Raw genomic sequence first — 60,948 nt, forward strand, 5'->3', positions numbered from 1 at the left:
TCCGTTGTCGTTTTCGGAACTCAAGTTGTCGTTGTCAGCAATGTAGTGCTTGTAATGAAACGTAACGTAATACAGACCCGTGGAAGCAGGTGCCCATGCGGGCATCGAGTAGAATGACGGCAAGTTCTCTATCAGGATTTTCATAAAAGGATGATTTTTTTGGCAACCCATTAGCGTGTCGCTCACCAGCCTTGGAATGTGGAACGTTAAGATTGACTCTTCGTGCCACAATTGACCAAAAAAGCACGCAAATGTTTGTAAAATTTTGTCCAAGGGACGCAGCAGTTTCCATCCAAAATCGGCGTATACCCCACCAAACTCGAACAACACCATGTACCGAATAGCTTCGTCTCGAAATTCTTGTTTTCTGTAGCCATCATAGAATGGGGCGATGTCTTTAAACTTTTCATGAACAAATATGTGCCTTTTCTCGAGTGTCCAGACTAAATATTGCCAAGAAGAATCGACGTTGATCATCGTCTTCGATACATGCGTATTTGCCACTTTTTTATTCACAAATTGATGCATTATCTTCGGAATTCGAATTTGTCCATCAGACTGAGGTCCATCGATATAGTCAAGGTCTTTTGGGATTTCATCCAAGGAGTTGGCTTTCAAGCGCTTGCTGAACTGAGATTTCGTCGGACACAGAGACATTATATCTCGCGATCGGAAACAATCATCTACCTTTGTATACACTATCCATGTACACAGAGACAGGGCTCCTAAAAGGATATCGAGAATCTCGAGACGCCGCATGTCACACTATCATCTGTTGCCCATATCAATCTGAAATTACACAATGCAGTTATGAAGAACCATTCCAAAAGTAATTTCATTATTACCGATAACTCTCGACTTCCCAAATGTTTTGGACGTTGTCCATTTCCCACGTTTGCACACAAGGAATGGCATAAATAGTCTGCATGTATCATGCAAAGCAATACACGGCACATTTTAATTTGCTTAATTATAGACAATGGTAATATTCGTAACATTTTGTTTTGATTTTGATCGCCTACCTAATATTACGTTTATATATATATATATATATATATATATATATATATATATATATATATATATATATATATATATATATATATATATATATACATCTGTATGTATGTATGTGTGTGTGTGTATGTATGCATGTATGTGTGTGTGCTCTAATAATTTACATCCTTTAAATACAGTCACAACTTACCTATATTACAACCTTAATTTTAATGACTGAGACCAAGAGTACGATACCTACATTCGCATGTTTACCAAGAACCTTCATTTTCCTCACAAATATTTGTACTTAATGTATATATACCTCCTATTCAGATTCATTTTAAAATAACATACATAACCTATATGCTCATAAAAAACCGTTAAAACCAATAAAACCAACCCGTTTCTTCGGCATACCATAACCCATCATGTGTCAAAAGTAACGTTAAATAAAAAAAAATCTACAAGATTATCAAGATTATACTAATAACAGATATAGGCCCAGATATTGAATCTACATTTTACATTTCAACATTTCATGCATGTACATGCATAAACCAGACTCTATATATATATATATATATATATATATATATATATATATATATATATATATATATATATATATATATATATATATATATATATATATATATATATATATATATATATATATATATATATGTATGTATGTATGTATGTGTGTGTGTGTGTGTGTGTGTGTGTGTGTGTGTGTGTGTGTGTGATATGTTGTTTACTTTGAGGGACATAAATCTAGTGTTTGCAAACTGTTTTGTGCTCTCAATTAGTTAAACTCAGCTCCCTTTCTGAGTCTCGTGAGTTTCCATTGTGGAATATTTGTTTAGTAATTTTGAAAATTAGAAACTTCTGCAGTCACAGATATACCAGTCAAATATAATGTGGTACATGTATATATGTACTCCCCATAATCATATAAGTTAATATAATAGCCAACGGCTTGACCTGGTTTATCTTGAGTTATTTCCCTTTAGGGAGGCACAGTGTTAAGATATAACGGTACCAAGTCCCGGTGGGCGTAACTTAAGGTGTAGGAATATTGCATTCAGAAATAAACAACAACACTAGCTGTGATTGGTGCATTATGTAAGAGTTGTACTTTCTGTTAGGCTTAACAAAAAGTTGCGCCTCTTGGCAACATGTGAGATTATGTTAATTCATATCTAGATCATATTTTGTATTTTTTTAAATTTTTTTTAAAATGGGGTACTCATGGCTGAAACTGTCTGTTGTGACTAGATAACTCTTACCATTCTCTAGTTCCAGTAGAGTTATCTCTCTTAAATGCAATGGAGTACCTGATTTTATCCTTGTCAAATTGACAATCTACCATTGTTCGCTATGCCAGTGTGTGACATGCATGCTGAGGTAGGATACAAAAAGTATATTTATTTCACAAAACATTAGCATTGATGTATATGGAAAAGCAGTTGTTACCGTGAAACCTTAAACATCACTCGGCAACGTCGTCGCTGAGTGAGCGCCTTTTCTATCTGGCGATTTACCGTCCAACTTTGGATATTTTACTTACGCCAACCAACTCGGAGGAACGCATGCATATTACAGTAGCAAAATATTTTCTAAACGCTTGTCCCCATTACTCTCATTTGTGATTTGTTACGCTTCATCATGAATGTAATTTAAAATAAGTAAACTATTTCATAAACGATGTGTTAGCATATGTTTATGAAAAAATAATACGTCGTGGTTTTTCAGTTGTCAAATCTTAAGTTTCGACGGTGTGAAGTTTTGTACGTTTTCAAGCTCTTCAGTTTAGGAGGTAAGTAAATCTTGCACGTAGTTCGTAACCCCAAGCTGCCAAAACATCAGTGATCGGTTTTGAAAAACACCGTAACACGTGACGTTTGGTTGAACATAACATGAACGTAAATGGTAGGTATCCTTTGTGGGTTGCTTATTCTCTGTAGAAAGAACTTCTTTCATGATTGAAACTACAATGAAACAAACAATTATTACACCTATTGCATTAAATTCTCCTAGGCACTTTTGTTTGGGATAAGGACCCGTTTCATTTAATAGTTATATACTGTTCAATGATCACCATACATTCGAGTTCGATACACTACAACAAGAAATAGACCGATTCAGTGCACACGTGCATATAATTTTGATAAGACAAGATTAGCATCGGCATTGTTTAAAACGTCATTTCATAACATGGTCTAATGTTATTGTTGTTGTTGTTGTTGTTTTTGTAGACATAAGGCAATACAGACATTAAATCAGCACAATTTGCAAGACATACAAATACAAAATAAATATCATAAATACAATGGGACATATCACAGAACATACCTTAAAATGTAAGCAAGCAAATTATTCTGAAAAAGGCAGTAATTAAAAATGAATATAGTTTTGGGTAACAAAGAAAATCACAGGTTGAATTCATTACAAACTCCAGGTAACTTATACATTAAACTTTAAATGTCATTAAACTGAAGTAAAAGTTAGTACCAGTTTATGAAAGCATGCTGGGATGCAAAATGAGCCTTACTAAAAAAGGATGTAACGGCAGGGTACTTGATGGCATATTTTACAAAGACTGAGAAACTAAACGGTAACAAACGGTCATCACAACAAGAGCGTTGTGTGTGTGTGTGTGTGTGTGTGTGTGTGTGTGTGTGTGTTATTTGGAGATATTAGACTCCAGTTTTTACCATTTGAGTATAACATGAATGAACTAAATTAATTATAAGTTGATACCCCTCAAAGGGAATTGGTAAATCATTCCATTAAATATTTGCTCCTTCTTTCCACAACTTTTTACCCCAGATACTAAAGTTTTAACCCTTGGGACATCCACAATATTTGAATATCTAAAATTGTATTGATTGTGATGAAAACTTATCAAATCATCTAAAATGAGAAGCACATTTATTGGACATTTTAAAAGTCTCGACAGCCATTGACATAAGTCTACAAACCTCAAGGGACTGGACATTTTCCCTTAAGAGTGAACGGTAACTGTTGATGTAATCATTATATACAAATTTCAAAGCAAGTGTTTTGCTAATTACATATGTAATATGGCTAACAAGGATTTGTGCTCCAGCCATTAACACTTTAACAAAAATCCCCCACCCCGTAGCGTTTTTTAATTTCAAACTTCTTATCGTCTTATGCGTTTCTTCACGGTTAACCCGCTCAACTTAAAAAGCTGTTTCCGCGTTAGTATTATTCTAAAAATCGTTTGTAATAGTATTACTAAAGAGCATCAATGTGCGGAACGATTTGATTAACTTTCGAATTTCCGAAAGTCGCAATTCCATTGGTTAATTTCAAAGGTCACCAGAAGATGACCTCTAAGCGGCTGCTGTCAGATTTTCACGCATGGCAGTGGAGATCTGATCTTTATCAGACTGATTTTATTATGTGATATGCACATTCTTTTTATTGGATGTGCAAACTACTTCATGATAGGGCCAAACTGAGAATTTACTGATGGAGCGGCTCCGAATGAAATTTGCTTTGTAATCCGACTAAAATATTTTGTCCTAGTGATAGAACTACATATAAAATGAATTTTTGTTCTCGCTGAGGTTGCCTAGGCGCAGAGGCGGCAAGTAGGGTTCGAGGCGTCAGGGGACAATGTTCTTTAGTGGCATCCCACCTATAGAGAACAATTTAACTGTTAGTTACACCACCTACCCACCCCCACCCGGCGACCGCATAATTATTTGGGGGGGGGGGGGGCAAACACGAAGTGGTCAGCTATTACATTTTAAAGATGTAGGGCCAAAAATTTTCAGAAGTGAAATCAGAGTGTGGCGGGGACAAGTGTCCCTCCTTGCCCCTATGTGTAGGCGCACATGCCATCACCCCCATTACACCCGTCTTCTTCTGGCACCCAGTGACAGTTGCCTCCTCCCATCCCCTTTTTCGCGCCGCCATTGCTTAGGCAAATCTCTTTGCTATATTACAAAGTTAACAGCTAAAGAAGTCATCACAACCATACGAAATAAACGTGTGTGTACATATGTATGTACGTACCTGAAGTTACCTACCTACATATACACTGAATGAAATAATCCTTTTTAAGGGCAAAATATCATTCCGACCAAGTGGTATGGATCCCAGTCTGTGCCTGATATGCACGATTTGAGACTATATAAAGGCCATGACTGGTTTAAAATCATGCATTTATTACACACATATTAGAATTAAATTTTGTATTCCAGTAAAATTTGCTTCGCTAGAGCGGTAATTGGTGTCGTTCATACATTTCATAGATGACGGTGATGAAAAGAACATTTTTTCCACCGCTGTGTTACTAGACTATGAGTCACGTAATTGGCGGCTTAGGTTGGTTGTTGTCTGTCTTAAAAGGACGTTTTTAAACCAATTCGTAGGGAACTACATCAAATACTGCATTAATGTTCATGAACTACTTACAGTATTACAAACGTGAAATTTGGCATTTAAGGATTCTGTCCATGATAACATTGGAGATTAGTAACACGAAGTCTAATCATACGCTAAAATACGACGAAAGCCAGGCAATCTCTTACAGGTGTAACATTAGTTTCACCCGAAAGAACTTTGACATAAATCATACATCTGACGCTGTGTAGACGATAGTACTCAAAAGAAAAATTCCTTTTGCTCAGTTTCATGCATGACCGGTTGCCAAATAGCTGCCTGTATTGTGTTGTAAGACAGATACAAACGTTCTCATCTTTCATGCCTTGTCTGTGGCTAGACGTTAAGAATGTTATGAACATCAATAGGTAGATGTACATGGCTAGCTATCCAGATATCTAAATAGGTAGGAAGGGAAGGTAAGGCCACTTCTGTGTTTATTTGTTTTACGTTCTCATGCGTATAATTGCCGTATGCCATGTTCTCAGAAAGAATCTATATCTTCGTAAAATGGCTATCACTGTAACAAATCGGGTAAACAGCTTGTTGTCTCGTAATGTTCAGTGATGTTATGTAAGAGTCAGATTAGATGATTACCGGATTGGTCAAGAACCAAGATATCGAATCTCTGGTATTAAATAAGGTTCAAAATGTGAAGTATGGACGGTTGTTGCTTTCTGGTGGCTTTAACAATTAACAGGTGTTGACTTTAAAACTTTGTTGCACACGATTTATTACTTTTCTTTGGAACACGAAGAGTTGTTTAAACAGTCTGAGGTCGACATGTATTTTCATGCTCATGTTGGTGGTCCACTCTCATCGACAATCTCGTCGTTATTCTCTCCGTCACAACTGGTTACAGATGCATGTCTTTAATTCTTTCTGATGAGTTTCTGTTGGACGGCACGTGTGGCAGAATGATTGCCATGGAAATAGCATCCATTTATCAAGCCGATTTACAGTTTATGCAATATATACATCAAGATCCTAACATTAGGACAAGTATATGCCATTTTTATTTTTGTATTACCACGATATCAGAGTAACTCCCTTTGCATAACCTTGAATGCACATAACATCTTCATATCGAGCTTTCCAGTAGTCATCTGATTTAAACTGGAAATTGATTGCATTTTAATATAGAGCAAAGAATGTAATATTTCTGTCTGCATGCAGGTATCATCTAAGGTCAGTAATGAAAACCGCGTTGAGTTGGGTCTCGATTTACCGGTGGCAAGAACGTCAAGAAAATTCGGGTCGTTCATAAAATTTCACATAAAAAAATATTAAACACACCATAGAATCAGCAAACGCATTTGATATCTTAATGACCTCGAGGTATTTGGAACTTATGCTGTCGTGACAAAATAAGATCAGACCCAAATAAGTGAAGGGGGACTGGTCACTTAGAAATGACCTAACTGACTTACTAATCAGTTACAAAAAGAGATTTGCAGCCGGCCATGAAAATACGATTGGGAAAGACATAGTTAATGCAGTAAGTTCAGCAATCTTGTGCATACTTCCCAACCTCTTTACTATGAGTACAAAGTTTAAACTCCAAGGTTTAGTCAGAGAAAATATTTTTGATAATCCCAATGACAAGTCAGACTTTACACCAAAGTACAGTGTTCAAGTGTTCATCCAGTGTGCTGTAGGTGCCGATTGAAAGGCTCTTCATCATGAAAGGAACAAGAGTAAAGTCAGGGGCAAGAAGCAGAATCCCAATGATAATCCCAATGACAAGTACAGTGTGCAAGTGTTCATCCAGTGTGCTGTATGTGCAGATTGAAGGGCCATTCATCACGAAAAAATAACAAGAGTAAAGTTTGGGGGGGGGGCGGAGAAGTAGAATTCCAATGATAATCCCAATGACAAGTACAGTGTTCAAGTGTTCATCCAGTGTGCTGTATGTACAGATTGAAGGGCTATTCATTATGAAATAGGAACAAGAGCAAAGTCAGGGGCAAGAAGTAGAATTCCAATGATAATCCCGATGACAAGTACAGTGTTCAAGTGTTCATCCAGTGTGCTGTATGTACAGATGGAAGGGCTATTCATCATGAAAAAGGAACAGAGTAAAGTCAGGGGGAAGAAGTGGAATCCCAGTGATAATCCCAATGACAAGTACAGTGTGCAAGTGTTCATCCAGTGTGCTGTATGTGCAGATTGAAGGGATATTCATCATGAAAGGAACAAGAGTTAAGTCAGGGGGAAGAAGTCGAATCCCAGTGATAATCCCAATGACAAGTACAGTGTTCAAGTGTTCATCCAGTGTGCTGTATGTGCAGATTGAAGGGTTATTCATCATAAAAAAGGAACAAGAGTAAAGTTGGGGGGGGGGGGACTGGAGAGGTGAACTTAAATGCTACCACAATGTGCCATTAACTGTTAAATATTAAATACTCTTTTATATGGTGAGAGACACTGGTGAATGCAAAAATATTATTAAAAGGTTGTTTACATTTTACTTTGTATCAGGGACACTGATTTATGTTTGTATTTTGTTTATATGTGCCATTAACTGCCACATATTTAAGACTGTTTTATTTTTATGAAAAAATCCTCTGTTAAATGTCAAAGTAATTCTTAAAAGGTTGTTTGCATTTTGTATTTGCATCAAAAACACTTATTTATATAATAATGAATGTTTGTTGGCTTTGAAATACTTGTGTTAAATTTCGGGGGTGGGGGTATCTTGCTTGCCGGTACCGTTTGAAATTTTGGCTGGACGTTAAAAAAAACCCTTAAAACAGATACGGTCTAAGTTAATAAACCCTTGAGGATTTGTTCGCTTCTGGAGATCTTTTGAAAGGTCCTCTCACTGGTCATGTTGGATTGGATCACTCTCGTGCGAAAGATAATTGAATTTTAAAACATCCATATGTTTAACATTGTGAGCTGTTGTAGGGTCTAATGTTAATTTATTAATGTAAATCCCAGTAAGAATCTAACACACTTGATGGCAATCCAACATACACATTACTAACCTGATGAGGTATGGTGAGGGTAAGCAACGTGAAAAGACCTAATGTGGGAGAACCACCTGACTTTTCAATACAAGATGATCGATGTAATGTTAAATGTCTGGAGTTGCTTGTACAGTTTAACGTCTTGGCCTCAATAGAGAGTTCCCAGAATGTTCCGGTCGTATGATGAATAGTATGAAAAGGCTGGTTTGATGAAATGTCGAGGTCAACAACAGGGTGGTCTTACAGACAGAGGGTGGAGCGGCGCCGCCTGTGGTACATCCTATGGTGAACCCGATGGAAGCCACGCCCTGGAAAAAATGCCGTTTTTCGTCTGAGTTGACATAACGCCATCTCAAGTAACCCTTCTTTTCATAAAATACAGGTTTTTAGTTCAGCCATTTTGGAATCCACGCTGGAAGCCTTGGTTTTGACAAATGACAGTTTTCGTAGGTGTCAAATGACAACCGACAAAACGGAGTCTATTTTTTTAAACCGAGACTCCTGTGCGTCTTAGGACGCATGGGACGCGCTGGTTCGAGCTTCTCACAAGATGATACCATGGCTCGAGTGGGCAATGCATCAGCACATCGAACGCAGAATAGTACTGATAATGTAAATTGAGCTACCACTAGCAAGGCAACGGTAATTCCACAGCCTATCGCCTGGCCAGCCCCAGCCGACCTTCTTATAGGCCTTATCACCACAATAATTTAATTAGGGACATGAGACTGTATGATATAGCCACATAGTTATGCTGCATCAAGGTCGTTCACATGCCAATAGAAGATACTGGGAACGTTTCAGCACCATCACCACACCTACAGACGTGCCTTTTGTGAATTGCATCAATATAGATAGAAACAGGACGCTCAGGTGGACCTCTGGGGTCAGGTTGGCCAAGTTGTCTAAAGCGCTCGCCTTGGTTTTCTATATTCAACCCTGTTGGGCGCGGCTGACGGCCAAAAAAGGTGGGTGGGTCGGTTAAACATTTTAATACCATCTCCATCCCAGCTCCATGTTGCTGTGACACATGCACGTGAGCACAAATACAAATGCCCAGAAGTAACATCACGCTTGCGGTATTAAAGCTATCTCCCCCCCACCCCCCAATCATCATTCCGGATCATTATTGATTATGACGAGTCGGCCTTATACAAACTGGCTGGGGATTACATCTCTAAGTCTGGCTAATACAGTTGAATCTTTCAGTGTCAGTTTCGTGTTTCTGTAATCTCAAGGAGGAATTGATGCTGAAAGATTGGAATGGCCTCGGCCCAACTTTGGCGAGATTTCTTGCTGTCCCATTATGAAAACAAAATCATTTTAAACGAAGACGGACGAGCCAATGAATATTTTTTTTCTTTCCTTTTGGAATGTGCAGTTGGATGAATGACTCATTGTTTTACAGCGCTGTTAACTTTATATATTAGTTCTTTTTATCTATTTGTAACTGTTTCAATGGTGCAGATAGTTAAATGGTTAACTGTGCAATGCGGGTTCGAGTAGAGTTCTGGAATTTTTTTACATTTTTAGTTCGGGAGACAGTCGAGCTTGTATAGTTTCACATATTAACTGAAAGTCAACATTGACGAATGCATAGATTGGCTACCTTACCAGACATATTTTCCTTGAGAAATAGTTAATTAACATTGATCAGTATTCGTCTGCAGACCATAAAACAATATATGCAACAGCACGTGTGTCTGTAATCGCGAGTATACCATTAATTAAGAATCTGAGCTTTGGTATCTTCTTTGTAAAGTCATTTTTAAAAAAAAAATTCATATAAGCTTGAACGTTTAGAGAATATATTTGATACTTGATGAAACATCAAACTCTAGGAATGATACGATTCTTCATTCAAATATAACCACCGGTTATACAGAAGAAGAGTTTGATAAGATACGGCAGCTTTAAAACAACGGTTGTTGTACACTACCTCGTGAATAAAAACTTATTAGAGAAACTGAGTCATCTATGTGTAGGACCGACATAGACTTGGAATAATAAGTTACATTTGCTTGTATTGTTCACGAAATTCGAGCTGAAGTGCAACAACGATACCAGACAGGAGTTCTTTAATCGACCAAGTCGCTTCATTGAGAGAAAATTTGGGACTATTGTGTGACCGTTTTACAACAAAAACAACTTGATGATAACAGTAATTATAATGTATGTTTTTGTGACTTTAATCTGTGCAGCTCGGCCAACACAGCGCCGTATTTATCTGCTGTGAGCATGGATACGTCAATAGCTTTTGAATACAATTTTGTAATCTTGCACAAACTACCTTCTGCCGCTGTCATGATCGCGCGATAACGACTCAGTTTTGTATGTTGTCTCGATGACATTATTATTCTACCATCGCTAACTACTCCAGCGATAGATAGAGCACCAGCAGCTATTCCAACAGGGAATCCAGCCGACCGTCAGTGTGGTGGTTATTCCAGTTACACCAAACCCCAGCGTGCAGGCTGAAGCCATGTCACGTGCCACGTCAATGATTCCGCTAACGCGTTTATATCGCTGTAGTATTCATTTTCGTTTATAAAATTCCTTTTGCAATTGCGTCTCTGTGTCGTTGATTTTATTACGTCGACGCTGCTGATAAACCATTATATATTAATGCTGACGCTCTACTTATTGACCTCAAGTCGTAGTGCCACGGCAATACCGCGATTATGAATGAGTATTTAATAGGATGCACATAGGTAGATTATTTTCATCTGGGACTAATTTAAAACAGTATTTAACCAAACTACTTTTCCTGCTCCGATGATATCCAGAGGTCTTTTCCAGTTTTATTAACCCTCAGCTTCACTCAACGCTGGCGTATATGGTCCCGAGTGATGGGGGCTGTTGGATAGTAACGATGATTTTGTCTCACACTGTAATGATACTCGGTAAATGCCATTTTGTTCCGGTAAAATGGTAAAATATTCTGTTATCTGGGTTCTTTCTTTTCTTTTCCAAATATGTTTTTATAATAACGAGGGCGGAGTTCACCAACTCCATCCCAAACGTTTCTGATTTCATATTTGGCTAGCTGAAGATCAGTTTGTAACGATCTAAATTTATTTTATGGTGTTTCCACTGTTTCCAGCGTGGTTAGTTTCGTGGCAATATCAGCAAGTTTCAATGGAATTTCGTTGGGTTTCCCAAAAATTAACGATGGTTTTACTGTCGTCGCGGAAATCAATGATTGTGAGCATGTTTCTACCAGTTTTGTCAATTTCCAGTTCAGATTGTATCGTTTTAAAATTATCCCCTGTTGTTTCCAGCGTGGTTAGTTTCGTGGCAGTATTGTCAAGTTTTATCGCAACATAATTGGGCTTTAAAAATAATTCTTCAAAGGTTTTAGAGTCTTCCTGGACATTTTTTACGTAAACGGTTAAGTGCCTTTATATGTTCATTGAGATCGTATATTTGCACAGCAGCTTGGACGTCCAGGTATTTCTTCTCGCCGCGTCCTGGAATTGTTCTGGGTCGCGCACATCATACACTTTGTTGCTGTTCATTTGAGTTATCCCAGTATTGTATCTCCGACGTCAGAAACACGACATCGTATATCATCTGTGAAAACCGCACGGAATATTCCAAAATCTTTAATTTTACCTACCTCGTAGATTTTAGTGAAATTTTCGTCGACCGATCCTGGCATTTTATTATAATATCATTCACTTTAACATTGCTAGTTTTTATCCTGCCAAGTTTATTTTCTTCTCTACCCATATGTGAGGGGGCAAATTTCTGGCGATCTAAGAAGAATACATTAGTTGAGACCAGAGAACCATTAATTTGATTTATGGAGACAGGCGAATATCAAATCGCCATACTACCGTGTTCGGTAATGTCCTTTAGAGGGAGAATTGTATTCTTAATTAAGCAATTGTTTATACAGCAGCCAGACGGACTATTAGGGACACGGTAAACTTTATTTTCATGATAAAACTGTCACCATTGAAAGTTCGCAGAAGCTCTGTAACTATCAAACTACCCGGTCAAGCTGACCCGACTTTGGCGCCTCTGAAAAGGGCGGCAGAGATATTTGATTCTGATGGGTTACGTTAAGAAAGGGGGGTGTTTTCCGCACTAAATTTCCTAGGTTTTAATATCGCCACATCGAAAATTTTATTCAGTCTAAGCTTTTCCTGCAAGAGGAAACCCAAGAGTAGGCTCCAAGGATTTGCTAGAAATTTCCTCGTAAAAGAATTGTTGTCCAAATGGGACTGTCGTCGAAAGAAACCGACGAACTAATTTGGCGATTAGAGGGAGGAACGTTGAAAGCAAAGGTAGTGTGACAATTCCATGTAATTTGTTGATGCCATATATAATGCTTTGCTGAATTTATTCACTTGTAGTTGCATGAATCTTTTTTCTACATTCGGGTAATAATTTGCTTTATGAAGTATAACTGTGTTGAGGTTATGCATAGGAAGTCGTACATTAATCTTCTTTAGATAAGATTGACGAATTGTTTGAATTTGTCCTCTTGTTTGCAAAAGTATTAGGTTCTAAGAATTTAATGCATTACATTAGTTAATATGATTATGAGAATCCGTGTGAATTCACCGAATTTAGAAGATTTCACGTATGATTAAGAGTAAGTGTGTATTGACTGAAATGATGTTGTAATTGATGTAATGTATCCCATTTATTCGCTGTGTAAATTGAGGCTGGCTCAGAACCCCAGGCCTCGTGTGGTGTGTTAATGTGTGATGTTAATGCGTAACGAATTAGCCATTTGACTAACTAGGGACATTATAGTTCTATAGGACATGTGGAGTCGATTAATAGCCTTAGCATCTGTCTAGCACTCATAGTAAAATCTGATAACGAGAGAGAATAATGCAAAATCTGTATCATAAATAACAGGAAATTTAGGTTGTCTCTATTTATATTTATTTAAAAGGGAGAAAATAGCTCCTGAGACGTATACTGTGACGTTATCCTGAGACGTATACTGAGAAGTATAGAGAGAAGTGCAGTGGGACGTACAATCCTGTGACGTTATCCTGCGACGTATTAATTTCTGAAACGTAATCTGAGAGTATCCTGAGACGGATGGTGGAAAGTGTCATCCTGAGATCCAAGGGTCTGAACAGGTACAGTGAAAGCAGAGCAAACCGGGGACCAGCAGATTATGCAATCGTACAAGACGTTGACTTCGATTGTTCACTCGATCCTATGATAAACTAAATCTATCAGTAAACAGATCAGCTATTTTATTTAAATCTATTTTTGTTTTTCTTTGTAATTCGGTGAAAGTTTTATTTCTAAAAGCAGAGTATATTCCTGATTAATGAATTCTCACAGTTGTTTTATGTAATTGATTAAATTGTTTGTTTACATGTACGTGGGCTCGTGTTGGTTTGTTCTACATACCTGCTCAGATCTCTATCTATTTCACCTATGTTTCACCACTTATATTTATATTTATTCGAACCGGGCAATAACATGGTGTGCGATCAACCCCTAGATAACGAAAACCAAATTAAGCGGGACACCTACCAGGAAACAACCCTTTACACCATAGAATCCACTAACTCAGGTAAATCGAGTTTATTTGGCAAGTTTTGATGTGTCTACGAACGTAGCTTGTTTGCCGTCTATCCACGAGTTTGATTGTCCATAAATATATGTTGTTATATTGTTATTTCAATTGCAGAAATTTTTAAATACGTGTGTCAGTGGTAGTGTTCTAAAAATCGTTGCGCCGTATATTTGTGCAATGTGGTCACAGGATTGGTCGAATTTATCAAGGCAACAAGTGACGCTAAAGTTTCTGCCCTATTAATAGGAGGATCTATTTGTTGGCAGCATTGATACCCAGAGCGGTTTATTGATTCCATTCGTGGTTTCTAATCAATCAACGTCCACATTAGTATTATCGAGACACCATTGTGTCGCTACTGTGTCACTCCAATGGGGTTTATATCCGTTTCAATCGGGTTTTTAGTCGTAGTTTTAGATGATTTTTCAAGCCATCAGTGAGTATATTGTGGTGATTCTCCGTAGTTTTAAGAGACTGTTTAACACGGGTCTTGGAAATGTATGTACCGGCGTGTTGTATCGTTGATGATTAAATCTCGTTTACCCTGGTCAATGCCGAGTCTGTTACTTTCACGTTTACAGTCTACGAATGCCCCTGTGTTACATGTGCATATTAGTCTCCGTACACTATCCTTGTTGATGGAAATATAGATACACCAGAAGATGACTCAGGTAGCCAAACTTATTTCTGTGGTCTATATGTAATGGTTGTTACTATCACCGTTAACTTGATCTGAGACGTTGATGTAAAAAAAAAGACGCACAGTGACATCGTTCCACCAATACTGAATTCATTTTGTCTCGGATAACCCACTCATCGTTCTCTCCTTTGGCGATGCAATGTATTCTCAGAAATAGATGCAGAATGTGTGTCATTCATTCTGACACTGTAAATTCGTCGTTGTTTGTGCGTTTCATTAAGTCCATGTGGAATTGACGTATGCGGCATTGCCAAAGACGAATTCGTCTCTTGCATCAAAAAAACACTGATTTCGGTTCTAAAAATGATACGTTACTGTGATGTGCATGACAATCAATATAGAATAATGATTTTGCACTCACTGGTTCAACCGCTAATAACTTTTGAAATTCCTGTTCAGTATATGATTTAGCAATTTCCTGATCACTGAGAATCTTACAAAGCGCTGCATAAAAGCCTCTGAGTTGTGCATTTGAATGTGGCCATGGAAGTTTTATTCTTGTAAGCCGAACATATCTGTTTTGTGTCAAACGAGCCCTAGAATGATGACGTGATATTATCATGCTGTATATGCATTGACGTTGATATTTCTTAAAGAAAGTTCTTATCGTGTGACAAAAAAATTACTGGATACTTATTTCAGCAGTAAATGTTATACCTAATACAATTTTACTGGCGAAAGACCTTTCAGCATATTCATTCTTCCTTTTTGGTCATTGTGCCATCACCTACTATAAAGGATAAAATAACTTTTTGCCCTAGGACCGAATTAGGAGTTTCCCTTGTTGCAAATGTCGTCGAGATCATACGAATTTCATAACAATTAATATTTTTGGTTATCGCGGGGTGATAAAAGCCAAACGATATTGTCCCTCATTCACATCTGTACATATATTTACAAGTAACCTGCAGTCTAGTAAACTAAAACCTTGACGAATAAAGAGCTAAAACAATCAATCAGATAAAAAGATATCGTCTGCTGAAAATAAACATTTTTCCATTCGCCCAAAATTCAATTATTTCACTTTTTCCATGAGTGATCATTTCCAAGTTCTTTTTTCTTCGTACTGATATTAAATGTTGTACAGACGCTTTTGCTTCGTTGTTCATTGATCATTGATAGTGGCATTATATACGTAAAATCTGATATCTCTAAAATGTCTTCTCCTCTAATTTTATTTTCGCATTCAGCTTGCAACGTTCATACCAATGAGCTCATTGTTGCTCTCTGCCACCATGTCGAATACACAGAGTTGTTTTCCCACGATCACCAATGTAGCATACTTCACACGGAATTGGATCTCCACCCTTTTTTAATTCTGACAGTTTCCATCAGTATTCGGCGACACATTATTGACCACAGTGTGTTGTCTTCCCCTTAAGGAGCCATTTACACTTGTTTTTTCAGTCATACTTATCAGAATTATAACTTTCTAAGTAATTTTACGTGAGAGGGATAAGATTTAAGCTTTATACGCGCTGACGCAAAAGTGTGACATCAACAGGGGCACAGGGGTGGATCTGGTATGAAACGTTTACACGGCCCGCCCACTTTTCTCCGGCCGTCCGCCCAAAAGGGTTAAAAAATAAAGACCAAGGTGCCACCTCTCCTGCCCTTGCTTGTGGATCTTACCTGGATATTCCCGGGATTTTTCTCTACCAGTTTTACTGGCCGCCATATGTAAGATATCATGTGCTGAAAAATCACTTTAAAATCACGGCACAAACAACAGGTGGACCTCTACTGCAAAACATAGAACAGAAAGGTGGGAAATCTATATGGAATAAACACAGCTGATCTCCAGGTTTAACACAACGTACCATGATATTAGAAACTCTAAAAGCATCAATGAGAGAAAATGTGTGGCTATCGCAGACCTGCAGATCTACAACATACTGAAGAACGCAACCACACCTAGCGAAATCTCTCGTGGCGACAAAAGCCGTGCGCTAGGTTATACAGTACGCATGTTAACTTACGCAAGTGAGGTATCGTACGCCTCCATAGTAAACTGCTGCCATACAAAGAGTGAACCGTACATCTCTCCATAACCAACCTGCTGATCTTCAGCAAGTGAACCGCACAAGTCTCAATAGCCAACTTGCACTGCACTGTAGTGCGTCATAACACCCAGAGATATCTTTCATTTAGACAAGAGCTGTGTGTTAGGTTATACAGTGTACCAACCCACATACGCCCGTGACGTATCGTACGTTTTAATAGAAAACTTGCTGAACTGCAAAGAATGACCGTACAACACGGCATATACAGACGTGAAGTTACGCACGTATCCATAGCCAACATGCTACCGAGCAACGCACTGTAGTACTTGACCACACTCAAACAAAATGTTTCACTTAGACAAGAGATTTGTGCTTGGCTACAACGTGCTGTACCTCAAATACACACCTGAGTAGTTTCACATATCCATGGCAACTTGCTGACTTGGAACGCACTGTACTACCCAGCAAAACCGTTCATTTAGACACAATCTGCGCTCAAGTTTATGCAGTGTTCCGCCACACATACTCGCTTGAGGAAAGGTAGTGAAATTCACAACGATAAACTCCGAACGGGATGAATCACGTTAAAGCATTATCTCATGAAATATTTGAGTTCGTACAGGCTCACATAGAGAGGTAAGTCAGCTATGACAGTAAGGCCGGGCCGCCAGCGACAGCCCTGAGGCGTCATATGCTTCTATTAATGCACGAGCCCATTTATCTTCCAATGTCAGCCCTTCGACAGCAAAAGCTCTAGCGCCAAACCTGGTGCCAGGTCAGCAGTCAACGCCAGCTGCCACAACTCCTCAGGAACTAGCCACCCTATCGATGAGCACCAGGTGTCAGGCCACTAAAGCTGCGGAAGTGACAGCCTCCGACACCCAAGCGGTTGAACACGACAAGCTGTCGAAGTCTGCCAAGAGAGAGGATGAGAGCTGCCAAAGAAGCTAGCTCGGAAGGACATGCCAGCTTCCGTCAAGTGTTGAGCCCCAGTTGACTTATCGCTGGCCCTTACGTTGAGTCTCGGCCTGTACCATGGTAGTTGACAACGTCACCAAGATCCCATCCCGTTGATTCTCACCCATCGCAGATCGTCAAATGAGAGATTCACAAGAAGATTGTCAAATGTAGCATGACCATTAAGATGCTGCTTGCAAATTCCATGACCGACTTGGACACCAAGATTACCCATACGGTGTACCAGTTGCAACCAAGCCGTGTTTGCGCCAGAGGTCGTAGACTTCGAGAGCTTGATCGCGACTGGCATCTCCGATATCGGGGCAAAGCTCGAAAAATTTAAGGGCAAGGAGTCTGGCTGGCATTTCTTTAGGTCTGAGTCCATTATCTCGCAGTATCGACCATTTCGAGCATTAGTCATATCCCATAACATCCAAAATTCCCAAGCGGTCTATTGTAAACGTACCCAACAAAGATAACCGATGATTTGAATGGACATTGCTTTCAGCCATTTACCCAGCCGACATCATCTCCGCGAACGTGGTTTAGTTTAGACTTCTGGAAAACCAGCCAGTATACCGAATATAAAGTCCTTCTACTGAACCACATAAGCATATATACCTGTGAGTACAAGGATACCTTCCATCGAGGCGTTTTTCAGCAGCCGCAGTAGGTTCCACAATAACATACGTGATTGCAATGACCGAAGCCAGTAAATGGACGAACTCCTTAGTCTTCCATTTTTAGAAACTTTTCCGAGGTCGCTAAAGCATTACGGTAGCGACCCGCCCCACTAATGTTACAGACAATGTTTAAACCAAAGATGCTTCGATGGGCCTACTCACATATACGGACATGTTCACATATATCGGCGATGTTGAGAGCCGACAGGCACGTGCCGCAAGACCGGATGGCCTTGGTTGCGACAAAGACATGATAGATTACGATGACGTGATGCAGGAGGACATTTTAACGGAGGAGTGTGTGAAGTTTATTATATACGGTAGCGTATAGTTAGAGGTCATCTGTCTCCAAAATCACCCCGTCTCACCCGGTATCCAACAACCGGCAAAATCACGTCGCGTAATTTTGCGAGGCTTGTCTTGGAAGGAAGGCCTGTCGTTGACTTGCGACGAGGCCATTTGCCCCGACAGTCGCTTGCAAAACTCTCTTTGGATAATAATTCACTGGAGCTAATCAACAATGCCGTCGCCATATACCAGTGGTGGTTCCAGGCCGACACCATGGACGGGCCAATGTACCATTTGCTAATTACATAGATCTTTGCGGTTATTTACAACTCGCCCAACAACAGTGACATAAAGACAAACTCGTGCCATCCATGCCCTTGGTGAAAACGTATTAGCCACCTACTTGTCATCCAGAAGCAAATCACCCTGCGTACTACCCATATGGTATCGGCAAGTTTGACGTGGCTTTCTGGACACTGTTCAAGTCTCCTCAGGGTCGGGATCTGGAGATTGCACTTGTTTCTCGGCTGGTGTGCTAAGGTTCGTTCCTAAACCTTTTGCTGTGGCCAATAACTGCTCGTGTTCTCCTCCAACGTTGGCGCGACCTGGACGGCCGTTCGATTGCAAATTATCGCGGATTAGATCGACGTCATCAACAGTGTGGTTCAGTGACAGATCACCGTCCTAGGGGGCGAACGTTATCACGGTGAGCATACACACCATCGAGCATTCGAGGCCACTCATTACGGCCATAGAGATGGCCTCTGTGGCCAACCGTGTGGACGTTTCGGACGCTTATAGGGTGGCGTGAGTTAGTTGACACTACAGATATGGCTCTAGGTCTGGGTTACCAAGTCTCACCAGGCATAGTGCAGATCAAGTCAACTATCACAGTGTACCTTACACGCGATGCGGTCAGCGGCTCCTAAATAAATGCAAAAGCTGCAACTGGGTCAGCCCCGGCTATATACTTTACATTGTCACCCCTCACGCGACCTCAGGCATGCAACTGACCATTTTGCCGACATTGCTCGTGTACTTCTCAGCTGAAGAATCTGCAACAACAGTCTGCACTTCACGCTGACCGTCCGGGACAACCACTTACTAAGACCCTCATCATTGTCCTCTACATCCACAACGTCTCGTGCATTAGTAGTTGTGCCGCACAGATACTACTCCTGAACGCACCATTTCACGTGATCCGGGAAAGGGTAGTTGGCTCCTGACGACTGACATACCGAATGCACGGCCTTCACAAGCAGAACATACATCTATTTTCTCTCATATCATGTTGACATGGATCTAGAGCGACGGGCATGGCAAAGTGAAATCTTTTAAAGACACTTTCACAAATTTGCACCCTTGCGGATTTCCAGGTGTTGCATCATGTCATACTTTTGGATTAATTGTCACTGCTCCATCTACTGATGTTCTAGTTGATATTGTAGTTGGAACACTTATGAGATACCACGCCTTTTCTTCCCGTTTATTTACTTCGCTTATGACATCTATTATTAGTTGTTTGCTATGATAAAATGGGAAGCCCTTCATAAGTCTTCTTTTTTTTTGTTAGTAGTGCTATGTATATTTCAGTTGTATTGTATGATTGATCTTCATCCATAATTGAGAATATGATATTGGGCCTACCTTAAAAATGTCATTTTTAAAACATGTTTATTTAAATTTGAGTTCGGGACATTGGTGTTCCCCTTGGAACAATTATGGTCTGGGTGATATTGACAGGCAGTTTTCTAAAATGTAAGTAAGTAGATCTGACCATATTTACGAATTTGAATGAACATTCCATTGTAAATAATCCAGATGGAGATCATTTTGTTGTGTCATAAGTCAGGCGACAGTCTGTAAACAAGTTTGAAGCAAACATAATTATTTACTCCAATGTTAACATTTGTATAGAGGAATCATTCTTTCTATTGTGTCTTGTTATCGTGAGGATATATTTATTTAAATTATTCATTGGAATTACAAAGTGCTCATTGACTTTAGAACTGTAACTAGTTTTGAATGATTGTGAATTTATTGAAGGACATTTTGGATTATGTCATTGTGAGACACCAAGACTATTGGTACCTAAGTAATTCAAGATTACTGACACATCAACCCATTCAAGACTGCAATTCATTCGTAACACAACATGACTTCATTCGGAAGACTGTAATTTAGGACTTTCGATAGAACTTAGGATTATTTGGGATTTGATTCACAAGACTGTAAGTTCCTCTTAAAGTAGTATTCTAGGGAAGTAAATTGTTTGTTTAATTTTACTAAACCTATTGGTTTTCGTTCTTTTGTTGTTGCTTATTTTAATACCATAGAGTCGAAACATGAGTTCCAGCTCCTTTACATGGTATAGGAGCTGTATGACTCACGGTACTAATTCAGTTCTCATAGTAAACCTATGCAAACCCCATGATATTAAAAATTCAATAACTTAAAAATTTTCAGTGCTCATGATTAAACCTATATTTATCAGTATAGATGAAACCTGGATGTCAGCTTCTGTGTAGAGGAAAGGATATGAGCCGCGGCATTTTCTGGACCTGCATGCGTTTGAAAACATGTGCTTTCAATTCCGCACCAAAGAGTCAGGTGCTAATTTTAGTAATGAGTGTTCCAAACTCAAGACTGTTAAAAGACTGAAATTCCATCAATAAAACAATGTCTCTATTTTGTTTTCACTTTCAACTAGGATAAACGCTCAAAAAGTTCTTTTTCCTACAACATAACTTACATTATTAACCAATACTGGTCAGCCAAACCCATATATACTCTATTTTAGGTTCACCCATTTCCAGGCTGGTTCCCATTTTTCCATACCATTAGTACCGTATGTCCTGTATGAGATGTTCAAACTAAATCAATTCAACAAGGGCAAGCCTTTTACGAGGATGCGATAGAGTAGACGCATCATAATCAGATGAATCGGAGTAATGTGTTCTTATGTCCTTACCTCAAGGTTAAGTAATTCTAATCCAAACCTCCATTTTCCTTTCATGGGGCCAAATTAAGTAAGAAAATCCCACAGAAACCACAATTTAATCACATTTAAAAGAACATCATATCTGAGATAACTGCATGAATTTTTTAATTTAATTTAGTTTTTCGTTACATCTAAACATGTTGAACCTACCTGGAAGACTGGTCTATTGCCGACTTTATAAACCAGCTAACTCTAATACATTGAAATCTGTCCATGCAATATAATGGCAACACGGCCTCAGTACCGTGTCAAACGTGCGCAGCCGTTGACGTCATAGGACGAACATCAACATCATTGCTTTTTCTGAAGACTCTCCGGAGGAATATATAAAACATAGTGGTACTTTTGTTTCATCGGGTACATTTTATTCGCGACTACTAGTTTGCAAATATCCGTGATAGTCTCAATTAAAACCATGAAATATGCGATACACGATTCTGCGTCTCCTTAAACCCAAACTCTTTAATCTTCTGTAAACATTATTTTCCTGGACATGAACACTGACAAGCTTGTTAAAAGCTACGGCCATGTCTTGTAAATAAATTCTACTATTAAAACAATTGCGATCAACTTGACAAGAAATCATATGAATACTCATTTTGTTCATTATTTGGTTTCTCTTATAAATCATAATTCTTTCTTATGAACCCCCATTTGCTAGACGTTGTCAAAAGGTAGCGATTTTTACAACGGTATGGTCGTGTTATTTCAGTTACTTTTTCCACTTCTAAAATCCCTCGCGACTAACAGAAATATCATGTAGTTCTAACCTTTTATCAGTTCCTTACTAGGATTTTTTTTTTTTTTTTTTCTTTACATCAGCCGAGAGCCTTACACTCTCTACAAATGTACAATTTTGGATTAACTCAAGATGTCCATTAGCGCACAATAACCATTATTCCATATCAGTGTTATCCTCATGCATGTCAACTATATCTATCACTCTGTTCTCTTTTGACGTATTTATCAGCAAAACAAGCGACTATGCAAACAATTTAATCTGCAGCAAGTAATTTGAATATCATTATTATAGTGACACTCCTGAAATTTTCCGCAATCTCAATCAACGAAATTGACTTTAGAAAATTAACTGTACTTATCGATAAACAATTTCTTTCCACGCTATGACACCACTAAACCTGACCGCTTCATTTTTTAAGCTGATCACTATGCATGACAGGATAGCATGAGCAGACCAAGCAAATTAGAAAGAAAGATTTCTATAACAAAAATTGCTGAAAGAGTTTGCCAGGAATTGGAAGATTTTGTATAAAACATTTATCATGAGAACGCGCAAAGATGACTTGCAACCTCTGGATGTAGTTCGCCTTCGGAAGCAGGCATATAACAAGTGTCGTGACTTTACCAAGGCAACATGTGTGATTTGTGTCTCAACACAAATCTGGTTTGATAAGCGTCACATGTCAGAACGACCACATTTCAGCGCAGTAGTATAATGCTTTTTACCTTGCACTGGCACCAAATGCAAGTGTAAAAGATATTGATCAAAATTAATTAATGACTCCAATTAATGAGCCGTCTATAGTTAATGTGCAGGAATGCTAAATATGCGATGTCAGAATAAAATATTTTAAAAAGTAGAGCTTAACACAAAGGCATAAAGAACTGTATTTTATTTGTGTTTAGTAAATAGCATTAATTTTCCCCCACTTCTTATTTATAAAATAAACAATTGCAGCAATATAATGATTTAGACGAAAGCACTATAGGAACCTAAAGTTCCTGAAAAAAAGCACATCTGATCTGAACTAGCAGGTTTTAGATCTAAATTCACGTAAGAATTGCGACGGAAGAATTGGTAGCCTGTCTATTGAATCCAGGGCTGTATATGGATGAGCATGCCCATTTCTGCACTGATGAAAGTCCTTGGCTTTCACACTTCATCTTCATTTCACTGAGGGTGTTGTTAGGAATACTTCGAAATAAATATTCCGGTGGCAAGAGATGTACACCATTGTCATCTTCTGAACTCAAGTTGTCGTTGTCAGCCATGTAGTGTTTGTAATGAAATGTGACATAATACACACCCGTGGAAGCAGGAGCCCATGCGGGCATGTAGTAGAAAGACGGTAGGTTTTCTATTAGGACTCTCATAAAAGGATGACCTTTTCGACATCCCATTAAAGAGTCGCTCGTCAGCCTTGGAATGTGGAAATATAAAATAGACTCTTCGTGCCAAATTTGGCTCAGAAAGCACGCAAACGATCTCAAAATCTTGTCTAAGGGTACCAAGATTTTCCACCCTGCATCAGCGTATACCCCTCCAAATTCGAACAATATCATGTACCGAATAGCTTCTTCTCGAAATTGCTGTGTTATATAACCATCATAGAAGGGGGCGATGTCTTTAAACTTTTCATGAACAAGTTTGTTTATTTTCTTGCTTGTCCAGACTACATATTTCCAAGAAGACTCCATGTTGATCATAGTTTTCATTTTTTTATTTTTTTTATTCCAAAACTGATGAATAATCATGGGAATTCGAACTTCCCCATCAGACTTCGATTTCTCCTTGTATTCAAGGTCTCTTGGAATTTCATCCAAGGAATTTGCTTTCAAGCGCTTGCCAAACTGAGATTTCGTCGGACATATGGATACTAACTCTCGCGAAAAGAAGCAATCGTCTATCTTTGTATATGCTATCAGTGTACATATAGAGAGGGCTCCTAAGAGAATATTCGTAGTGTCAAAACGCCGCATGTCACACTGTCACCTTGTGTCTGTCTCAACCTGAAATTACACAAGGAAATCATGAAGAATCATTACTATCATCAAAACACATAATTTCATTGCAGCCGACAGCTGTCGATATCCCGCTTAATATATACAAAGTGGTTAGCTCAAGCATTTATCCGTCTGTCTGTCTGCCAAGCCAAGCAAAGACAAAGAAATAAAAAACAATAAAATCTGAGCATACAAATACATTTAAACATACAAGCAGGAAGAGGTATCAATGAGAACGAATGTGCCAGAATAATCAGAGGGGAAGGTGTGGATAAATATTTGAGTGCACCTGGAAGTAAATTGGTGGTAGAAATTGAATTACGTATATTTTAAATCTACATTTTACCAACATTATCTAAATGAAAACTTTGAATTGAATGAACTTTCAAAATTGTTAAAATTTAACGTAATTGCAAAATATCCAAAGTCTTAAAATATGTCAACATGTTAATGAAAGCAGTCTTTGAGCGGATACAAGGTGTCATGTCGGGGTAGGCTATATGTTTCTTTAGCTCATTAAAAATATACTGTTTAACTTATATGCGTTACGAAAATGAATGAGATGATATCCTGTGGGAGGCGTCTAATTTTTATGTAAACATAAACTATGATATTGTAAGAACACCTGCAACAAGTGTTTTCAGCTCCCGCCCAACCATTCTAGACCTCCCGTGAACAGAGTTGGTGCAATAAATATAAATAAGGAGATAACAATACATATCCATCTACAACATTAAATGACTACAAGCACATGATATGTACGGAATGCTGAGTAGTCAGATGCTCAAATTAAATAGCGTGACACAGAATACAATTGATGTCTCAGATTTGCTAGCAATTAAATAATGGACTTCCGATTTATAAAAAAGAAGAAAATAAAAGGAAAAGAATAAAAACAAACAACTATTACAATGAAGTGATACAAAAGATTTTGTAATAGAGAGACTAATGTACCAAAATAAATTATGTCATATGCATAACATTGTACATTGTTGAGAAGAACACATCAGGGCTAACTCAATCAATAAATACAAAATACAATATGGCTTGAGATTTTGACTTAACCATCTTATTTAGGTAGTGGCGACCACTACAACTGGATCAAGAATATTTTCCTGGCCTTTACATATCACAGTCTTCGAAAGTTAGTTAATATGAGGGTACATTTTTCGTATTATAAAAATATTATCGCTATGTGCAATACGTTTACATTTTGAACATGTTTTCAGTGCAGTAATATTATAGATGTACAGTATTGTAATATAATCTGTAATAGTTTTAAATTCAGTTTAAAAATTGGAGATTTTTCATTGCTAACAAGATAACAGAATTCAATGACGAGTGGACTTTTTCAGTTTCGATAATGCCAAAGTATGATAATGATGAGAGACATTACACTGGGGGCAAGAGAGACTGAGTGGAGTTACTTGGGAATTCGAGATGAAAATGTCGAATGAATTTTAAAATTATATGGTTACTTCAGACAACTTGGTAGGCTGGACATACTCTTTATGCAAGATACCGGCTAACTTATAGTGGACCGAAGATTAACTTAGAGGTGTGACGAATTATGCACTATGTGTTTTGGGGTAACAACAGTGACATACGTTGACAGGGCATGATGGGTTTCGATAACGCCAGAATTATCAAAACATTTTGCACCAAAATGGTGGCGAGAGACTGAATGAAGTTACTTGGTGAATTTGATTTAAAAAGTCGAATGATGTTCACAAAAATTGATTACCGAGGACGATAAAATTTGTTGAACATTCTTCTCTTTGCAAGATTGCAACGGTATTGTACAGGCGTCAGTAGCTACATTTAAGTCAAGTACTAAGTATTTTGGGATCACAAGTTTGACTCAGAGTATATATATATATATATATATATATATATATATATATATATATATATATATATATATATATATATATATATATATATATATATATATATATATAAAGTCGTGGCAGCCTGTTCAACTTGTTTAAAAATATGATGCATATTACAAGATTCAGTATTATAGGGGATGATGTCGTTTCTGATTTTTCTGGTTAGGTGGAGTACCTTCTCTTGCCCTTTTTTAAATTTATACCACGAATGACTCTGTGCTACTTTTTCCACTACCAAAAATATCTTCAATCACCTACTACTAAATATTTTACAAAGCGATAGTTTATATGATTATGCCTGTAATGATGCATATTTATGTCGATCTATGAAGAGCACATTAATTTAGACAAGAGAACAGTTCATTAGATTTATGGGGACAGGTGCGTGTTAAATCGCTATACTGCAATGATTTTTAATGTCTGTGTCGTTAGAGGAAGTGATTCTTAACTAAGCTTTTTTTAACCGTCAGACAAACTGGATGGAAACGATTGACTTAGATATTTGTATCGAACATGTCTGATCTGAATTTGTTCCGACTCAGTTATTTGGAAATGTAGAAGTCAGGCTGACCTCAATTGTGGCGCCTAGTTATAAAAGGCAGTAGATATATTTAATCCTGATTGGTTACGCTAAATAAGAGGCGTGTTTCCCACACGAAATTTCTTGGGTTTTATATGTCCCATCGCAGAAGTTTAGTTAGTATACGTTTTTCTGCAAGAGGAAAGAAAAATATAGGCGACTCCGAGATTGAATTTAGAAGAAATTCTCTCGTAAAACATTTATCCGAGGGAACTGATGTCTGGAAAGTCGACGGACACAATTCTGGCGGCAGAAGCGAGCAAAGCTGGGAAGCACAGGATATTTACGTCAATCTCATGTAATTCGTTGATAGCAATATAATGATTTGCTTGAAGTGATTTGCTTATATTTGCATGAATTTATTTGTTTAAATCCGTAGATCAATTTTCTTGATATGAATATAATTGTGTTTGAGTTCATCGATCTGAATTCGTACAATGATTTTCTTAATATAATTTTGACGAATTGTTTGAATTTGTCGTCTTGATTGTTATAGGAATCTAAGAATTTCATGCATTACCTCAGTGGATATGAGTTACGAGAATTCGTGTGAATTCTCCGATCTCAGATGATTTCATGCATGATAAAGACTTGAGTGCTTATTGACTGAAATTAACGTTGTTAAGCCATGAAGTGAGATTTCACGTATGCTAAAGATCTGAATGTGTGTATTCGCTGAAAATTACTTAATTAAGTCATGTAATAAATTTCATTCATTAATTTGTGAAATTGAGACGAGAACGGAACTGTTATGTCTCGTGTGATGTTAATGCGAGTCAGTGATGAAAACAGCCGTTAGGAAGTACATTAATCTTATGAAACTAGGTTTGTTTATGGTCTGCCGTGTTTGGCTTGTCCACATAGTCTTTGGTATCTGTTTGAAATTCCAATAGGATGATATCTGACTTAACGAGGGGGAGTAATGATCTATTCTCACTAGGATATCTGACAGATTTAGGTTGCTTCTCTGTTTATTTTAAAAGGGGAAATAACTCTACTGAAGTATCCAAGTACCTACTTATTCAAGTATCTACGTATCTACGTACTTACGTATCCACCTACCCACACAAAGTTCGAGGGCCGAAAGAGGCGAGACAATAGAGAGTTTGAAGAAGCAAAAGCGAAAGGACCAAGAAGACCAGCCACAGTGAAGTTGGAGTGAAACCGGAAATAAGCAGGTTATGAAGCTGTAAAAGGCAATGACTTCGATTGCTCACTCGATTCGATGATGAACCAATTATATCTTTTAAACATATCGGCTATTGATATAAGTATATCTGTGTTTGAAATTCGGTGAATGATTTATTTCAAAAGAGAATTATATCTTCCTAATGTAACGTATTATCACAGTTGTATATGTAATTGATTAAATTGTTGTATTTCATGTACGGGGCTCGTGTCATTCTGTTCTATATATATGCTCAGATTTCTATTTATTCCATCTATAAGTTTCACAATTTATATTAATATTTACTCGATTCGGGCAACAACACTGAGGGCGATCACCCTGTAGATAACGATGACCGAATAAAGCGGACACCTGCAAGAAGGTACAATCCGCTAACACCCCTTCCCGTCACAATGCCTTTGGCAATATGTTAACGCGATGGTTAAAAAAGAAAGGTTTGCAAAATATAACGATTATTACAATTATAGACATTTTGTTTACAAATAAAATTCGTTCGAAACCGATAGGCTCCAGAGCAATTGACTTGCCATGCTAATGTTTGAGGACTGCTGAACCAGTGTACAAAAATATTTAAAGATTAACCCTGCTACGGTGATATTCACAACGGAAGACAGGAAACATCTTAACCTGACAAACATGTGTCATGTCGTGGTTTTATTTATTTTCATGGGTATCAATTTTCTTGGCATTGTAACAAAAGGGCGTTTTTATTTGTGCATTCGTGGGTTTGCTTCTGTCAAACTTTGCGTATATATAATATTCAAGATATATCCCCCGGCAGGAAAAGATATGAGAGATAGGACTTAATTATGTGTGAATTTATGAAGCATGGCCTGTATAATTTTGCAGTTTTTGAATTACTTACCTGATAAAAGTCTGAGTTTACCAAAGACATGATTAACAATACACACACACACACACACACACATATATATATATATGTGTGTGTGTATATATATATATATATATATATATATATATATATATATATATATATATATACTGGACCAATAAATTTAGTATTTTTGCAGACTTGTTGTCTCTTGTGCATAAAAATTCGTAGTTAAAATACAGTGTGCGTTCAGAAGGATTTGAATTTTAACATAAAATGTTGCCTGAAACATGAAGTATAAATGAATACTTTAATACTTTATGAAGTGTCTTTATCCTTATTGTTTTTACATATTGATTTAGGGCGGTGAGTAGAACTACCAACGACTGGATACTGAATACATACGTGGATACTGAGATAAGGTAAAATGTTTAATAACTATTATAGTTTTCAAACAAAGCGTTAAAAAAAACACGTTAAAGACAATTAAAATAATATAGTTAGGAGATAAGCATCTAAGGTTTGATGATCGCTAGGAAATGTATGCTTACAAAAAACGGTGACTGGTGATGGATGAGTTTTGATGATCGCTAGGAAATGTACGGGTACAAAAAAGGGTATTGGTGAGAGGTGAGCTTTAATGATCGCTAGGAAATGTATGCGTACAAAAAACGGGGATTGGTGAGAGGTGAGCTTTAATGATCGCTAGGAAATGGATGCGTACAAAAAACGGGGATTGGTGAGGAGTGAGCTTTGACAATCGCTAGGAAATGTATGCGTACAAAACACGGGGATGGATGAGAGGTGAGCTTTGACGATCACTAGGAAATGTATGCGTACAAAAAACGGGGATTGGTGATGGGTGAGTTTTGATGATCGCTAGGAAATTTATGTAAACAAAAAACGGGGATTGGTGATGGGCAAGTTTTGATGATCGCTAGGAAATGTATGCGTACAAAAAACTGGGATTGGTGAGAGGTGAACTTTAATGATCGCTAGGAAATGTATGTGTGCAAAAAACGGGGATGGATGAGAGGTGAGCATTGACGATCGTTAGGAACTGTATACGTTTAAAAAAAGGGGGATTGGTGAGTGGTCTTTCTGCGTCATATGTGACTCATTCTTCGTTGGGTCTTTAAATTCCTGTCTCGGAGCAAGCATGAAAGTTTACGAAAATTAGTACCCCGCCAAAAAAACGTTACACCACAGTATGTGAGACAGAACTTCATGATGAGAAAATACGATATTATTATCATTTAACTGGCAGGTATATAGGTCCTGCTCCTGGTGGTTGTAACTTAAATTACAGATATACAACGTACTACCAAATCTCCTTCAATTTTTCAGGCTGAAAAATATTATGATTCAAAAGGTAATGATAATACAAAACAGTCATTCAATATACATTTAGTTTCGGCAGACTTGGTAGTTGATATATTTGTAAAGGATATCGGCGACGAATTTAAATTAATGATGACGTAATATAAGATAGGTCAAGGTGAAGACTATTAGTGCATCAAAATGGCTATAGGTTGCACTGAAGCAGCTGGCAAAGATACATGGATTTGAAGAATATTTGGTTAACAATCAAGAACGTTAGGTAGGCAATCAACATCATTAGGTGGGCAAACAAGAACATCAGGAAGGCCGTCAAGAGCATTAGGTGGGCATACAATAAATCAGGAAGGCCGTCAAGAGCATTAGGTGGGCATACAAGAACATCAGGAAGGCAATCAACATCATTAGGTGGGCAAACAAGAACATCAGGAAGGCCGTCAAGAGCATTAGGTGGGCATACACGAACATCAGGAAGCCGTCAAGAGCATTAGGTTGGCATACAAGAATATCAGGAAGGCCGTCAAGAGCATTAGGTGGGCATACAAGAACATCAGGAAGGCAATCAACATCATTAGGTGGGCAAACAAGAACATCAGGAAGCCGTCAAGAGCATTAGGTGGGCATACAAGAATATCAGGAAGGCCGTCAAGAGCATTAGGTGGGCAAACAAGAACATCAGGAAGGCCGTCAAGAGCATTAGGTGGGCATACAATAAATCAGGAAGGCCGTCAAGAGCATTAGGTGGACATACAAGAACATCAGGAAGGCAATCAACATCATTAGGTGGGCAAACAAGAACATCAGGAAGGCCGTCAAGAGTATTAGGTGGGCATACAAGAATATCAGGAAGGCCGTCAAGAGCATTAGGTGGGCAAACAAGAACATCAGGAAGGCCGTCAAGAGCATTAGGTGGGCATACAAGAACATCAGGAAGGCATTCAACAGTATTAGGTGGGCAAACAAGAACAGCAGGTAGGCAAACACGATAAACGTCAAAGTCATCAAAGATAATATAATACAGCGGTAATACTAGGAAAGGATTAGTGGCATGCTGAGGGTTAAGTCAGATGTACCAACACGTCTACAAGACAGTTTTTCATACTGCCCACTAACACCTGAAAAGTCAATTCCACAAGAAAGTGAATTATCTCAGCAATAAGAAAAGTTAAACATCGATCATAAATATAATCAAGACGTACATGAAGACACATCTTTTATGAACAATTGAAACAGAGTATTAAGTTCCTTGACATTAACGACTATTCGAAAGAAAATTTATTTAAGACAATAAATGATAACAAAACCTTTCAGGTACTGTGTAAGACGAATTATGTGGATCCCCATACGCGAGTTCTAATGCTCTGGGATATCTTTGGATTACGAACAAAGTGTATTTCTTCAAACCAGACTGAAGAAAAGAAAATATCTCAAGGTGTTAATATATTTGGGATAAAAAAGAATTTAGGATTTCAAATGTACAAAATCTGTCTCTGTAATCAAATTTAAAACTATTAATATATCAACTTACCGAGGTTATACCTTTATGAGATCAACAGCATCAAGATCAATAAAGTAGAATCTAACTTAATATCGAACTGATCCAATAAAAGTAGGAATTCAATAAGCACCGGAGATCCATGTTGTTTTTATTTGGGTTTTGTGTGCGTGGGAGGGGTTGTCTTTTCTTTCAACTCCATTGTGCATTTATCAACTTCTTATTTCTATTCATTTACCTTAAAAAGCAATATTCCCTATGCCCTTTACGTTGTTTAATTCAGCTTTGAATATCTCCTTTTCCCTCTCTATGTCGGTGTTTTATTTGCATAAATGATAACACATACTTTTTTCGTTCTCAATTTGAATGCAGCTGGTTTTGTTGTAATATGTGTTCTAAATTATTCATATCTTTTCGCATTCGTATTTCTATGTGTTTCGTTTAATCAATATAACAAAACAAAGATATTATTAACCAGTTATCGATAAACATAATCTTTTGTATCTGCTTTCGTGTGTCATATGACAGTAGTAACCTCCGTTCTGAGCGTTGATAAAGTCTGACCGGTTAGCAGTTTAATTTTGCTGTTTAAATCAGAAACATCCAGTTGTTCTAATGCTGTTTATCATTCTCACGTTCACAATAGTTCGTTGGTGTTGTCATCTATGTTTCGGTTAACTTGGTTACAGCATTTTCTGCAGCTTTCAGAAAACGCTTGAGTCAGCAATTATCTTGTCATTCAAGCTGGTAATAGTGTATTGATTTAACCATTTCTTGAATTATAAACTAGTTTTGTCGAATCTATGTTTAAACAAGTCATGTGCATCCAAAATATTTTTCCTGTTGTTATCAATCTGTATTTGGGACTCTTAAATCGGATCAGCTCTGTTACTATAACTTTATTGATCAGCTGTGTGTTTTGTACTTGCTTGTTAGCTTCTTATTTTAATATCTCCAGATTATTATGTCTTTGAAATATCCATCCTGTCCAGCAGCACAAAGATTTAAATCTATAATCATAAAAGATTTCCAATATGTAAAAGCAAACAAGTGATCTTCATTGGTCAATTTCCTTTATTTGCACTCTGCTTACATCTGTGATGCTACTTTATGTTGTTGTTGTTGTTGTTTTGGGGTTTAACGCCATTTTTCAGCACACGATAGGCTATACATGGCGGCCAGTATTAATGGTGGAGGAAGAACCCGGGAAAACCCCGGAAAGAACCACCGACCCTCGAGAAGCTACTGGCAAGCTTTCTCACATACCCACATTGGCTGAATCTTAGACTCGAACCGCAGCAGACAGAGGTGAGATGGCAGTGATCCGTAACGAAGAGCGCTTTAGACCACTCGGCCACTCGGGGCCCCCTACTTTATATATATATATATATATATATATATATATATATATATATATATATATATATATATATATATATATATATATATATATATATATATATATATATATATATGGCGGATAATGTTAAGTTTTACTGACAAATAATTTAGTCGAATTGAAGAGTCTCTTGGTCAAACACTGGTGTCAGGAAATGGTTTATATAAAACACGACGATGAACAACGACAGAGTCTGTGAAAGACGAGGTTAAAGACACGTGGACGTGCATGCGTGTTAGTAATATGTGCACTTTAGGAAATCTTTTTGACTTTTCAATTAATCTATGAACGGGATCGAACACGTGAATGCTTACTTCAAATGGACGCGTTGTATCACCATGCAAGAAGGCATTTAGAATTAAATTACCAAAGTTTTGAGGGACTGAAACAGTCTTACGCGTTGTTCTTTGTAATAAACGCACGAAAAAAGAAGTATTTTATACTATCTACAGAAATACATCAACAAAAAGTGATCCGATCATATTCTTTTGTAAATAAATGTGGATTAGGCGAACTGCAATTCGTTTTAGATTGGAAATGAAGAATTTGAAATTTCCTTTCTCCCCGTAAAAGTTTCTGGGAACGTGAGTGTCGCGATTATTTAATGTGCTTTTAAAGTAGCTAATATAATCAATTTGACACAATGCTCTCTAATACCATGATTTAAGAAAGGACCCCGTCCCTATAGAGAATTAAATTTTCATTATTCGTTACAAAGAATATATCAACGTAGGCGAGTTTTCAGTGAAATAAGTGGGATGATTCATTCATTGATGAAAGGAAAGCTCATCATAGTGATTTCATTTTTTCACCTGAAAGTGGATATAACATACCGAAATTAAAGTCGCCTGTTAAAGTTATATATATATATATATATATATATATATATATATATATATATATATATATATATATATATATATATATATATATATATATATATATATAAAATCTCTATTAACAGCAACGTGTATGGAGCATGGAAGTTTCTAGCATTGAAACCTACCAAAATATACATCCGTCTAAAGAAAGGTCAATGCCAAACCATTCTGCATTTAGTTCAAGATTATATCGTCTGTGGACATGCAGTTATTCTTTCACAAATATTATGGTGCAACCGTCAATATGTACTGGATCTTTCCTAACTGGGTTCTGGTAAAATTGGCGGGAATGTTCCTCAGAGGAACTGGAGGGATTAAGTCAAGTTCCGGTGAAGGCTAAAAATATATAATTCCTGTGATTCTGCATAAAATATATATAGTTTGGACGAAACACTTTGAACATTATAGTGCGTAATGGAGAGGTGGTATGAAAAGTCAAGCAGATTGCGAGGCGAAACTAACGAGATATATATGCCCTATGATGAACTACTGTTATGTATATTTGATTTAATTTATATCTGATTTACTTGTTTGTAAGTTTTAAAAAAATTTATTTTTAATTTCATTATATGTCAAAATAATGTAGTTTTGTTTACTAGGAAAATAGTTTGACCTTGACTTGTTCATTTTTAAACACTTAAAGCTGACCTAGTTCCCGACCTTAATTCAAAATTAGTAACAGCTACGTGAACAAGTTTTTTTTTTTTTTTTAAAGTTTTTTTTATTATTGTGGGAATAATAAGGTTGAGATCGAAGCTGTATTGGATACGTGACCCTAGGCTTGTAAATAGTGTTAGTGAAGTAACCAACCTTTTTTATTGTATTCTTAGAGTAAAATAATTGGTTTTCGTCAGAGCCATGTTTTGAGTACGTGATGTAAACATGATCATGTGGCCCTCATACGGGCACCCATTATACGCCTCACAATTACTGTATAACCATTGTTTTAGAGAAATAATCTCAATCTGAGCTTAAAACACTTGATGTCAAGTCCTTTCATTCTGTTGTAGCCGGTTTTCGAGTGATATGTTAATTTTTCGTCAGATTATTTGGATTCTAAAAGATTAATTTTTTTCTCTGGAAATATTTTGAGTGCTCCAACAGAATTCATGAACAAAGACATTTCTTAAAAATTGTATTCCGAGTTCCAACACCGGAGTGTTATTTCTTGTGTTTCTACAATCAACTGTAGACAACAGCACTGTACAAGATATAACATACATCATCGCCTTCCATCTTGGATTCTTCGTCGGGACTCTAACTTGAATTCATCAGAACATTTCATTATTAGGAATTCTACAATTTTATTTGTAGATTATTCTTGGATTATATTTGGATTCGATTCTTACAACCGTAAGTTCTTATATTTTCATTTTAACAGTATTTTTCCAGGGAAATAAATTATTTGTTAAATTTTTCAAAGCTTGTTGTTTTCACTCTGTTCGAGCCTAAACACGTGACATAAGACTACTGAAGGAGGCTGTAAAGCCTTGACCCAGATTAAAAATGAATATCATCGGCTACAAGTTCACCAACTAGAAGGTAAAAACTAGATTAAATAAAGAGCGCATAAGAGAGAAAGTTAACTGATATTACTTCAATTAGAATTGTTTGCTAGAGTACGTCTAGAGTTACCAATTGACATAAGATTACTGAAGGAGGCTGTAAAGCCTTGACCCAGCTTAAAATGAATATCATCGGCTACAAGTTCAGCAACTTGAAGGTCAAAACTAGATTAAATAAAAGAATAAAAGTTAACTGATATTACTTCAATTAAAATTGTTTGTTAGAGTACGTCTAGAGTTACCAACTAATTTGATCCTATATGAAATCAGCGAGTACTTGTGCACTTGAAACAAAATAGACGTACTACCATGGCATCTTTGGATCAGGGACATAATGAAAACATGAAGCATTTTAAGTCCTTGTCATACGTCAATGATGAAACAAGAGTTGCCACTATGAAGATGCATCCCGTTGATCCTTCACTAAATTAACATAATTTGTTAAGTAATACCTGTGTCATCACATATCCTTATGATTTCGCTCCATATGGACGAGTAAGACAGCACGTAATAAAGGCATATTTATATTTAAATCCGATGACGATGAGGACCACGTGGTGTTATCGAATATTATATCTCGATGAGCCCATCATAGCGAATGATATCCCAGTCTCTAGCTCCCTTAATTTTCACGTTAGAGTCTCGGAATGTAGATGTACAATCATTTCAACACCATTTCCTATCAACATACATAGTAACACCACTAATTAGATACATGCTGAAAAAGATTGGTATATGTACATGTAATCTGCATTGATGGCATATAGTTATAGAACAGTCTATTTTTAGTACAAAAACAATGGACTGGTGTACAGTTGTAGATGAGTTTATTTTTCATGGTTCTGGGAACCATAGCGTGCCAGTGGGAAACAAAAGTTCTCTACATCATCTATTTTTCATTAAAATAGATTAAAATTTACGTACTGTCTGTTTATGATACAATCCATCTACTTACCATCAATAATTATTATTAATTAATCCTGTACCTAATTACAAGTGAATATATATATATATATATATATATATATATATATATATATATATATATATATATATATATATATATATATATATATATATATGTGTGTGTGTGTGTGTGTGTGTGTGTGTGTTTACTTCATTGGTGAAAAGGGAACATACTGGCTATTTTCATTTAGTTCAGATTTTAATTTGCTATTCTGAATGGAGTTTGTTGCAATCATCAATACACACTTATTTCATATTTTAAAATGTCTAAAGAGTTCATGTTGGTCAGATACTGCATTATTGTTATGAAAACATTGATATCATGTTGAAAACAGAAGTACGATCGTCGCAGAATATTACTAAAATAAATGAAGTATATGTCCTTTGACGACGGGACGGAACTGTTTAGAAGGGGTGGTGTTCGTGTATGACTTGACAGAGGCATTCATGCAGTCGTGTACCTGCACTGTTGTGAAATACTGAGCATATGGTCAGAATAACTAGAATGGAATTACATTCACAGATGAAAGTGCAACATGGAATACAGGGACGAAAGGAAATATATAACCAAGGCCCCTCTCATCAATGAAGATCGAGAAATCTAAATTTGAAGGAGTCCCATTGGATGATTATAAGGCAATAGCGTACTAACGAGGGGAGAGGGGGCGGACGGGGCGCTTGCCGAGGACGACAGAGGTCTTGAGGCTATAAAACCACGGCGACCAGAGGTCTTGGGGCGCTATAAATCCATTGGGTCCTCATCGTCACCCCGTGCGCCATTAACCCTTGGTATGCCAATGTGATTAGATAATCAACATACCTGGTATGCGTGACACACCACAATACTTATCGGACTCAGAATACAAAGAAAGAATTAAAAATGGCCCTTTACATTATCAATGAAAAACTGTACATACAATATTTACTTGTATAGAATTTATTAATCAGATTATTTTAAGAAAAAATATGGTGAACATAATTTTTTATTATCATCTTTGAAGTGCTGTGATTTTTCCCCAAAAATTCATCATTGTTGATGAATCCACAATTGACAAATTACAGCAATATAAAAATTATTAGAGCGCAAGCAATTTATGGATCGATGCGTGAAGAATAAGAATTAAGCAAGTTCAGCCGTCCAAGCTCCGCTACAGGAAACATCTGACTCAACAATCTTTGTTCGTGAACATTGATACCCAATTTTATAGGAAACAAGTACACTAAATATGGACTCAAACAAGAACGGTTTGCGAACAATTATCTGAGGTCAATAGGGTTTCGATATTTAGGAGAAGGGAATGTATATTTCAGCCAGTCCAGTTGGGCTAATTAATCATGAAACATTACTTAAAATAAAAAGCCTATTTCCTGAAAAAACGGTCAAATGGAAAATATGATGTGATAAAAAGTTAAAATGGTAAATTTACATTGAGAGAGAAAGGAAACAGTTCTTTTTATATGAAGATTCAATTCACTATATTATGCTATGGGTTCAAAAACTGCAAACTATTAGTGTAGAAAAGTGCAGATTACAAATATTTGTAGATGTAAATTATCATTAGGATTATGCAATGGAACTGGCTCAAAGACTAAAAATATTTTGTGCTGACAGAAATAATGTCCATAATTGTTGATGAACCTGATCATACCCGCTTGATTCTGGGCAAGGTATTTACTATACTTATACACCAGTACATAATCTGAAATATATCCAAGTGCCGCTAATATTTAAGCAATAATAATTCCAAGTAAATAATAATTACACGCATTTCTAGCTGGCTGTTTTACATATCTATTCTAGTACTCAAATGTGCTAATATTTAACACTACAGACCCACAATGCATTAGACAGTTTTGCACGTTCCTAATGTGAATGTGGTTGTTGGCGAAGTACAGTATGACATGAATGTACTTCATATATATATATATATATATATATATATATATATATATATATATATATATATATATATATATATATAATTTGTACATGTACATTAGAAATACTCAATACTAAAGCCACATTTAGCTATTAGCACCTTTTATCATTTACAAATATCATGCAAAGGTTTTTTTGTAAATCAAGAATAAGTAAATGTATATACATGTATCGGGTATTTGTTTTATATGCATGCAGCGTAATTTAGTACTCTGTTTAACGAAAGTTAGCGTCTCCGATAAGGTCTGTTCTTAAATTTACACGAGTTGAACATACATTAGAGTCTCATCAAATGATTTCAAGGATGAAACTGGTACAGTACCACTTAAAATTTCGAATACATTTAACCGTCTAATGGCTCGTTCTTCATGTATGCGAAAAGGAGCAGTTCTTCTAGTTGATGTAATATCTTCCGCACTAAGCTGCGATTTACACTTAGTAAATGCTGTTATATTTATTCCCAATAGAAATAGCAAGTTGTGAATAGGAAAACCTCGGTCGGCCATTATTTCATCTCCCGGTCAAAGAGTTCAGAAATCCACTTTTTTCCACTATAAACCTATCACTTGCTCTGCCAACAAATGCTTTATATATCAGCATTCTTTGCCCATGGGTGGTATTGCAACAATATATTTAGCTGTGTCATGAGACTTGTAATTTTTGAAATCTCACATCTGCTCTTTAAGTTAGAAGATCTCAGAATAAAACTCTCTGCTCAGTCTATTACACAAACTGCATGATGGTAATTTTCAAGGAAAGAATCTGGACAGCATGGTCTCATTCAGGAGTCATTCCACTAGGCCCTTTAGTTTGACGGCTAGAACAGGAATCCATGAATTAAATGTTACACACCGAAACTATGGATATTTCAAATCTGCAGGGCAAATAATCAAATATCAATTATAGTTTAACTGATCTTCCAAGTCCATTTCGAATTCGAACGAATTTAATTCAGTCATAACATCAACGGCTGTATTAAACACCTGTTTTGGTACATCAATATATAAAAGTGCATCACTGTCACCAAATCTTTAACTGTTGTCATTGTACGTTAGTCTAATTTGACCTGAACTCCCTTTTCTTCAGTTGACTTAATACTTGTCTGAGTAAAGTTTGTTTGCATGTCTGTCCAGGCTTTTACATAATAGTGACCATTATGAATACAAAATTAGGATTCATGATCCTGTGTAGAAGTACCTATAGGCGTAACAGAGGATGTTGCGACGATCATACTCTAAGCTGAAGTTGGGAAATTTTTATTCGGTTTCTTCGCTAATCTGCCCAATTAACATTTCTGTACAGCACATCCAGGAAGGAGCTATTTAGTATTTCTCTCTGAGGCCTGGAGCTCATTTATCATTTGTTCTGAGCCAAGGGTATGAATTTGATTGATATCGCGCATGAATACATGCCGACCTGACAGCCTCAATGCATCCATACGCCATATAAAACTTATTTCCGATAACTAGGAGAAAACATGTATGTAGCTGCGCATGTGTACTAATCACGACATGCGTTACTGCCGACGTCGTGACTGTAATGCTTTTTGTGGAGAACAATATTCCAAATATACCTATTGATTACATCTTTCTTCAAGTGTCATATGCCACAATTTAAAATGATGGCAAAGCCTTCATATATGTATGATGGGTGTTTCTCTTGACCTGCCAAGAAATGGTGAGCTAAACTTATACAATTTAAGATGGTGTAGTAAATATAACTGTGATTTTCTAGAGGCTTGAGTTATGTTCCATTTGTACCCGTTTTATCCCAGCTTAGCAACGGGTATAAGCTGCAGAATATCAAGCGGCTCTGACTCATTGAGTTTTACGTACGTGTGATAATACATATGCTGTGTACATGAGAAAGCGTAGGGTTGTCTATCATATCCTCTTCGCTTTAAGGATTCGCATGCCCATTGCTGTATTTTTGAAAGAGTTTTCCCTTTATTGCAGGTATTCTTAAAATGACTAAACTTCACGGAGTCCATTGTTGGGAAGAAATATTCGGGTGGGGCAAGGTAAACACCGTTTTCGTTTAATGGGTCAAGTTTGGTATTTGCTGCTATATAATTTCTGTAGTTAACAGTCAAAAAATGAGGTCCTGTGGCGGCCAGCATGTCAGGGAAGTGGTAGAAGGATGGTAGGCTTTCGATGAGTTGCTTCATAAAAGGATGTCCTTTCTTGCAAACCATGAATGCATTGCAAGCCAAGCCATCGAAATTACCATCAAGCATCGGATGTTCATGCGGCTCTTGGCCAAGGAAACAAGAATACTTTCTTATAAAAAGATCCAAAGGACGAAGGCTTTTCATGTCTATGTCAGCATAGACTCCTCCAAATTCATACAACAGAACGTAACGAATGGCATCGGCACGAAATATAGGCTTGGTATAGTTTCCGAAGAATGGCAACAAATATGGATGCGATTCTTTAATGACTTTTCTAGAAGCTTCGTCTGTCCAGAAATAGTATTCCCAGTCTGGATGGTTTTGCCAAAATGATCGCATCCAGGGCTGAAACGATCCAGGAATGGTTCTATTTCTCCAAGTTTGATGAATGATTCTTTGAATTCGGAAGGGTCCTTGGTTTGGCAGATATTCTTCAGACGTTATATCATCGGGTAATTTATCCAGTGAGTTCACTCTCAATCTAGTTTCTATGTCAATGTCTTTCAAACCAGTACATGTTGGTACAGAAATGTTTATATTTTCCACACATCTAATCATCCGGGCAATTTTATTCACCAGTGCTATCAATAATAAAAAAATGACAATGCGTCTAATATCCACACTACATTTCGTACTCTTGCACCTTCGCCAGAATATCATGGTGGAAAATGTCCCCTGAAATAGGAAGATTCGACAATTACTAATTTGGTATCATACAGCCCTTTCTAAATTCAAACGTTTTTCGGTAGTCAGTGGAAGAATGTGAAGCTGGGGAGTTTAAATCATATGTAAGAAAATGTGAGGTCCTCTTTTTCAAAAGTCTTTTTATGCCAGAAAAAAAATTTTGAACTCTTCACACCATGTTCAATGACTAAGTATAGTTTCCATGTATTCTTTTACCGGATCATGGGTTACACAAAAATAATGTGAAATCGGCACTTAAAATTCTTATGTCCTATTGTATAAATCTACATTTGTTGTGATCTCAACATTTATGTAAAAGCATCATTTCCTCCCCCCCCAAAAAAAAAAACAACAAAAAAAAAAACAACATACTATGCCACTCTGTAGACGTAGTTATATCGGTTCTGGGGTTTCTTAAATTATTTTAACTTTCTACGAGAGATAGAGATAGGTTAAATGACTAATTTAGAGGACTCGTGCAGGTCCATCTTTATATCTTTATTCTAGGTTTCTATGGGGGGGGGGGCCTAACGTGACTAACTTGCATAGGTCCATCTTTATGCTAAGTTTCTACGAGAGAGAGTGGGTGGCGTAACGTAACTAATTTAGAGGAATGGTACAGTTCCATCTTTCTGCTAAGTTTCTAAGCGGGGGGGGGGGGGGGAGTGTAACGACTAATTTAGAGGACACGTACAGGTCCATCTGTATGCTAAGTTTCAACGGGGGGTGGGGGTGCGTAACGTGACTAATTTAGAGGACTCGTGCAGGTCCATCTTCATAACAATTTGAAAATCACCCGAGGCTAAGGAACATAAAGGTCTATTTTCAACACCTTAATTTATCAAAATAAACTATAAATTCCCAATTGCTCCATCACTTCCGCAAACATGTGCACATGCAGGCTTGATGGCGCTGGGATCCCGAATTCTTCTACTGGTTGAGTTCACGTTGTACTTGCAGTGCGCTGTTTAGTACGTTAATTGCTCAAATTACACTGAACACTTGACTTATTCCTTGAATCCAGGTTAGACACTGAGACTGGTAAATTACTGGCAAAAATATTCCTGATTTTATTTATTTACTTGCTACTTACACTTGTATTGCATTTCATCGGCAACAAGACGAACGTTTAATTGCGTATACGGCAACAAGACGAACGTTTAATTGCGTATACGTCAACAAGACGAACGTTTAATTGCGTATACGTCAGTGCCGTAACATGTAAAACTGCGCTTAGTATACAGTAAGTCGAATGAGTATCATACCAGTCATATCCCGCTATATGCTATAAAAAAATCTCACAGTATTTCATGAGTTTCATATGTTTACTATGTGAGTGTAGTGTGTTTCAGAATTGTTTTCATTTTGATTTTTTTAAAATATTTCCAAACTCTTATAATTGTATATTTACGAGAAATTGATCGCTTGCAGTAACTAAGTGTCAAAGGTTAACGAAGCTGTCTTTGGATTGCTGTCTTACCTAGCTATGGATAATGATTAAATAAATTGCAGATAAATGAAATAGGAACCACACCGGTCATTAATGTATGTGTATATTATATAAAAAATAGTATTAAATGATAATGTTTCAATTTACGACAATGTTGAAGCTGTAAGATATGTAGCAGGTTTACTCAAGATCGATATGTGCAAAAAAAATCATCCTTTTTAACACACAATATATATAGTTACGGTTCTATTGTCTTTAAATAAGTAACAGAAAAGAGCGAAAACCAGCAAGTTTTGTAAGAATCACTGTGATCGATACATCCTGAATGAGTTGTATCAGGAGCAAAAGTAACCTCATCTAAAGCTGAACCAACAAATGGGTCAGCGAAAGCAATACTTTCCTAATCAACACCATTTGCCAATATGTACATTTTGTGATAATAGAGTTCCATGCTCTCTGTGCCATTTAAAATTTCAGCAATTTGTTTTCAAAATGAGGAATATATTTGTCTACTTCTTTTTCTCTACAAGGGGGTACTACCCTAATATTTCTAGTAACATTAAAAACTGAACTTTGTGTCAAGGGCTGCGGTGAGGTGTTTTCCACTTCCCAGCTCTCATTCTTTTAATTTTAACGTCACTATGAACACAATTCCTTTGCCTCAAGCTGAAACTTTCTTGCCCCAACTCAAAGTTCACCGTACTAGTTCCGAAGGACAAAACACAGAATCTCTAGAACCATTAAAGCTTCCCTTTCAGAACGATCAGATTGTCTGGCAAGCTGAAGCAATTAATTATTCAAGGACTCTAACCATTCCTGGACAGTTTTTAAAATAAAGTTCTCCACTTCAGATGAAACTGTGAAAGCTTTTTGGTTTTACTGTTGATTTCTTAAATATGTCAAGTAATACCTGGGAAAGAAAACGAATTTAAATTTCAAAAGCTACGTTTTCTGAGATATTTTAAAGTAATTCAAATCATTTGGACGAGCCTTCAGTTTTCAGCTACGACTCTATGGTCTTAAAATAAATGAATAGCGAAAGCCAACAAGTTTTGTAAAATTCAACAAATAATTTATTCCCCTAGAATATTAAGTGAAAACGTAAAAAGACCTTCCGATGTCGTGAATTAATTCCCAAATAGTCATAAAAGTTCTATCACAAGTCTAAATTAATAAAAGTTTCAGCTGGTTTTCCACATATATTCCAATACTAAATTTGTTGATGTACATGTAGTCTCGAACGTGGTAATGTGTCAATGTCATTAAGTGTGATGATTTGCTAAAAGTCTTTTTATATATCACAATAACATAGTTCAAACTGTTCTTGTTCTTGTCTGCATTCACTATAATTCCAAAATAATGTTCCAGTCCAAGAATATTATTGATGAATATTTGTATTTCTGGTGAATATGAAGTTGAATAAATGAGCACAACAATACGACTGCTTTTAATTCAAGCTGTTAAGGCAGGAATAAATAAATTTTAGATGAACAAAATTACAAACCCATCTACTTCATATAGGTCGTAATTGCCATTTCTGGAAATACTCTGTCACTTATTAAATACTTTCGTCCTAGAAGTTTCTATGTCGGAATCAAGATTGTATCTTTTAATTTAAATTCAGGTAAACATGTTTACATTAATAATGATCTGAATATTTAATTATGTTACGTGTTTAGGCTCGAATAAACAGTAACACAGAAAGAGTGAAAACAACAAGCTTTTTAAAATTGAACAAAATATTTATTTCCCTGGAAAATTCTGTCAAAATGAATAAAAAGAACTTACGGTTTCAAGAATCAAATCCAAAATTAATATAAGAATAATCCACGAATTAAATTGCAAAAGTTCTAGTAATAAATGTTCTGATAATTTCACATTCGAATCCTGATGTAAAATCCGAGATGGATGACGATGACGTATGCTGTAGTCAGTACTGTGCTTATCTACAGTTCCTTGTAGAAATAGAAATAATGGCATTCTGGTGTTGGAAATCCAAATTAAATTTGTAAGCAATGTCTTTCCCTGTGTAAGCACTCTTCAGATTATTTCAAGACAAATAATAGAATTAATACTTTTGAATCCAAGTGATTTGAAATAACTCCAAACAAGTAATTTGAAATAACTCTAAACAGCACAACATAACACTTTAACTGCCAACTTCTGCTAAAAATTATTTCTTTAAAACACTGAGTTATATGGTCTTTCTAAAACATCAACAAGGGTAATGTGATCATGTTTACAAAAAAACAAAACAGAAAATGGCCTTGATTAGACGAATGGTTTTATTTCCAGAATACAAATTTAAAAAAGTGTTTACTTCTTAACCCACGTAGTTTCATCATGACATTAATAGCAACCAATCATTTTAAAATAAAACAGAACTTTGTTTACTAATTCTGGACCCAGGTCAGAATTTAGATCAACACCTGTCGTTTATAAACTAACAGTCAAGGTCAAACCATTTCTTGAAAAAAGCATCATCTATAGTGAACAAATTTACATTATAATAGCATATAATAGAATAAAAAATTTAAAACTGACAAATTATATATATATATATATATATATATATATATATATATATATATATATATATATATATATATATATATATATATATATATATATATATATATATATATATATATATAAATTAGATATACGTAACAATTAACAAACTTAACTTCATAAATGTTCCTGGTCAAGTACACAGTGAACTTGATCTCGGACAAGGTCAAGTGCAAATACATATGTACATAATATATATCATTAAGAGAAGCCAACAAATAATACAAATTAAATACACATAACAAAATATATGGGCTTATGACACAAGATATGTGTGCTTTGACTGGATATGTTCACATACGTATAACTATATTTTTCTCAAATAAATCGAACCAAGCACAATAAGAAATAATGAACATGTTTCATTACGCCCTGACGTAACTATTATACAATTGTGTATTAAATTTATATTTGCTTTCCTTATATATGTATCATAAATGTATAATCTGTTCGTTTAAATGTATAATCTGTTCGTTTTTTAGTGTGCAGCTTTATTGCTTGCAATATAATATTAGAAGGATAATATTTTCATGAATAAAATTGGCGTGATTATGGTATAGTAATGGTTCTTTTTTTAACGTACGTAGGCTATATAACGTATGTACCAGTCTATCTTGTTGTGAATCAGTCTATTTTTTCATCTATCCAACTACCTATCAATTCGTAGAGCGTCGTATTTGTAAACCATAGATTGCTGGTTCGATACCCAACCAGCAAGCCTGCGCTGCAGCCTCGGCATGTCCTTGGCAAATAGGAATGACACTTAGGTCCTATTTAGCAGTATTAAACAAGATGGCCGCTATCGCTTAACCGGTTTGAAGCAGCTGTTCCGTTTTTTAGTGCCGTTTTCATGATATTTGTGCTTCTTGCCTGTCTTCATCTACGTTATTGTGTTCATTATGTATTGGCTGTTCAATTTCGTATGTGTTTCTTCATCTCCTTGTTTTGGAAATGAGAACAATTAGACTTTTTCTCAACTATCTTGCTCCACTGTTTTTGAACAAACCGCATCACGTGATACTCGCCAGTCAACCCGTTTATGCTACGATGGACCCTCATTAATTGCTTTAAATGATCACTCCTTGGCTCTCCACACTACATTGTACTCTAGACTAAACGAACTGGGACTACATTCATCATTACCTAAATGTAAACAGAAGCGAAAAATGAAACGTTGTTTCAAAGCTGGCCGGCGTAGAACAGGAAGAAGAATTCCAGTTATCTCCCTTATTTCGGCTCAACAATTTAAAAAAAAAAATTCGACCGTTAATTTAGATAACCTAATTCAAATCCCTATTAATTCGTCAACCTTTATGTCAACTATCCAAGAGATACCTCTGCGTATTGCATTATTCAATGCCCAGTCAGAAGAACCACCGGAAAAGCGAACAGAAATAGTTAATTTTATCAACGACCAGAATATTGACGTCTTTTTCCTGACAGAAACATGGCTAAAAACATCAGGCGATGAGCCCAAGTGTGCGGATCTAACACCCACTGGTTATTCCATTAAGTCGTTCCCCCGTAACTCTCGCGAAGGTGGAATTGCTGTCATCACAAAGAACTCCATGATCAAACGTCTTAACCACACCACAACATTCAGTTTTGACCACACATCGTTTGAACTAGTCCAAACCACACTCACACCGGAGCAAAGGTCAGTCCATTTTTCTGCCTATACCGCCCTCCTCCTAGTAGAAAAAACAAGCTGACTGAATCTCTCTTTTTGGAGCAGTTTCCGAATCTCCTGGAGAATGGAAATTCGATAGATGGCAACCTGGTTATTCTTGGAGAGTTCAGCATTCTTTGAATGTCCCGGAAACCCAAACACATCAAAACTCGTAGATTCTATTAATGTTTTCAACCTCAAACAGTCAGTTAACCAACCCACTCATAAACGTGGTCACATTTTAGACTGGATTCTTCATATAACTGATGATAACATTCTACGGTCCTCCCTGGTATCCCATGACCTTGCATCAGATCACCTCTGCATTATATGCCATTTTGACGTATCAGTCCCTAACCCTCAACCTTTATTTGCTACTAAGAGAAACCTCCGTATGATAAATAGAACCAAACTAATGTACGACATCCAAGCAAACCTAACAACTTGCTTACCTCCTACAGCAGAACAACTCGATAACTGCCTGCGTTCATTGCTCGACAAACATGCCCCAGCTACCAAGTGCAGAGTATCAATTCAAAGTGTTCTCCATTGTATAGCAGTGTTAGGGACCAGCTTCGCACTGCTAAAAGAGACCGCGGTAAAGCTGACAGGTTTTTGCTTTCCACCAGACTCACTATTCATAACCAAATCTATGAAGCCGCTAAGAAGAATGTCACAGATATAGTCCATGCAGCTAAATCAGCCCACTACACTACTAAGATCATCCAAAGTTCCATCTGCAAAGAGCTCTTCGAGATTACTAACAAGCTAATGTCAAGGAACAAATCTACACCACTTCCAACTGATTTCTCTCCAGTCGACCTTCCGGACATGTTTGCAGATTTCTTCCGTGACAAAGTACAAACTATTAGAGATAAGCTTGACACCACAATTTCAATTGACTATTCGTCACCATACAGTTGTGATACAGAATTTGAGCTGCAACCATTATCAGCATTTGAACCTGTCTCTATAGATTTCGTACGTACAATCCTGATGAAGAGTGCACCAAAGTCATGTGAACTTGATCCAATTCCAATATCACTGCTGCTTGAGTGTTTAGATCCAGTATTGCCTTCGCTAACTGATGTTATTAATATCTCTCTCTCATCATCGGAATTCCCATCATTTTTCAAAACTGCAATTGTAAAGCCTCTGCTTGAGAAACCAAGACTAGACCATAACGATTTAAAGAACTACCGCCCAGATTCTAATCTCCCATTCATATAAAAAATCTTAGACAAGGTTGTTCTATCCCAGCTTGTATCTCATCTGAATTCAAACAGTCTTTTTAGCAATGTACAATCTGCATATCGCCCTTCCCACCGTACTGAAACTACTCTTCTAAAAGTAGTTAATGACATTCACTCTGCGTTGGATAACGGAAAGATTACAGTCCTCACCCTCCTTGATTTGTCTGCAGCATTTGACACAATAGACCATGATATATTACTTCACCGTCTCCTGCATGTATTTGGCATTCATGATACAGCCTTACTGTGGTTCAAGTCCTACTTGGTCAACAGGACACAAATTGTATCTGCAAATGGAATACACTCCAACCCAGTTGATCTATGTTGTAGTGTTCCACAGGGGTTTGTTCTTGGACCTGTTGTCTTCATTCTATACACTAAGTCGCTCTCAAGTATCACAGATCATCATCCAGTGTCTCACCAATTGTACGCTGATGACACCCAAATATACAAATCTAGCCACCCAACTGAAGTTGATGCTACCATCCATGGTGTAGAGAGGTGCATTTCTGCTGTGAAATCATGGATGACATGTAACAAGCTGCAGATGAATGATGATAAAACTGAGGCCATTCTGATCACAACACAAAGACTTTCTCATTCACATCCTTTACCTCAAACAATAATATCAGCAACACCGACATTAAATTCACACAATCAGTACGAAACCTAGGTGTTACTCTGGACAGTACTCTCACATTGCACCAACATGTCATGAACATATGCAAGGCTGCATATCTTGAGCTGAGACACATCAGCTCAATTCGCAAATATCTTTCAGTTGATGCCACTAAAACACTTGTGTGTTCATTAGTACTTTCAAGTCTGGACTATTGTAACTCAATTCTGTCTGGTTCATCTCAATATCTGCTCCAGAAACTTCAAAAAGTTCAAAACACAGCTGCTCGGATCATACTTAGAGTACCACGATCAGACCACACCTCCCCGCTTTTCTGTACCTTACACTGGCTATCCATTCGATTCAGAATCAAGTATAAAATTTGTTCTCTGTGCTATGTTTCACTGTCGGACTCTAGTCCAACATACCTATCCGACCTCACCCATGTGTACACACCAGCAAGATACTTAAGCTCGTCTTCTGACAATCGTATACTCATTATTCCCAATATGAAAACAAAGTCATATGGACAGCGTTCTTTTGCATACCAGGGCCCAGCAACGTGGAATGAATTGCCCACTGATCTTAGACACAAAGACACAGTGATCCCATTCAAGAGTGCTCTCAAAACTCACTTATTTCGACAGCAAGAACAAACTTAAAGACCTAATAATGTTTCCTACCTTAAATATTCTCAGCATGTTTTTTTATGTTTTCTAATTTCATGGTGTTTGTTTTTGTAATCATATCATTATATGTTTTCTTATCTTATAGGTGTTGTCTAATGTTGTAAAGCACTTAGAGCTAAAGATTAGGCGCTATACAAAGTCCTCATTATTATTATTGTTGTTATTATTTCCTCAGCACGTGTTCAAACTGCTGTTTAAAGAAAATAAAAGAAAAACAAACAGCAAGAAATATGTATATCAATCTTATTTTTAATATTGAATTGTGAAAATACTTGATGGACTTAACGTCGTCGTAACACCATTTTACAGCACAGGATACGATATACATGAAAGTCAGTAGGCCTATAACTGGTGGAGGAAGAACCCAGGGAAAACCCCGATAAGAACAACAGACCTAAGGGAAGTTATTGGCAAGCTTTCTCACATACCCACTATGGGTGAGCCCAAGACTCAAACCACGCGAACATAGGTGAGATGGACGATGTAATGCAGAACTCACACAACATTGTCAGTTACAGGAACTTAATTCAGATCGTTTAATGGGGGTGAGGGCGATTGGAATGGCGTATTTGTTTGTACTGCAAGATAATTTCTTTTTTTCATCTAATATAATGGATACAACATGTTTGTTTGGTGCTTATAAATCAGACCAATAATATTTTTTCAAGGTAGCTGACAGCCGAGAATATTAAAACCTAGCCTGCCCCTATCCCGAAAATGAAATGTTCGGTCTCTTAACATATCACTTTTAAATATGAACCTATCAACGTCATTTTACATATTCGTGCAAAAAACAGCAATTGTTCCAAATAAACGTCTAACAGTACATTGTACAAACTGATACACAGTATCTATACAATCCCAGCGGCCCTGAGTTATGTGAAGAAACCATACAATGCAATTTCCGTGGTTAGAAAATAACTTTCACCAGATTGTAGTGGATTTCAAATAGGCTTTCTTACTATCCCAATAAATATTTATTAGTATTTTGCCATTTATAAAATTTGACCCGTTAGGTTCTGCTTTGTCCAAGGGTATAACGGTCTCAGTGTGAAAAGGACTTGCAGTGAAGTAGAAAAACAGTTCGATACACGAATAGCTAATACATCTACACGTTCATATTCAATGCATGCATGGTCGAAAAGTGCAAACAGTAAAAACAGACGTGTAACATTACCTGTATACGGTGGTGCTCCTCTTTAGTTACAAAATGTATCCATAGCCTAAGGAATCCGAAGTTTGTCATTTTTAACACCCATACAAATCAAACGTTTCTTCTCATAATACTTCCTCTTAACTGAACAGCTATTGGCTATATATACATCATTTAATTTTGCTATATGAGTAAAGGATGCGTTTCCGGTAGGAGAAAACATTCGTTTTGTTCTGTTATGCACAGTAAAGCCTTCCAACCCCCAAAGCTTGATTTTTTAAAAAGCTCAGAAAATCGGAATGATTGTATGCTTTTCGTGACATAAATTATTATATAAGCGAAGACGCTGCGTATAACTGAAAATGCTTTGCATAATTGACTGTGGTCTTCATTTAATCAGTCAACTGCATAAGAGAGTAACGACCCTAAGCTAAAGCTTTTAATGATTACGTGTTATCCATAATGATTCTGGCTTTTTTCCCTATATTCAAATGTGAATTGTGTGACGGCCTTACACCATCTACCCTCTCAACTTTTCAAATCCAATAACCCTTCAACTGCTCGACTGAGTAGGTAGCTGCTATCTATCAATGTATCTATCTATCTATCTATCTATCTATATATATATATATATATATATATATATATATATATATATATATATATATATATATATATATATATATATATATATATATAAAGAGAGAGAGAGAGAATACATGCTTTCTCCGAGTTAATAACCGATATATTTCATCTCGTGGGTGAAACATTCAGTACTTTCCCCGAATGGTGAAACCACGAGTGAAAATACTTAAACACTTACCTTATGCACCTACAAAATGAAATATATCTGCCACTCACTCGAAGCAAGCAAATTTTCTTTTTACTGTATGCACAATTGTATTAGCAGTATTATCTATAACGACTAAGGTAGCAGCGTTCCTGCTGTATCACGCAACCTGCTTTGTAATGCATTGTAACTTTCAGTATGTGAAAATTAAAAACCTGTAAAGACCTGCATGATACTTAACAGTGTGTTGCAAAGAGAGGAGTTGGAAAGGCAGAATTAAGAATGATAATGTGTATATTATTAAAATGCGCATATAAAAACTCACATGGAATCTGAAGACACGGAATTTCAGTATTGTAATAACATACATAACAAACTCAGTAATAAATATTGGTAGTTGTAAGAAAGGAATCAACAATGTGCATATTACACACATTGAAAATGCAAAATAGAATGATACAAAATAGAATGGATTAGCTTTGCAAAATGGCACATTAGTATAAGGAATACCTAGGATATTCTTGTGGCAAATGATATAAGTACTGATCTATGGCTCAGAAAAACGTACTTATAAATCATTCATGTGAAGAAAGAAAATCCATGCGAATGTTAAATTAAATTCTCGTGAATGTGTGGTTCCGATTAGAAGAAAATTATTCGTGATCTGCGTCCGATTCACGAAAATTATTTTTTAAGCACCCTTCCAATCATTACGTCTACGCTATTTGAAACCATGTAAGGATTGAATGCTTGTAGAAAGTAGGGGTGGGGACTGTGGGTTTCTTTCAAAGTAGGAAATTTCTTCTATTTTTAGCTTAAAAATCATTTTATTTTCAAGTAATGTAATAAATATAAGTACTTTTTTCTGTTTTCCAAATCAGCTCATTAATATTTCTTCACGGTATTCGATGGCCTAAACTTCTTTCGTTAAAAAAAAAACCATTAGCCTCCACCACTTCCGAAAATAAAATGTTTGATTCCGAAACTGTCCTATACGGTGGTAAAGTTCTGCCGACCACCTGACACTTATCCTCTTAAAAAGGACACCGTATTCATTCAAATATATTGACATAATGAAAAATAACTGATCGTAAGACGAGAATTATGTTAGCCTGTTGTTATGTATATTTGATTTAATTATATCTGATTTAATATATATTTATTTCAATTTAATTGTTTGCCAGTTTTAAAAAAAAATTTTCATTACATGATATTGTAATGTTAATTTATTCACTAGAGATGATACTTTTTTTAGAAAATAGTTTGACCCTGACTGTTAGTTTATTAACACCAGGTGTTGATCTAAGTCCTGACCTTGTTTCAGAATTTGTAGCAACCTTTATACACAAGTTCTATTTTATTTTAAAATGATTGGTTGTTTCCAAAGTCATGTTGGGACCTTGTCTTTAAGATATGAACAATTTTTTGTATTTTTTATTTCTTTGAGTAAAATTTATTGGTTTTCGTCAGGGTCACACTGGGTAAACGTGAGCTGTAAGAAGTATTTGCTTATATAAACTTCTAGAAGATGATCACGTGACCTTTGTTTAAGTTTTAGAAAGCCCATATAACCCATGTTTTGGAGAATTAATCAGTAGAAGTTGGCCGTTAAACTGTTCGTTGGACATTGTGCTGTTTGGAGTTATTTCAACTTGGTTTGGAGTCATTTCAAATTACTTGGATTCAAAAGGATTAATTCTGTTACTATTCTGGAAAATACGTGTGCTAATGTAATATCGTGGAACAAGGACAGTTTATTTATAAAATTTATTTAGCTATCGGGAAACGAAGTGATAATTCTTATTTCTACAAGGAACTGTAGACTTCGACTCTGCAGATTGTAGCATACATCATCTTCTTCGATCTTGGATTATTCGCCGGGATTCGAACGTGAATTCAGTAGAACATTTTGTTATTAGGACTACTAAAATTGTATTCTCGGATTATATTTGGATTTAGTTCTACAAAACCGTAAGTTCATATTGATTTCTTCATTTTTACAGAATTTTTCCAGAGAAATAAATTATTGTATTTTTAAAAGCTTGTTGTTTTCACTCTTTCTTGTGTTACTGTTTATTCGAGCCTAAACAAGTGACGTAAGAAACAGGGCGCTCGTTAATGATAATTTTAAATTTTGGATAGAATATTTCAGAAAACTGTTTTTTGAAATTTGAATTCTCGAATTTTTTAAATCTTAGTGAAATCGGCAAGCTTTTTCTAAAATGTCATCAAAAGTGGAAATCGTTCGTTTAAATCCTACCCAGGAACAGTTACATCTTTTCAAAAAAGGTCATTTAATTCCACTTGCCAGAAAATACGATCTTTCTGAAATAAAGGCTTCCTTAACGAAACAGGTAATAAGAAATAGTTTGGATCAGTATTTGGTAGAAAAGAATGTTTTGGATAAAAGTGCTTTGGTTTCAGTCAGTAAATCTTTATCAGACTCTGACACAAAAATGAAGGAATTAGAATTAAAATACAAGATGGAATTGGAGTTAAGGAAGCTGGAGCTTCAGAAAGATAAAGAGGAAGAGCAAATGCAGTTGCAAATGGAAAAAGAAGAACAAACGAAATTGGAGAAAGAGAAAACACAAATGAAATTGGAGAAAGAAAAAGAACAAATGAAATTGGAGAAAGAAAAAGAACAAATGCAATTACAAGAAAAAATGCAGTTACAATATATGAGAAAGATTAGAGAGAGGGAGAGAGACAGAAAAGAGAGAAACATAAACAAATGCACTTACAAGCAGAAGAAAAAGAAAGACAAATGCAGTTACAGAGAAGAACAAATACAAATGCAAAGAGAGAAGGAAGAGAGGGGATACCAATGTAGAATGAAAGCAATGGAACTGGCAAGTGAAATGCACATTCATACTTCAAATCCAAATTTACGTTTTGACCTTGCAAAGAATATTAGATTAGTGCCCACTTTCAGAGAAAAAGAAGTAGACAAATATTTTCCTCATTTTGAAAAAGTTGCTGAAAATTTTAGATGGCCAAGGGAGCATTGGACTCAATTATTACAATGTGTATTCGTTCGTAAAGCTAGTGATATTTACCGTTCACTGTCATTTCAACAAATTGGTGATTATGATACGGTCAATGAATGCATCTTAAGAGGTTATGAGTTAGTCCCTGAAGCTTATCGGCAAAAATTCAGAAACTATAGAAAAGAAGCTGGACAAACTCATGTCCAATTTGCTAGAGAAAAAGAGCAAATATTTGATAGATGGTGCTTAGCCAAGAAAGTTGAACAAGATTATGAAAGTCTCAAACAACTTGTACTACCTGAAGATTTCAAAAACTGTGTCCATAGTGACATTAAATCTTATCTTGGAAAATGCTGCTCGAGCTGTTGATGAGTATTCTTTAACTCATAAAGTTCCTTTTGTAAATAAGACTTCTACTCAGTATTCTTCTGGCAGAAAAGTATTTCAGCCTAATTCAGCCCCTTCTAAATCTCATACTGGCACAACTTCTAAAACTCAAACTTCAGAGAAGCTTGATTCAAAATCCTTATCTTTTCCTGCCTGTATCTATTGCAAGAAAAAAGGACACGTTATTTCTGATTGCTACAAATTGAAAACTAAGCATCAGAATCAAGACAGACCGATTCCATATGCTCTTATTTCTAAGAAGTCATGGTCACGGTCATGTATTGAAAGCAATAAATTTGTTGGGTCTAACAGACCTCAGTCTGATTTGATTATGGAGAATTATGAACCATTCATATCGAAGGGTTCTATATCACATTTGGATGATTCGGCCAATCCTATCCCTATTAAAATTTTAAGAGACATAGGAGCTTTTATTTCGAGTACTTTGCCTTTTTCTGAGAAGTCTTCTTCTAATGAGAGTGTTCGTATTCAAGGAGTATAGTGCTTCTTTGTTAATGTTCCTCTCCATTGTGTAAATTTGTCATCAGACTTAGTTTCAGGACCCGTGACAGTCGGAGCGGTCTCTGTGTTACTCGTTGAAGGCATTCATTTATTGCTAGGCAACGACCTAGCTGGAGACAAGGTTGTGGTTAACCCACATGTAACTGACAAGCCTTGCTTGGATCAGAAAGTCGATCTAATTGAAAAAGAATTCCCTGATGTATTTCCAGCTCATACAGTTACCAGAGCTATGGCAAAGAAATATTTTGAGAATGATGTTGATAAGGAAAGTATTCCTTTAGCTGACACATGTATTGGTCAGGCTTTTGATGAGGTCACTTTCACTCCTTGTTTGGATCAATCAGAAGGTATTGATCACAGTGATCCTCTTTTAACGACTCATTCTCTTTATTCTAATCAAGGTGATAAACTACAATCACTTGCCGTAAAACAGGAAAAAGATCACGAAATCTCCTGGTTGTTTCGGAAGACCATTGGTGAAACTGAAACTACAAAAGTTTTTGTTTGTTATTTCATTACAAATATAATTCTTATGAGAAAATGGAGACCTCCCGAGGTATCTGCTGGTGACGAATGGTCAGTGAACTATCAAATTGTAGTTCCGAAACCGTACAGACAGAAACTACTTAGTTTGGCACATGAAACCCATTGGATGGTCATTTAGGGATCAATAAAACTTATCACAAGATCTTAACTCACTTTTAATGACAAAAAATCAAGAGTGATGTTGGTAAATACTTTAGATCTTGTCATATCTGTCAAATGGTAGGGAAAAAAAATCAGAAAATTCCCAAGGCTCATCTACAACCTATTCCTGCCTTTGACGAACCATTCGGTAGAATTATGATAGAATGTTGGTCCCTTACCCAAGACCAGATCTGGTAACCAATACCTGTTGACCTTTATGTGTGCATCAACAAGGTTTCCAGAGGCAATTCCCTTGAGGAATATACAATCTAATATAATAGTAAAAGCTTTGATAAAGTCTTTTACTCAATTTGGCCTTTCTAACTCTATCCAATCGGGTCAAGGGTTAAATTTTAGGTCTGGAACTTTCCAGCCTATATTGCTTGAATTTGCATTCAGCAATTCAAGTCAGAAAGTGAAATTATGGTCTGACAGAACATCAATGGAGAGAACTTTTGAGCTTTGTAATAATGGAGTTCTGTCTCACTTGCTTATTCTTTAAATTTTTCTTCAGATTAGATATTACGGCCCTTACAAGGTTAAGAAGAAAATGAATGAGTTAAATAATATTAATGCTCCTGGGATCTAAATAATTATATGAGTACCATTATATTGAAGGCGATAGCAAGGTTAAATATGCAATTAATTTAGTTGTACCTGTCCCACTCATTGAAGATTTAAGTGAAAGAATATCATCGGATTCTACTGACATTGGAGTGACGAATCTTTGGAATTCATAAATTATGAAAGATCTGGACCAGAAGCTTTCATATTTGCAAAAGCAATACAGAAATGAACATAAACAGTTATTATTTGAATATGAGCACTTATTTTCAGATGTTCCTACAAGGACAAACAAACATTTTCATGACGTTCAAATTGTAAATACCAAACCTATCAAACAACACCCGTACAGGATGAACTCTCTCAAACAGGAATACTTGAAAAAGGAAATTCAATATTTGCTGGAGAATGATTTTATAGAGCCCAGTGAAAGTAACTCGAGTTCACCATGCATACTTGTCCTAAAACCAGAAGGAAAAAAATTTTCCGTATGTGTACTGATTATATGCACTTGAGTAGTGTGACAAAACAGATTCATTCCCATTACCAAGAATCGATGACTGTATTATTAAGATCGGTAATGCCAAGTATGTCACCAAATTTGACCTTCTGAAAAGATTTTGGCAGATTCCACTAACGGAAAGAGCTAAGGAAATTTCGGCATTCGTGACTCAAGATGGACTTTACCAATATAAAGTAATGCCGTTTGGGATGAAAGTGTCGCCAAGCACATCTCAGCGCCTCATGAATATGATTACCTCTGGTCTAGACAATTGTGATGCTTACATCGATGATGTCATCATCTACAACGACACCTGGAAAGAACATTTAGCAACAATTCGGAAATTCTTTGACAGACTCACAGATGCATGTTTGACAATTAATTTGTCTAAAAGTGAGTTCTGCCGTGCTAGTGTTTAATTTCTGGGACACACCGTGGGACATGGACACGTTAAACCTATAGATGCTAAGGTCAAGGCTATCTCTGAATTTCCCGTGCTTGTTAATAAAAAGCAACTGATGCGATTTTTGGGTATGGCCGGATATTATCGAAAATTTTGTTCCAATTTTCTATAATTGCTGAACCCTGACAAATTTACCGAGTACGAAAAACAAGTTCCGTTGGACTGAAAAATGTCAGGAGGCTTTTGATAAGTTGAAAGCCATACTTAAAAGCGCGCCAGGTCGTACAGCTCCAAATTTAGCCAATCTTTTAAACTGTCTGTTGATGCAAGTGATCTTGGAGTGAAAGTGGTATTGATCATCCAGTGTGCTATTTTTCCAAGAAATTAAAGAAGCACCAAAGGAATTATTCAACAACCGAGAAGGAAATGTTTGGCTTCGATATTGGCATTACAACTTTTTTAAGATTACCTTAGTTCCGCTGCTTCTTCGATTATATTATACAGTGACCATAACCCCCTTACCTTCATTGGCAAGATGAAAATTAAAAATCAAAGACTATTAAGGTCGAGTTTGTTGTTACAGGAATATAATCTTGACATCAGGCACATCAAGGGAAAATATCATTTAATAGTAGACGCACTTTCCCGTGTATAACAATATATTATTTCATGTACACTGTGTAATTTATATGAGTTCTTTTAAACCTCATGTATAATTAGTCTGTGGTAAAAAGAAAGCTTTATGTATAAATCTTTCTTTTTCTTTATGAAGGAAGTGTTATGTATATTTCATTTAATTTTATCTGATTTAATATATATTTATTTCAATTTAACTCTTTGCCAGTTTTAATTTTTTTTTTCATTACATGATATTGTAATGTTAATTTATTCACTAGAGATGATACTTTTTATAGAAAATAGTTTGACCCTGACTGTTAGTTTATAAACACCAGGTGTTGATCTAAATCCTGACCTTGTTTCAGAATTTGTAGCAATCTTTGTAAACAAGTTCTATTTTATTTTAAAATGATTGGTTGTTTCCAAGGTCATGATTGGGACCTTGTCTTTAAGATATAAACAATTTTTTTTTCTTTTTTTTTCTTGGAATAAAAATGATTGGTTTTCGTCAGGGTCACACTGGGTAAACGTGAGCTGTAAGAAGTATTTGCTTATATAAACTTCTAGAAGATGATCACGTGACCTTTGTTTACGTTTTAGAAAGCCCACATAACCCATGTTTTGGAGAATTAATCAGTAGAAGTTGAGCCGTTAAACTGTTAGTTGGACATTGTGCTGCTTGGAGTTATTTCAAATTACTTGGTTTGGAGTTATTTCAAATTATTTGGATTCAAAAGGATTAATTCTGTTGTTTTTTTTCTTCTGGAAAATACGTGTGCTCATGTATTATTGTGGAACAAGGACAGTTTTTTATATAAAAATTTATTCAGCTATCAGAAACCGAAGTGATACTTCTTATTTCTACAAGGAACTGTAGACTTCGACACTGCAGATTGTAGCATACGTCATCGTTTTCTATCTTAGATTCTTTGTCGGGATTCGAACGTGAAGTCAGTAGAACATTTTGTTATTAGGACTAGTAAAATTTTATTTTCGGATTATTTTTGGATTTGATTCTACAAAACCGTAAATTCATATTTTTTTTCCTTCTCATTTTTACAGAATTTTTCCAGAGAAATAAATTAATGTATTTTTAAAAGCTTGTTGTTTTCACTCTTTCTTGTGTTACTGTTTATTCGAGCCTAAACAAGTGACATAAGCCTGTGTAATATCAAAGTCGACATATCCATTTGTTTATGTCATCCTAATAAGTGGATACATTGACCATTAGCCGTGTTAATGTCCACTTTGGCCATCCGTGGTTGCATATTTCTGCCACGTATCCACTTAAATAAGCCGTCTTAGTCATTAATCTTTCTCGATATAACTGCATTTAAGTCGCCCTCAGACGCGAAAGAAGTCGAACATCTAAATATTAAGGCGACATAACGTCTTTTCTGTATCTTATGTCGCCTTAAGATTTTGCTTTGTCAACTTATTGTGCGTTAGAAGACGATTTTTTGGGTAGTTATGTCTAAAGTTGATAAGTATCGGAAATATGCCACCACAGATGGCTTAAATGGGCGTTACCACTTCTGTTAATTATATTAAAATGTCGGCATAAACAAATGGATATGTCAGCTCAGATTTGACGAAAGAAGGCTTCTTTTTTTGTCTCAATACGACCTATTTATCGATATTTCAACATATTTGAATGAGTAAGTCGTCTTATGTAAGTGAAAAAGTGGCATTTGTTTGACAGAAATCTGCCACCATAATCCTCGACTAAAGTTCAAGCAATTGTCGTTCAAGCTCCCTTTTTCTTGAGCTAATTTGTGAATAAAATTTCCAACGTATCACCTGAGGTTTTTGAACTATGACTAAATACCAGAGATCAAGTACCATTCGTTTCAAATTTACTTGTCAGTTATTTATTTTAACTGAGATTTATGCAAGTTTTTATAGATAAATACTTGAGTTGATAAAACTATTTATTGGTATCGCTAATTTAAGTAGCACACGTGATGCTAAATTACAATTTGATAGAAATGGATTTTTATTTTAAAAAAATTGGACTCATCGTTACCATTGAATGCATCATGTAAAAAAAATTTGCAGTGACTGGAGATTGGTCTGATTTAGCATTGTTAAATATAACATAACATTCTTAGCATCATAAAGAGCAATCTAGAATAAAGTAATCTCTAGCACACCGAGTCGGGGATCAACCACTTTTGTCGAACTTAAAATATCCCACACCTCCCCCTGTCTACTCCATACCCCATCCATCGAATCTAGGAATCGGGTTTATTCACCTAGTTCATGTGAAGGTAAATGCTTAGCTCATTGCGTCATTATGAATTGCAAATATTATGTCTTGATACAAAGCATTGAAATGAACACCTACCTTTACCCCGAGATTCTAATTCATACAGCAAATAACTCCAGCTAAGTGTTGAAGCGACCTGTGTTGATTAAACAATCCTTCTGTGTGTTGGCTAGTACGTACACTTCAAATATATTAACGGCCAGTGAAGAGAAAAAAATGAAATAACCCGGATATAATCGGCTAATGTTGTGGTTCAAATTATCGGCGTCTTCCATTTTGAAGGTGATGAATATTTCAGTGCATAATGACAAGAATCTCCCATCCCCCATCACACACGCAAGCTAGTTGCGGAACTATTCTGACTTTATCCGGAAGTTAAGTTTAAAAGGTATGTATGTTAGGTGTGAGAAATACTATTGTATTTAAGAAACAGCGATACTACCATTATTCTTGTCTCAGCTTACTTACTACAGAAAGTATCTATATTACATCATCACATTACGAAAGCTTTAATGAAGGTATCATATATCAAAGTAACTTGTGTAGTTTTATGCCTGACAA

At 36.4% G+C, this 60,948-nt stretch overlaps 1 protein-coding gene across 2 annotated transcripts; it reads right to left on the minus strand.

Annotated features, from left to right (window-relative positions):
- Positions 1 to 23,864: 23,864 nt before the first annotated feature.
- On the minus strand, positions 23,865 to 60,731 carry LOC149795248 (uncharacterized). 2 transcript variants are annotated; one of them, XR_016422291.1, is made up of 2 exons: positions 60,466 to 60,731; positions 23,865 to 24,327 (listed from the first exon to the last, which is right to left on the minus strand). XR_016422291.1 is itself a non-coding variant. In XM_089964971.1 (2 exons), the coding sequence occupies exon 2, from the start codon at positions 41,225 to 41,227 to the stop codon at positions 40,163 to 40,165; it is 1,065 nt and encodes a 354-aa protein (XP_089821097.1). In that variant the 5' UTR covers positions 41,228 to 41,242; positions 60,466 to 60,709; the 3' UTR covers positions 36,303 to 40,162. The 2 variants fall into 2 exon arrangements, 1 of the variants encoding a protein (XP_089821097.1); XM_089964971.1 differs by lacking the exon at positions 23,865 to 24,327 and adding an exon at positions 36,303 to 41,242 and having other exon boundaries at positions 60,466 to 60,709.
- Between the last annotated feature and the right edge of the window lie 217 nt (positions 60,732 to 60,948).

The sequence above is a fragment of the Sinohyriopsis cumingii genome, chromosome 7 (genome assembly GCF_028554795.1).
Source record: "Sinohyriopsis cumingii isolate HCF-2022 chromosome 7, ASM2855479v2, whole genome shotgun sequence".
NCBI classification, from domain to species: domain Eukaryota; kingdom Metazoa; phylum Mollusca; class Bivalvia; order Unionida; family Unionidae; genus Sinohyriopsis; species Sinohyriopsis cumingii.

Bases quoted from the DNA above. Each gene is read 5' to 3' on its own strand.
- LOC149795248 (XM_089964971.1), bottom strand. From the start codon at position 41,227: ATGATATTCTGGCGAAGGTGCAAGAGTACGAAATGTAGTGTGGATATT.